Source organism: Alligator mississippiensis, chromosome 4, assembly GCF_030867095.1.
Source record: "Alligator mississippiensis isolate rAllMis1 chromosome 4, rAllMis1, whole genome shotgun sequence".
Taxonomy (NCBI): Eukaryota; Metazoa; Chordata; order Crocodylia; family Alligatoridae; genus Alligator; species Alligator mississippiensis.
Genome location: NC_081827.1, coordinates 135,735,458 through 135,807,546, shown reverse-complemented (window position 1 = coordinate 135,807,546; position 72,089 = coordinate 135,735,458). Strand labels below are relative to the sequence as shown.

Genomic DNA, 72,089 nt, shown 5'->3' with positions numbered 1-72,089 from the left:
GAGAAGACATCAAGTTAACCCTAATTATTTCTTGTTTAACTTGCACCACTTAAATGAGTAATTCTTTTCTCATGTGGCTGTTTTTATAGATATAACATCTTTACATGCTTGGACTGCTTTTTTAAATTTAGTGCAACTGGTGTTTGTCTCTTAATTTGGCTTTTTATGCATGAGAAATGTTTTTGATCAGCTAGAATGTAGTCAACGTGTATGCAATTAAATAACTATATTGGGAGCTGCTGTTCTATTTTGAAACAGACATTTAAAAAAGATCCAGCGACTTGACATCTTTCTCAGCCAGGCTAGTAAAGCCACAGTTCGAGTATACTTTGTCCAGTTTAAGCAGGATGCAAATAAACTGGGGAACGTCCAGAGGTGAAGTGCCTCCCGGAATGTCTACAACTCCTATGAATCTTGTTTCCAAAAGTGAAAAATATAAATTGTCCCAAACATAGTTGCCCCTTAAGGTTAATTATTTCAGAGCAATGGTTCTTAACCTTTTATAGACTCAAGGCACCCCTCAATTGTCTCAGGGCACCCTTCCATACCTTTTGTGAATTGAGTAGCACACAATGTAAAAAAAATAACATATTACAGTACTTACATTACAGTGGTAAGCATGGGCAGGGTATTGTCCAGGCAGAGGCAAGCCTAAGCTTAGCTTATCTGCTTATCTCTTCACCCCTTGCAATACTCTTCAAAGGATCTGGTGGCACCCCAGGATATCCCAATACCTTGGTTGAGAATCACTGTTTTAGAAGTACCAGTTGTGGCTCTATAGAACTTTGTTTTGCTCTTAAGATAAGAATTTAGATGCTTTGTTATGTTGACAACACAATATGTCCTCAAAATTACGGCATTACCCCCCTAAAATATCTATTAATTAATCTATTTTCAAACTATAAATCCATTTTTACAAGATCAAACAAATTTAAAATATGGATTCCCTCCATCAGAATGATGCAAAATATTCATTATTTTAATAAAAGGCATCTTTCTAAGTGACTGCAGCATGTAGCCTCAGTGTAATTGAGGACAGTGGAAGATGGCAGACTTTTTGCAGGAAGGCAATTTCCTGCACCTATCTTTGCTAACAGGCTAACTTCCAGTTATGGAAAATAATGGCAAAAATTGTTATTGGACCTCAGACCTGAAAAAGAATGCTCTACATTCAGGAGGTTGTCTAAGTCTATCCCAATCATGCAGTTGGTCCAAAGAAGATATCCACCACAAAATCCTCGCCTCTCACATATTGAAACTAAATTGTTTTTCTTCACTACCACTGAACTAGGATATACTCAGCAAAGAGGGGAAACTAGAAGCGTGCCCATACAGGGAAATGTTAGTTTCATAGTTTCATAGTTGGTAGGGTCAGAAGGGACCTGAGCAGATCATCAAGTCCGACCCCCTGCTGTGGCAGGAAAAAGTACTGGGGTCAAAACGACCCCAGCAAGGTGTTCATTTAACCTCCTCTTAAAGACACCCAGGGTAGGAGTCAGCACCACTTCGTTTGGAAGTTGGTTCCAGGTCCTAGATGCGCTGACAGTGAAGTAGCACCTCCTGATGTCTAGTCTGAATCTACACTCTGTCAGCTTGTGACCGTTATTTCTTGTCACTCCTGGTAGTGCTTGGGGGAACAGGGACTCCCCCAATGCCTGATGGTCCCTTCTGACTAGTTTGTAACAGGCCACTAGATCCCCCCTCAGCTCTTGTGGAGGCTGAACAGGTCCAGGTCCCTTAGCCTCTCCCCATAGGGCCTGTCTTGCTGCCCCCTGATCATGTGGGTGGCCCTCCTCTGGACCTTCTCAATGCTGTCCACATCCCTCCTGAAGTGCGGCGCCCAGAACTGGATGCAGTACTCCAACTGTGGCCAGACCAGTGTTGCGTATAAGGGGAGGATCACCTCCTTGGACCTGCTCATGATGCATCTGTGGATGCATGACAAGGTGTGGTTGGCCTTCCTGACCACATCCCCACACTGTCTGCCCATGTTCATTTTGGCATTAATAATGATTCCAAGATCCTTTTCTGTCTCTGCACTGAGTTGCAGAACAGATTCTGTCACTCATGCACACAGCAAGGCTGGGCGGAGGAGATGGGCATGAGTACAGGGCAATATACAATCTGAAAAAGGGAAGAACAGACCTGAGGCATGTGTGCATGTGAATATACTATACAGGGGAACACGAAGTTCAAAAGGATCACAGTTAGGTAACCTCCCTGAGCATTTTTGTATCTCTATGGCTAGGGACAGAAGTTACACATAAGCCAGTTTAAGTGATCAGAAACTGGTTTAAACCTGTAACGGACCAGAAGCTCATTGCATATAAACTGGTTTCAAAATGGCGTAAACTGGTGTCCGACTTTAATGATTTAGGTCAAACCAGTTTATGGAACTTCTGTCCCACACCCGTTCCTGGTTCAAGTTAAATCAGAGTCCCCCAGAATCCCAGCATGCTTTACAGCTCTGGGCTGGGCTGGGCTGGGCTGGGCTGTGCTGTCTGCTGGAGCAGAGCAGGGCTGGCTCTGCCCCTTTGCTACCTGGCTGGAGCTGTGAAGGCTGGCTGACAAGGGGGTGGGGTGGGAAACCTGGCTGGCACAGCCCAGTCTGCCTGGCAGGGTTGGAGCATCCCCTACCAGACTTTTCCATGCTGGAATGGAGAGGGGCAGGGGGAGTGGGCCAGCAGGCTCAGGGGGAGAGAGGGGGATTAAACCCCACTGCCTGCCCTCTCCCACTCACACAGGACCCCAGCCCAGGTCTGTCCAGCTTTCCCCCTTGGGCACTGCTTTAGTGGTGAGGGGTGTGGCCAAGGCAGCAGCTTCAGGTGAAGTTGGGGAGGGAAGGGGATTAAAACCCCCATCACCCTTCTCTCCTAGTGGCATTGAGACCCTAGCTGGGATCTACCTGGCTTTCTACTCTGCTGACCACTCACGTGGTAGGAGGCATGGCCAGAGTCAGCCTTGGCAGCAGGTGTTGCCTGGGTTGGCTGTGTTGGCAGGGGCTGCTCCACTCCTGCCAACAGGTATCCTGCCTGCCTTGTGGTTGCTGCCGAAGGGAAGGGAGGGCTTGCCCTAGCACACCCTGGCTTCTAGCCTGAGCCACTGCAGGCATGTGTCTGCATTTCTGGAATCAAAAGTGAATGTCTATTAATTTGCAAATCATTTTAATTTACACAGGTTAGACTAACCTGCAAAGCTTGAATCAATTCAAGCTCGGACTTTTTGAATGTTTGTGCTTAGCCTATGTATTTGGATTTCAATTTAGTTCAACTCTGAAGTTCAACTCTGAATTTCCTTCTAATAATTTTTGGGGGGAATACTTACAATATCCCCATAATATTTTACCCCCTAATATTATTGGTATGCTATAGACAGCCTTAACTCCATTTAAACATAGTTCTTTCAGATATATATTATGAGGTATTAAGCAAGTGTTAAATCACTTCAAGGAAAAAATTTTTTTTAAAACACAGTGTTTGGACTGGAGTAATTTAGGGGCATCATTGTTCTCATGACTGAAGAATACTTTAGGAAAAAGGCTTTGGAACAACTCTATACTTTCTTCTAGTGTACAGGAGGCTGCTGTTAATCAACTGCTCTTCTGCCTAGACAAGTCTTCTGCTAGGTAACACAGAATTCTAGTCTCTCACCCCCTTTCTGTTCAGTGTGAAAGTCATCTTGATACCATGGGCAAATACCAATCTGAATAATCTCCAGTTCAAGAGTCCATCTTGCAACTCTCAGTTTGGGCAGTTTTGCTATGTGACGTTTAACAGCTGCTGCACTCCACTTTAGACTGGCTTTATTTCAGTGGCTGGTGAAAAGAATAGTGTATTTTTAAGTACTGTATATACAGAAGATGTACTACATATATGAAAAATGTATGTATGTACTACAAGATGTATGAAAAGAGCTTAAAGTTGTTTTTAAGTGCTTTGGGATCTTTCTGAGTGAAAGGCATTGTAAAAGTAATTATCTGCATCACACGCCCAACATCTTTAAATAAGTAACTCCTTGCTTTTTCAACAATTATGACATAAGAATAGAAATAAGTGCAAAGTCATATTACAGCCAGATACATATTCTTGAAAAAGGCAGAAAAAACATTCCTGAAATCCTACATTACGCTATCAGAATCTCAGAGCGAGCAATAGTTCATAACTTACCTAAATTGTCACTAAATTTAAAGACACAAGTCATGTGACACTTTCTCTTTGGGACATTCTATTCTTGTCCAACTTTGTTCTGCAAAGTTATAAAAAAACCTGTAAGAAAAGGCTGATTGCTTCCTGTCTCATAACTCTGCACAAGTAAGCATTTATGGTAAATATACTGCAAAACTTTTGGAGACGTGAAAACTTTCCCAAAGCAAAAACTGCACTGAAGACTTTGAGACCTAAAGCTCTTGAATTATATATCCTGCAATTTCTGTGGTTGCAGTAGACCAGTGGTGCTCAACCTCTGGCCTTCAGGCTGAATCTGGCCTGAGGGACCATGTCACCCAGCCCACAGGGCTCCCTACAAAACTGGAAATTTGGCAATGGGGGTGCAATGACAGTGTTAATTGTTACCATTTCCAGAGCCACAGCTGACAGCCAATGCAGCTACCATTCTAAATCACAAGTTTGTCATGCTGGTTATGCCAGATGGGCTATGATAAATTCTCTACCTCCCGTTATGACATTCTATTTTGTTTATGCCATGTAGTAGAGCTGTGCGAAACAGCACCATTTCGATTTGACTTCTGTTTCACCATTTCAATGGGACAATGTTTCATTGTGTTGTTTCATTTCATTTCAAAACACTGTTCCATTTTGTTTTGTCGGAACCGTTTCGCTGTTTCAACGCGTTTTGACATCTTGCCCATAGGCTATAATGGGGAATCATGAAAATGCCTATCGCTTTGTCATTTTTTGCCTGATTCAGATGAAAACTGCAGGGATGGTAGCCCCTTCTGAGGGCATGATGCCTGTCATGTTTCAAGGAGATAGGTGCAGAGGTTTCTGGGAAACTGCACCTCAAATTGTTCAGAGCAAAACTCACATCACTTGCCAGCAGCGGCAGCATGCTGTCATCCTGAACGCTGATCCGGGGGCCCGCATGCCCCAGGAAGAGACTGGCACAGCCCTGCAGCCCTCCTGGGGGGTGCAGGCCCCCAGATCTGTGCATGGGATGACAGCAGGCTGTCACTGCTGGCTGGGGCCAGTGGCAGCACCAGTCTTCCCAGCACTCGGTATGGGCTGTGTCCAGCACCAGTCCCAGTCAGCAGCAGCAGCCTGCTGTCATCCCGCGTGCACATCCAGAGGCCCGTACCCCCTGGGAGGAGTCTGGCACAGCCCCACAGCCCCGGCGGGGGTCACGGGCCCCCAGATCAGAGCACGGCGTGACAGCATGCTGCTGCTGCCAGCTGGGGACAGTGGTAGCACCAGTTCCTGGCGCTTGGCACAGGCTGCACCCAGCACTAGTCCCAGCCAGCAGCAGCAGCCTGCTGTGGCCATGCCATGCTGCCATGGCCACATGCCATGCTGCTATGTGGCCATGCTGCCACTGCAGTTTCAGTGGCAGCCTGTTGAAAACTGGCATGCTGATTGGGGGTCCATACCCACCAGGAAGAGCTGGAGAAATTATCAGAGAGCTGGGGAATTGAACAGGGAGCTAGATGTCAATATCAGAGCAGTCCTTCCTACCTCTTCCCCCTCCCTCTCTTTAGTAAATGTTTAGCTGCAGCAAGCCTCAAAATGTTTTGAAATGTTTTGAGTGCGCTCATTTTGTTTTGAAGCCTTTTGTTTTGTTTTGATTTTGTTGTTTTGACTTCAAAATGCATTGAAACAGCTTCAAAACAAAACACCTGTTGAAATTTTGCACAGCCCTACTATGTAGGTCAGAGGAAGAGTTCAATAGGTGCACTTTGAAATTGTTTTTATGTGCATTCACAAACAAAGCAATATTTTGTTGCTAGTCCAAGTTGTTGCAACCCTATCTCTGCTGTTTTTTCCCCATGAACTGGAGATAATGGTTACATTTGCCTTGCTAGCTGACAGGCATTTATATTATTTTATTTATTTATATATTTATTAGATTTATAAGATACGCTTCCCAACAAAGTCTTAGGGAGGGCAGCTTACTGAAAGAGAACAAAATAACGTATAAAGCAAGAGAATGCACAAGAGAACAAAACAAGAAAACAAACCAATTTATAAAGGCAAGTAGCTAACTAAAATAGAAAACAACCCAGCCCAGAATAATATCCTAGTCTAGCCTTGCTTCCTAAATGCCTGCCCAACTTAGAAGGTCTTACAGTGTTTCTTGAAGATGTCTGGGTTTGGGCTCTAGCAGGAGAGAGTTCCAGAGCTGAGGTGTGACTACCAAGGGTGACCTCTGAAGTGTTTTTACCAAGTAAACTTGGCGTAGTGATGGTATTTGCAGGAGATTGCTCTCATCTGACCTTTGAGATCATAATGGGACATAAGGGAGAAGGTGGTCGCTTAAGTAAAAAGGGCTCAGATCCATAGAGCTTTATAGGTCAAAGCCAGCACCTTGCATTGCACCTTGAAATCGATTGGAAGTCAGTGTAGACTTGGGAGCACTGGAGTTATGTGCTTTTGCTCAATGCCCAGAAGGTGTGCTTCTATGTTCTGCACCAGCTGCTTCTACAAAACTTGAATGACAAAAGGAAGCTGAACCACATCAATTATAAGTATCCCAATCTCCCTTCTCCTTCCCACTCTGTGAAAAAGAAACATACACATGTATGTCCTATATTTTATTCAATCAGCCCATTTAAATTTTAATAGATATCTTGAGCCATTTGACAGGGTGAAGGGTAAAAGTTGACGTTTATACTGTTCTACAGAAGTGTACCAAAGCAGGCGGGCATTCAGGCAGCAGGATGCATGGGAGCAGCAGTGATTTTCAACTGCTGCTGTGCCACAGGCATGATTGTGTGGCATTAGTGGCAGCTGTTATTTTTCTGCCCCTCCACAAGCTGGTACCCCACCTTAGTTATACAACTAGGGGTTCTTCTCTTTAAGAGAAATTACTCCCATTAGTACTCTGAATGACTGGCTTTTACATGGTAATTATGAAAGTTCAAAGAGAAAGTCAATCCTTTGTAGCAATGGGAGGCATACATTACAAATTTATGCAGCTTGTTGCTATTGCTAGTAAAATAAATTGACATTTGTGGTAATGTTTTCACCCAGTCTCCTTGTACACAATGAACTGGAGGCTGTGACCATTTCATATGATCTTTTGATACTTTCTCCTCACCAGATCCAATGTATAGTGCAGTTATTACCTACATTCCATTATTTTCCAACACTGCATTGCTTCAGTCTCCCATGTTTGCACCACCAGACTGAAATGCTGATGCAAGGCCCTGAGCATGCATACAGCCAATGTACTATTGATATTTGATTATCTTCTTCCCTTTCTTCAGTGTTATGTTTTCAGGGTATAGCCCTAACCATGTACCTGCTTAATAATTTAAAAGCATTTTTGAGTCAGTGGGTCTGCAGCTCCAAGAAAGGAATCCAGCTCTTTGAAAGCAAGACTACTCTTGCTGAGTTTGTATTGACAAACAACTTTCAAGTGTTGACTAAAGGCTCTTAGGACTCTCTTTATTGTAAACGGATTGTGAGGTGAACATACATACAAGTCAGTTCAGCAATAGCAAAGGATGTAATTTATTAAAAATTGCACATGCATACCTACACATACATTCTATGCACAAAAATTTCATCCCTCTATAACATCTTTCATGCCATGGGGCTCTGCAAAGTCACTTAATAGGGTTGGTTACTCTGTTTGATTGTCAACACTTTTTCCCAGCAAATGTGCAGCTATGATTAGCTGTTCTTCCTTGGTTCAATGCCTGAGTTGACAATTGTCCTAATATTATTTTTCATTTGGTGCCACACTAGCTTGATGCAGTTCATAGCAGGCTGTCTGAAAAAAACAATTATAATTTAGTTTTAATAAGCAGCAGAGCACTGGCCCAGGTATGTTCTACAGTAGGAAGGAAGTGAAGCAGAGCATCATCTGACAGAAAATACAGTACTCACTCTAGCAAAGTCCAAAACCAGCTTGTTACCAGAGCCTGTATAGACATAACAGTTACAGATGTGCATTTCAGGTCATCATCTGAGTAGGGGATAAAAAATGATAACGTGACTAGTGACCCCCAACATACTCTTGATATTAGTTAGCTGCATTACAATAAAAGCAATATTCTACCTTGAAGTGATATATGAGATCAAACACCCTGAGGCAGGGCAGCAATTCATTCTTGGTGATTGCTGTTCAAAGAATTTTCAATCCATTATCCCTGTAAAAACAGTACAGTGTAATATCCTACATTATGACTCTTACATGGGCTTTTATTTACACACACACGACGCTAGTGAACTATTACAAAAACTACCTTCAAATAGGATAATAGGACGAGGTAAACTCTAAATGTTTTGACATAATACACGAAAGCATACACAGAGCTACTGAGCAAAGTCAATACTGGCTTGTTTGCCAGAACTTAAGCCATTGTTAGATAATAGGTTTGCCATCCATGAACTTTGCAGTCATAAAGTGAGGCACTGACAACAGAGCTATAGTTCAAGAAGCCAAAATCATGAAAGCCAATAACATCCAGAGAGATTAGATGTCTCAGGAAACAGAATCATGATCTCCAGAAAGCAAACGGAAACACAGAGCCTATATACATGTAAGCATCACAGATTACAGAAGTGTAATGAGCAGGTCCCTTGATGAAATGCAGACCACATTGCAAAAGTTTTCCGCAGGGGTATGCCAGCATAGCTGTAGCTGTGGTAGTGAAGTGTATTTCGTATTAACATTAATGCTATGAAAATCAAAGGGTGGAATTAGATTGCACTCTACCAGTAATTTAATTACATCATTGAGGACACTGAAGGATGAGGACATGATGTACATTATTAAAACTGGTTTAGCCCTTCTTTGGAGACTTCAAGTGTGAATGAGATCATTGATTACACCTATACTAGAGCCACTGAGGCAGAAGAAAACTTTAGCAGATTGGAAAGATCTGGGCAGCACACTTCTGTGACTGAAACAGAGGTACTGTCACTCTGTATGGACCTGTTATGTGATGAGGTAAATGAGGCCCTCCTTCAAGTTGAATAAACATTTGTGTAGGAATGTGAAGCTTTATAGGGACAGTTCCTGTTCTTTGTTTTTTTTCTGCACTAAATTATCACATGTGCAAAGGCTAATATTTAGATAATAGCTAGCTCTTATGTAGCCCCTCTCATCCATACATTTCCAATTGTCTGCGCAGTAAGTGCCGGTACTGAGGAGTCCTGGTGCTGCATGGGTTGCTTCTGACCCTACTGCAGAAGCTTGTTGCTATTGTGCAGTATTGGTGGCGTCATGGTTCATGCCCAATGATGCTATGTTGCTGTAGCAACGGACCATGTTGCCATAGCTCATCACTACAGCAATGGAGTATCTCATGTAGATGCACCCAGAGAGAGATTAAGTGATGTGACTTGCCCATGGTGACTCAGCAGGCCAGAGGCCACACCAGGTTCCTATCCAGTGCTAGCCAAAGCTGCCTAAGGGTTTTGAATAATACAGAAATAAAAAGTTTATTTCCTAAATAAACTTCCAAAAATGAAGTGGGAACTTTTTACCATCTTGTACTATATACTTTTCCCAGAGCCTAACGAAGGGACTTTGATCCCAAAAGCTTGCAGAAAAGGACATTTTTCTTGTGATTTCCCAGTTGGTCTAATAAAAGGTATCATTTTGGAACCAAGAGTTCTAGATTTTTGTATGACAGAAGTAAAAAGACGCTCCCCTAGAACCTCATCATCATAACAACAACAGCAAATAGGAAAATGTTTACAAGCTTCGAAGAGCAGCACAAACTTTTTAGCCCTAACATAAATTATTTTCTGTGTGTATCACTCAGAGCGTTGACTGAGCATGTATGCGTATGTATGCTTATGAAAAACAAATTATTTTGTGCATGTATCATGTTTGTCTCATTCCATACCATTTTCTGCAGTGTTGTTTTCTTTGTTGTGAAGGGGAGGGGTGACACTTTTATGTTCTTGTTCTATAAAGGGAACTACAGAAGAAAGCCTCTGCTATCACAGGGGCTGGTCAATGCAGCCAGGACTAGCCCTTAGATTGATGCATAACAGAAAAATGCTATTTACAAATTAAATCAGGGATTCTCAATCAAGATGCTACAGCGCCTTGGGGAGCCTTGAGATTGTTTCAAGGGTGCTGCGAGGTGCCATGAAATGTTATGGGTGCAAACATAATTCGCAAGATAAAACCAGGAATTTTGAATAGGAGTCAACCATGTTAAAAACATTCTGCTCTATTGTGATTTTTGAATCCTTTGCAACAGAAAAATTGCTCTTTTATTTTTTTTAAATGAAACAATGAGTGAAAACCAAGGGCTGGTATTTTCTGAGGGGTACCTTGAGCCTAACAAGATTAAAAACCACTGAATCCTAGATGTTCTTCATGGATCCATCTTGTGGTCCATCTTATTTACATTTTCATTAGCAAACTGAGTACAGGAACTAGATGTATGCTTATGACATTTCCAGACAATGCTAAGCTGGGAGGTATTACTAACACATTGAGGGGAGGGGCGGGGGGGGGGGGAACAGGGACGCGGAACGACCATCTTTTCACAGAGGAAGAAAGAGATAACTGGTTAAAGGGAAATGTAATAGTACAAAGGGCAACATCATTAACTTAGGGACTGTTACCAAGACCTTTAGATCTATGGTTGGACATCATGTGCTGGAGGTGATAGAGGAAGAAAGGGTTCTGGTTAATTGGCTGATCATATAAGCTAGGGACAGAAATTACACATAAACCAATATAAGTGATCAGAAACAAGTAAAACAAGTAAAATCTGTAACAGAATACAAGTTCAGTACACATAAACCAGTTTCAAAATGGCTTTAACTGGTTTAAGATAAAGACTTAACTGATATGGGTCAAACTGGTTTATGAAACTTCTGCCCCAGACCCCTTCCTCGTTCAAGTTAAATCACAGTTCCCAGCATCCCAGAATGCTTTCTGGCCCTGAACTGGGCTGTGCCATCTGCTCCAGAGAGCAGGGCTGGCCTTGCTCCTTCACTCCCTAGCTGGAGCAGTGAGGGTTAGCTGACAAGAGGGTTGTGTGGCAAACTGAGTTGGGAATGCATCCCAGTCTGGGGTGGGGGCACAGGGGGGAGAATGGGACTGCCCCACTCTCAGGCAAACCCCAGCTGGTCTGGGGTCTGGGGCCAGGGAGCGGGGGTTAAACACTCCTTCCCCCGCTCAAACTTACTGCTGGCTATGACTGTGCACTACAAATCCCAAAGGCATCTGGAAGCAGGAAGAGGAAGTGATGGGCAAATCTGCAGAGTCCTACTACTGTAATTCTGGACTTTAAATCCCAGAGATCTCGAGAGTAGCAGGAAGAGGAAGTGAACACACAGCCAGAGAACCATGCTCTAGCACCCCCTGGCTTCCAGCCTGAGCCACTGCAGGCATGTGGCTGCATTTCCTGAATCAAAGGTGAGTGTCTGTTCACTTCTGTTTCAATTTAATCTGTGCATTTTAGACTAACCTGCAAAGACTGAATTAATTCAGCCTCGGACTTTTTGACTGTCTGTACCTAGCCATAATGACCCTCAGATTCCAGTGTTATGTGGCTATGAAAATGCAAATCTAGGTTGAATTAGATTGGGGTATTTTACAGGGGAAACTGTACAAAGGATTAGTGTGCCCTCTTTTAGAATGCTATTTACAGTTCTGAGCACCTATGTTTAAAAATATATATGTAAAAGGCCTGTAAGATGATTAGGTAAATGGATCGTTTATCTTATGAGAAATCAAAATAGTTATCTGGTTTAGATTAGCTAAACAAAAGTTAACAGGGAATATGACTACTTTTTGTAAACATTTTGGGGTGAGGGGGAATATCAGAGGAGGAAACGAGGCTTTTAAGCTAAAAGAAAATATTGGTACAAGATCAAATGGGTAAACATGGGTCATGAATAAATTTAGACTAGAACACAGAAAAAGATTTCTAACCGTTAGTGGAGGGAGGTTGGGAAGTTCTGGATAAGTCTTCCAAACAGTATAGTAGGGACAAAGAATATGAACTGTATCACAACAGAGCTTCATAAGCTTACAGAAAGGATAGTATGATAGGATTCTAGTATTTTTGGAGCAGTTATCTGAACATTTGATATAAAGTTGTCAGTGTTTGGTAATACTTGAGTGGACTGAAAGGAAACCTAATTACCATTTTTGGTTGTTTGTATATGGGGAAAGGGTCTGGTAAACCTATGCTTGAGGGCTTCAGCTGGTTGCCTGCAGGGGCCAGAAAAAATTATCCTCACCTTGAATGCATTATTTGGCTTCTGGGCATTCCCTGCTCACATCTTTCACTGAACACTGGACATGAGCTGGACTCTGGGTGGGAGCTTGGCTCAAGCATCATGGTCCTTTTAAGGATAGTTAACACCAGATGCCTGGTTGTTGCTTTGGTCTAGATCATGTGTTCAAAATTAAGCTAATTGTCAGATTAGGGTTGTGATCTGTCTGTGCAGTTGCTTGGGGAATCAGAATCATTAAATGTGACAATGTAGTCAAGTAAAAATCGCAGGGAGGAGGTGTTAGAAACCTGAGAGGAGATGGATTTTCCCACCACCTTCTAGCTCAGCAGCTGAGTGGTTAGGACCTTGCCTAGGGGGAATATACCAATGTTCTAGGTCTCCCCTCACCCAGAAGCAGTTCATACTAGGGCTGTGCAAAATTTCACTGATTGTTTCATTTCAATGCTGTTTTGACTAATTTTGAGCTCGAAACAGCAACATCAAAATGAAACAGAGGGCTTTGAATCAGCCTCAAAATGAAATGAGGGTAGTCAAAACGTTTCATAAGTTTTGAAACATTTTGAGTTTTGAAGCTGAAGCTGGGTTTACCTGCAGGGAAATGGAAAGTAAGGAGAGGGAGGGGAAAGAGACGGGAAGGACTGCTCTCATGTTGACTGTGTAGCTGGCCAGTGACTGTAATCCTTCCCTGAGGTCCCTTCCAATCCCAGTACTCTGGGGGAGGGATGAAAAAACAGTATAAAAGGCAGCACTGTTTGAACTGCCCTGCCTTCTGCCTCAGTGTCACTTGCTGAGCTGTATGTTCCAGCAGCTCAGCGTCAGACAACTATGGCTAGTAATGATCTTCTTCTAAAGGATTCCCTACTTGCTAGGCTAGGCTAGTCTAGCAAGAGGGATTTCAGAATATGTTTTTCTTCTAGACCCTTTTACTTTGTTATTATATTCATTGATTTGTTTTTTTGAATTTTATAATTATATTGGATAGGATTACTATAGAATGTAATTTATATAGGAAGGCAAATACATTCTTATTTTATTTCTAGGGGTTTAGGTTGTGGCCGTGTTGGTCTAAGGATATAGGCAGACAAGGTTCCTTGGGTGAATTTGATATCTTTTATTAGACCAACCCAAATGGTTGGAGAATAGTTATTAAGCAAGCTTTCGGGTTCAAAAACCCTTGTTGTCAAGGATGCCTTGGAGGGGGACAGGGCTGCCAGTGATGGCGCCAGCTCCACCAGCAAGCTCATTTCCAAATGCAGGAAGGTGACAGGCTACTTTCACTGGAGCATCAAGGTGGGCAAGATGCTGTGGGACAAACAAACAGAGCTGAACATCCCGCAGCACAAAATCATGCAGGATGTGGAGATTCGGTGGAACTCCACATACCTGAAGCTCAAGAGACTGGTGGAGCAACAGAATGGGTGGCCTTGCTCGGGGAAATTGGGATCAGCCGCCCCCTTAACAAAGCTGAGTGGGATACCATCTCCCAGATCTTGGTGGTCCTCACGCTCTTCCTTGAGGCCACCAAGACCCTCAGTGCTGCAAATGCCCTCCTTAGTGAGGTGATCCCCATAGTGAGCCAAATGGAGAACTTCCAGGGGATCAATGTTTTTGGCTGGAAGAAGCTGCTGTCACTAGACGTGCAGGCATTGGTGAGGTGGCTGAAGGAGGGCATCAGGAAATGGCTTGATCTCTTGCGGTCCAGTACGGTCCATGTGCTGGCCACCATGTGTGACCTTGAGGGTGAAGAGCAGCGTATGCAGCAGTCAAACCTTGAATCAGTGGATGGAGGTGCAGGTGAAGAGAGTCAGGGAAGTAGAACAGCGGAGACAGGGAGACATGGAAGAGGGGGTCCACTGTCCCATGCTAGCACACCATCCACCAGCTAGTCTCCTCCTCCACCACAGGCGCTGCCTATGTGGGCCAAGGGCATAGCTTCTATGGTGAAAATGGAAATGGAGGCGTCAGGGGGTAAGGGACAGGCGGAATGTAGCAGCACAGGTAAAAGTGCAGAGGTACTTGGGAAGTCAGATGTCCGGCAAGTTGCAGTGTGTCAGAATTCCACTGTCTATATTGAATCCATGAGTTTCTTTACCTAGGAGGCTGACGAAATGAAGTTCATAGGCCGGCTGTGAAAAGTGGTTTGTAAATTCAAACAAGCACCTAACCTCATCTACTATCAGTCTGTTGAAAGAATAGGGGAGAGTAGATGGAAGAAGTCAAAAGTGGCTTCAGAGAACGTTGCTGAAGCAGCTGAGCATTCCAGAATGGAAGTGGGAAGAGAAAAGAAGTAATTAACATTCTCAAGACGAAGGAGAAGTTTGAGTGAAGACAGACAGTGCTTTACCACATGTAGCAATAAAGAGACAGAAAGCCAGGCAGCCAGGCAAGTTGTCTCCGAATATCAGAGGCAGGTCTTGGGTTGTTCCTGAGAAGAACTGGGGTTAGAGGTATACTAATCAAGAGGATCTGAACAATGTTAAGCAGTAAACATGTCCTTTGTAATATGACTTTGTAATATTATTGATACCTAGTTAAAATTGGCAACCATGATAGAACCTGAAAGTCAGACTGTGTTACATTATAACATCAATCTCTTCATTCACCATGCACCAAAGAGCAGAAAGAGAAAAAGAGGGGAAAAGCAGGAGCAACACAAAACAATATACAAAATAATACTGGGTGCCCCACACCCTGTGTGCCCCCCACATGCAGTTGTTAATGCACTGTCATTTAGTACTTGCTTTAGGAAGTACTAAATGATGGCGCATCGTTATTTTTAGCAGCTATGTCGCTATAGTGAGGTAGCTTGTCACTATGACAATGTAGCATCAGCATCATGGTTTGTGCCCACCGTCGCTACATCGGTGTAGTGACAAGCTATGTCTCCATAGCGTGTAGCTACAGCAATGCAGTGTCATGTGCAGACATGCCCACTGAGAAATGAAAATACTCAGGACCCTTGGACTTGTCAATGGAGGTGCGCATATTCAGCTCAATGGCAGTAGTGCTGCCACCTGGAAAAGAATGCCAGTGGAAGGCAGGTCATTGACAACCATAAGCATTTATGCCACTCATTGTGCAAGGACTGTCTCATGGAGCTAATAGCAGAATAGAAACACAAAGATACAAACAACTTAAAAGGGGGCTCTTTATATTTTAGAAATGTTTGTAAAAAAAAATAATTAACTGGGCTTACATTTGGGTGACATTCAGTAAGGCCAGGTACCTTATTTAATATAGGCCAAATTCTCTGCTGGCATAACCGCAAATAATTTGCCAATGAGTTAGTTTAGGCATGACTTAGAGGGAAACAAAAATTAAAATTAATAAATGTAAAACACTTCCAGAAGAACTATGAAAAAGTCACAAATTAAAAATGTAATATCTTGGGACTCCACTGGACTAGAAGCTAGCAGCAAATCCCAGCAGGATTTAGGAAGCTTCTTATCCCAGTAGTACAACTTGATATCATTTGTGGTGTTGCTTGATCCCCCATTTCTAGTAACTTATCAGACTTTACAGTGTGGAAATAAAGAGACATTGAAAATGATCAGTGGTCTATCACATCAAGAAAACGTGAGATTTGGATTTAGGAAGAAGTGTTTTGGTAAGGGTTGTTTTTGTTTTTAATGGCACATATTTAAAAGTCCTCAAGTTGAGCATTGCAATAAATTTTAAGATGGATGAATAGGGGATGGATAATATACTGTAGCTCTGGCCACACTGTCTATAAGACGTAATATATATACATGTATGTATGTGCAGGGAGGCACACGTATGGCGTTTCAATGCAGTTAGCCAGCTTTATGTACATGGAAAATTCACTCTATGAACAATTGAGTTCCATGACTACAGTAAAATTAGACTGCTGCAAATGGATCCACACAGATATGGACTACCAGCATAGATTTAGCTGTGGTATCCAAAATTTGGACAGATTTTCTTTTAAAGATGATGTTCTTTTCTTTGTTCCCAAATTCATTTCTTTGCAGCATACATGGACACTCTTGTTCCTGAAAAATGGAACATAACAGTTTTCCTCTCTTGCCTGTTAGTAGTTCTCTTTACCCCCTGTGCCACTAAATGTACTATGCTATAGTGGAAGGCTAAATTAATTGATATTATAAGATATTTAAAGAATAACATTTGTATTTTTTTACTTCTACAGATGCCTAAATACTTGGGAAATGAAAACTGAAAGGCTTTTTAAGAGTCTTATTTGCAAGCCATTTCTTTGAGTCCTATATTATTGAAAAATGTCCTCAGAAGTATTGTTTGCTTAAATAACTTCAGAAAGATTGCTTGTTGAAACTCGGATCTTTAATGCATGTTTAGAAGGTTTTTTAAAGTGTAATAATTAAAAAAGCCATAGGAAACAAGTAAAACTTTTTTCTAGTCTTACTAACATTAATTAAAATTAAATTTTAGACTATTTGCGAGAGAAGGAGACTACTGTCAATACTCAGTAAGAGTATGAAACACGTGACAATTAGATTAAAAACTTCATAAGATTTATGCTTTCAGCAAACAGCAAAAACTGGTGAAAAATGTTGAAAGTTCCCATTTTCTAAATTTTATTAAAAGTTATGAAAGACCGTTACATTAAGAAGCCACAATTTAAAATGTTATTTTACTCAAAAATGTTATATGGCACAATCAAAATTATACCATATGAATTAAGTGAAAATAGCAATAGATTCATGAAGCCTTTCATTTCTGAATTTTGCAAAATGCCTATTGTCTTCTGACGTTGTAAATACTTTTTTGTGGGCTAGGTTCCACTAACTAGACTCATGCTGAATAGTGTATTATTCTCATTAAAAAAATCCCTCTAAAGTTAATGCAACTTCTTCTCTGGAAGTGAGGTGCTATGCAAACTGATCAAGTGTGAAACAGTTTGGTCCTTTACTTAATTTGAAAATTTGATTGGGATTAACAATGTATAGGACACTTCTTATTTCAATCTAATACCTGGCTCAATTTTTGCGCGACTGCTTTATGGCCAATTAATTAAGAAACTTTTTTTAAAGATGGCAATTCATCTTACCATAGGTAAAGAAATAATTGTGCAAAAGCAGTTCAAATCACGTACTAAGCCAGCTGTTGTGGATCAATAAAATATCTATGCTGTTGTTGCATCTTTTGAAAGATTAATTTACATACACAAAGTATACAGTACAATTTAATTTCAGAACACTCCTAGATGATATTAAAAATACTGTAAATATTACTTCTTGCAACAATGTTAATGGTAGCAGATTTTAATTAAAAATCTAGATGATTCAGGAAAAAAGAATCCGAGTCATAAGATTCAATTTTGTTTAATTTCTTAATGAATGCCTTTAATTACATATTTTGTATATCAAATGATTTGTTACCACCTGTTGCATATAGTTTAAATCTTTGTTGGTAAATTCATCTGCATGTGTGCACAAAGCATAGTATTTCACTTTTGCTGCATTATATAAACAAATTTAATTTATTTAACTTTTATTTAATTTTTTTTCCAAGCCTGTTTTTGGCTTATCTTATTTTGGCAACAGATAAGCATTAAAAATATGAAATATCAAAGGCAAACTGCTATTTCAACTCAAACCTTAGTGTAAACAAAGGAAAAATATTTTAAAATCCAAAATTGTTACAAACTAGCAATTTCAAAAGACATGATTCATTTTCCTACCTGCTTTTTACCTGAAATGGTTTTAAACTGCAGAAATAAACACAGTCTAAACCTGCTGCTTGCAATATAAAAGCTGATTACTGGTGAAGATCTCAAAGAAAAAGAATTCATTCAGGCTGAGAGCCCTAAGAGCAATTCAAACTTTCTGGATTACATCACTGGAAGCAGTATGTAATTTGTTCCAATTGATGTCATTTGGTTACATAAAGCCATTATTTTACAAAGCACCTTAGCATATTTGCACTTTCCCTTTACCTCAACTCCCAGGACAGAGTTACTTGAACTTGACATATATCAAATGCATACAGATAAACAACCACCAAAAATTAATTAAACCTGACTTATTTGCAAATCAAATCAATTAATATGAGAAATTAAGAGCTAAAATGTTGCATCACATGAAAAAGGCATCTTTTTTTATCACTGAAAATCTAAAAAGCACTTGTTCATGTCCTGTTCATGCAATGACCCTGGATAACTGAGATTTGTTCTTGTGGGATTTGCAACTCTTTTCCTGAATGGATTCAAGATGAGGTAATGCCATTCAAAAGAGGCTGAGCAGTGAAACATTACATGTAGAACTCAAATATCCTGGCCCCAATTCTAACCTCTATAATTATATTCAACTGGGTCAATGGAATTTCTTAACTTCCGCTACATACTCCTCTATTTCTAGATTTAAAAAGTGCCAGGTTCACATGGATAACATATTAATAGGCAGTGTTGCAAATTGACACTATAGAAACACTCAACAAAAAGATATCTGAGTATGTGCAAATGCCACATGGTTAATGGTAAGTATATGTTCGCAGCTCATCTACAGCATGGCAAGTAAACTGCAGCATGATATCTGCTTTGCACTGCACACTGTACTACTGGCACAGTGGGCCTTCATTGTTTCCCTAAATGTGTCTGTAAGACAGCCGTCCAATTGCAAATTCTGTTTTTGATTACCAAGCAATGTTCCTTCTTTCAAGTATTTTAAACAACAGAATCTGTATGAAGCAATGTAGGACAATAACTTGTTTGAATTGACCTTTGAGTCAATTAAAATAAAACAACTCTAGAGAATGCCTTTAGTATTGAATGAAGCTAGGAAAACCAAGTTCTGTATCACTAAAACTGTCAAAATGAATTTACTTAGCACTTGAAAAATCCTTTTAAAAAGACAGCTTATAGAAAGGGCTATAAAAGCTGTGCTGTTACAATCATAACTGTCACAATCAGTCTGAGAAGAGGGATGTGCATTCATTTTTTGCATATACCTAGTATAACATCATCAGTTTCAAGCCCCCGTCCCTCCCTCCTCTTCCAAAATGCAATTTGCTAAGTTTCTAAAATCTCAATTACAATGAACTTTCAGAAAGGATAGTTTAAAAGGACTGGATGCTGAACCACACTGGGGAAGATGTCCATACTTAACCAACATTTAATCTGCCTATTCTTGCATTTTTTTTTAATACAAGCCACCAGAGAAAATCACTACCTAAGTAGCAGGGAGCTTGTGCAATGCAGACTTTGCAGATTAAAAAACAATTCCAAATCTGTTTAACTTAGACACAGAGCTCCTTTAATTTTAGTAGTGTATCCCTTGCTCCTGGGGGCAAGAGGGGGGTAGGGAGAGGGGGCAAAACAAAATAAAATAAAACAAAAAAAATGCTTACACAGATCAATTAGGAATAATAAAACATCTTCCTTACCTTTCATTTTTATTGGGTGTAAGGGTATGGAGGGACATGTAGAAATTTTCTTCTGTGCCTCAATCCTGTTTAAGTTTTTTTGCAGAACTTTAGCTTGGAAAGGCATGAAAGGATGACTCAGACAATACATAAATCACAAATGAAGCAACAATAATTGTAGTTGTACGCACACATACATATGATAAAAAAAGGAAATATTGTTTATGGTAATTCTATATCTTCTTTAATAATAAAAAATATACTTAGCACAGTTTGACAAAAATGAATAGTGAAATGTACTGTACACTGTCCCAAAAATTGCACGTTACTCAAGTAAATTTTATGATTAAAAGTGAAAGTAAATCTAGGCAGTCTCTGTAATCCCTGTTTCAGATTCTAAAAGAAACACATTCAGAGCATATACATTTGTTACAAAAGTGGAAGATCAATTGCCATTCTGCTCATAATATGTGCAAAGAAGGAGCCTAAAGAAATTAAAATATTTTTTTCAAGCTATGGTTAAGTACATATCCTAATTAAAAATAATGATTTAGATAGTATCCATTGGCATAATTACTTTTGAGCAGGATATCAGAATTAATACTTTTGCTCATTATACAATCAGTGAAATATGAGAAGTTTTATAGCAAACAGCACTGCAAACATATTAAAAAATTACCTTTTGTTAAAACTTCCTCAGACATTTTATATACTCACAGAGGCACAGTTCTTTGTAGTTTAAGGATATATTGTTGTACACCAGATATAAAAAGTTAACAGGTCCAAAACATTTCCTCTTTTCAATTAAGCCCTAACTTACCTTGCATAGTCAATAACAGCTAGTGAAACTAGGCTGTTAGAAATCTGAGTTCTTTTGTCCACTATGTCTTATATTACGTGCTAATTTTCCTTTCTGCTGCCATCTGCTGGCAGCTGTTCTTCCCTATAAAACATTAGACAGCCTTAGATAGTCTCTTATTGCTCAACTACTGTACAGTATGAACCTTATTTTCCATGCTCCATGGCCAGCCAATCACGTACTGTTACACTTCCAGGTCAAATCTTTTGAACATCGGCCGATTCTATCCAGAGGTCAACATGACTTTTCTTGGCTCCGAAAAAGCATGCCTTTAAAAATACTTCATGCAAAAATACAGTATTTAACATTTAAAATTCTAAGTTTATTAACATGCATTGCCTTTTTCAGACCATTTAAATCTTTGCAATCTCTAATTTAGGAATAGTATTTCTATTTTTTTAAAAAGAACACAGCCATTCTAATACCAAAAGGATATCTGCACTAAAAAGAGCATTACTTTATTTGAAGCAAGTCTCTTAATTTTTCAACATAGCCCTTTAACAATAGGAAATGCTGCTTCTGGTATCAAAAAAATTACAAGGGTGGCAAAAAGATGGCAAAAAAATGTCCACCAAAAAAACATATATTCCATATGGATTTCTTTTTTATTTCAAACTCAGAATTTTTTTTTTTTTATATTATCAGCTATGCTGTGCTAGAGGAGATATACTACAGCAGCTATGCGAGAGAGAGTAGATTCAAACAGAGGATATTTTCAAACCAGGCAGTTTTGAGTGATGGGTGGTGGTGGCAGCACATGAGGCAGCAGCTGCAGGTTGGCTGCCAGAAGCAGCGGTGACCAGGCAAGGACTAAGGTTGCTGCACACTCTCCCTCACGGAAGACACTCAAGTCTGGTGCCCTGGCCACCCCCTTTTAGTGTAAGGTTTGAGGCCAAACCTTAAACATGGCAGCAATACTGTGAAGTAGCTGTGCAAGGTGTGTTTTTTCATTGCTCAAGTCTTAGAGTGAAAACAACCCCCGAAGTTATACTAGCTATAAAATAAATTCCTTTTCCTAGTTGCACGTTCTCAGTAGTGACTGCAGGATGTTGTTGCTGTGAAAGTCATCTCCCACTTTACACAAAAAAGCAAGTAATTAAAAATACTTGGGACTGGCCCATTCTCTTAGCCACATTAATTTGGCTAGGCATTGGGAAACTCTACCAGAAAGAATGGAATCCCTTCAGAACCACTTCTCCAGCCTAACAACCGCAAGAGCCTCTGTTACACAAGTGCCCTACTGCCTGGAATAAAACCCAAAAAGGATCCATAAATTGCCAGGTTATCTAGTTCTGAAAATTCTGAAACACAAAAGGCAATACAGGAGACCCTTGCCATTTGTGGAGGATACATTCTCGTATCCCCCACAAATGGTGAAATCCGCTGTCTGTGTTCATGAACGTAGTGCTCCCAGCAGCCAGGGGCACGAGGGCTGGGGGGGACATCTGCATTGGCAGCTGCAGGAGCGCGGTGGGAGCAGCAAGAGTAGGGCAGCAGCAAGCGTGGAGCTCCCGAGGAGCTCCTTTAAGTGTATTTAAGATGCGGGTTCAGCATTCACGAATATTTGAAACCATGAATGCCAAACCCATGAATAGCGAGGGTTTCCTGTACTCTTAGGCCAGACAAGTGTGGACATGCAGTATGTAGTGCCACAGACCCATCTGTAGTGCCACATACCACACAGGCAGGCATGCCCCGCATTGCCATCTTGCAGCACAGGGGGGTTTTGTGAACCCAGAAGATCCCAGGGTCAAAAAAAACCCATGGCAAAAAATAGCTGGTGCACATGGCAGCAGCACATGCTACTCAAAACCAGAGCCTGGTCACCTGGAGCCACACTCCAGCTGGAGCCACACTCTGGCCAGGCTCTTTACTGCAGGAGCGCCACAGCTGCAGCCCCCTGAGGGCCCCAGGGCTCCAGGTAAGGCTTCTGGGGCCAGCACAATTGCTGGCCCTAGCCTCCCCTATACCACGCAGGGTAACCTGTTGCATGCCAGTGCACATGTGATCCCCAGGGAAAAGTCGCAGTGGCACAAGGTGTGCTGCTGCTACTTGTTCCTGGGGAAACAAATGGCTGCAATCATCTGGGTTTGGCCTTGAAGGTTTAATTCCAAACTAAATACTGTTTCAGCATTATTTTCTTACATTCCCCCATTCCTTCAGATCTTCCCATTCAGAAATGCCCTCAGAACCAGACCGGTTTTACTGCAAGAAAGCATTTTTGCATCCATAGTGTAGGGAGAAGAATTTTCCCCTGAGAACTTATCTGGGGCTTAGGTAAGGCCTGTTGTCTTTCATGGACCATTTGCACTGTAGCAAACTTCACTATTATTGCCTACCTGTAGCTTTAGATCTTGAGTGTTTGACTAAACTTAGTGCTGCAAAAATAGAAATAAAAAGCTGCTGAAGGCTCCAATTTTAGTTTCTTTGTGAATGACATTAATGTATACTTGCACCCCACACAGCACTTGAGGGAAAATGTCAATATTGTTTATGCATACCTGAAATGTAGGACAGAGCACCACAGTCTGAGATGATCTAGGAACAAAGCATGGTTCAGTAGAGGAAGTGAAGGTAAGAGGTCACCAACAGGGACAAGAGACTAATAGTTGCTGCACATACAGACTTACAGACTATGGACAGTATAAGTGGTGTAAACCAGTATAAGTGACTGGAAACTGGTTCAAATCTGTAATACAACAGAAGTTCAATGCGCACAAACTGCTTTCAAAATGGCTGAAACCAGTTTAAGATAAACCTTGATGAATGTATTAGATTTTACTGATTTAGGTTAAATTGGTTTATTGAACTTCTATCCCAGATACCCTCCAGATTCAAGTTAATTCATAGTTCCATTGGTGACACATAGGGGTGCACATGCACCCCCTGAGTTTAGCGGTGCACCCCCTGCAAAAAGATGCTGCTGACACTGCCAGTGGTGCTTGTGTGCGGTGGCTGCTCGCCACTGCCTCCTTGCCGCCGTCATTGCCGGTAGCATCTGCGGGTGGTCCCCAATTGCCGCTGGCCACTGCTGCCACTGCTGGCAGCATCTGTGGGTGGTTGCCAACCACTGGTTGGCGCTCGCCATCCCCACTGAGGCCGACAGCACTGTGGCCACCTGCGGGAGCTCACCACTTGCCACCGCCACACTCCCACCACCAACACCGCTGCTGCTACCTGCGGGAGCTCGCCGTGCCCCCCCAGCCTCTGGAAGCACATGACCTTTATGCACAGTCCCCTGGCATCCCAAAATGCTTTGCACTTCTCCTGCAAAACCCCTCCCCATACAGGGTGGGTGGGCTAGCTTTGATTCAAGCTCTGTTCCATCTGAGCAGGGAGGTGTGCTCTTATACCCCCTGGCTTCTGGCCTGGATACCACTGCAGGCATATGGCTGCATTTTCAGAATCAAAAGTGAATGTCTGATCACCTGCTTATCAGTTCAATATATGCAGTTTAGATTAACCTGTGAAGACTGAATCGATTCAGCCTCAGTCTATTTGACAATCTATACTTAGCCACAATCTAAGCTACTAATACGAGAGAAATCAGCAAGGAGGTAACAATGAAGATGAGGAAAACAGGGGTATTATGGCCATTATTTTGCCCAAATTAACACATGTTCTTTAACAATATGCAATCTGCGGGATTACACAGGTGCTCCTAAGGGTTTTCAGGATTGGGGTCAATGTGAGCATGTTTTCATGAAGCCTAGTCATATACAAAACAAAGTTGTCCCCTGTCTGATCCTTATAAACTGGCAGTGTGTAGTAGGCCTGAAGGAGGAATTTGAGAGTGACTGTAGTTTTATTTAAGAAGTATGGGCTATATATAAAAAGTAAGATGTGAGAAAGCATGGAGATGCTTGTGGGAGAAGTTCACTACTGAGATGCACAGCAAAGGCTAAAAATGCTGGTGAAGCTAAGAGAAAGGATGCTGATATGATAAGCTAAAAGATCTGATAGGTTAGTGGCTAGGTTGTGAAGCATATTAAAAATAATGATTATTCTAGATAGTGTTTGCAGAGATATTCTGGGTGCCTTTAGACATGCAGGACACTTGCTCTGACATGCTGTAGTTACAGCCCATCAGAGCAAAATTGATAATTTGAGTCTGCTGCAGCTTGCTAATTAGAGTGCTCCAGCAGCCTCAACCTCTTGTGTATTCAGATTCCCCATGTTTCAAAATGGCAGCAGAGGTGCTTTAACTAAAGCTTATCAAATGAGCTTTAGTAAAAGCACCCCATCGCCATTTTGAAGTGCGGGACACTGAATACATGAGACACTGAGGGCACTTTAATTATAGCAGCTCCCAAGAGCCACTCAAATTAAAGTGCCCCCCACCCCTCCCATCATTGGAGCACGTGTAAAAATACTCTTTTAACATCAGTGGAATCTGGGCACCTAGGGCTAAATTCTGTTTCATCTTTACATGGCACTTGCAGTTAGTTTGTTTTAAACTTGCATTTGTATAGCTATGATTCCATTTTTCTGTACTGAGCATGCTCTGACCTCTTAGGCTCCAGAGCAGAAAAGAATTGTATAGTTAAGTGCATAACACTGAGTTTCAAAACTTTAGTCACAGAAAAGCCAAGTGTTTGATATCAGAGGAGTTCAGGGGACAAGAGGAGAAGGGGTTCTCTCACTGTGCAGTCCAAGAGCTCAGTGGTTAGGACACTGGCTCAGGGATCAGGAAACCAAGGCTAGGTAAAGACATTTAAAAAGCCTGAGGCAGAATTGGTTACACAGTTTTCTGTAAACAGTGTAGTTTAGATCAGTAGCAAACAAAACACACATTCACCCTTTATTGGGAGGGCAAACCTTAGATCCGGTTCTTTCATTTTTAAAACAGTCTACATGTGCCAAACTTCTGTTCTATTATGGGTATAGACCAGTTTCCTATCACTTTTTTACTGGTACAAGTGTAATGTCTGTACCTGGCCCAAACTTATAGGCACAGAGGAGTTTACACCTATATCTTCTGCTTCCCAGCAGAGTATTCTAACCACCAGACCACTTACTAGTTAATACCCAAACCCCTTTTTCAGCTTGCTTCTTGAAGCTGACTTACATAACAGTGGACATGTCTACATGTGCATTTACTGCACAGTAACTTATTGTGCAATGCTGTAGCCTGTAGGGTAAATAATACTCTGGGATGCATCCATCGATGCACCTCCAGCAAAACCAAGGAGGTGATTCTTCTGCTCTACTCAGCACTGATGAGACCACAGCTGGAGTACTGTGTCCAGTTCTGGGCACCACACTTTAACAAGGACATAGACAAGCTTGAGAGAGTCCTTAAAAGAATCACCCATTTGATCAGAGGCTTACATGGCAAGCCATATGAAGAAAGGCTGAGGGATCTGGGACTCTATCAGTGCGTATAAATGAAACGGGGGCCCTACATTGAAGCAGTGGGTTTTTAAAAACACCACTTCAACTTTGGGCCAATTAAATCCCTGTGTTATGCACACACACAAGTTTACCTGCTTCTCCGGCGGCGGGAAGGGGAGGGCAAGCTGCCAGCAGGTGGAGTGATCCCTGGGCTGCGGGGTGGGGGCTGGCACTTCCCTCTGTGGCAGTGGTGGCCCCCCTCCAGGCGGCACCTGCCTGAAGGCATCCAGTTCAGGTGGTCCCGGCGGAGAGGGGCACAGCTCAGGCAGGCTCCAGGTGGGGCGAAGAAAGAAGATCAGGCTCGCTGCTTTTTTTTTTTTTTCCTCCCTTGGGCAGAGCCTGCCTTCCCAAGTGACCTACAGAGCTTCCTGCAGAGCCCCTGAGCTGCATGGGAGCCTGGTGCTTCGTTTCACAGCTGGTAGGGCAGCAAACAAGGAGGAATCCTTGGAGTTTTAGTTTGCTGTGCCCAAAATTGTTTAAGGTGCATTATTCCACCAAATTTGCTACAGCAGCCGGAATTAATGTGCAATATACACCATTGAGGTGTGCAAACACTAACACCCTTAAAGCAGTACAAAAGCATTTAGCCCACTTTAAAATGTCACGCACACATGCCCCTTATTTTGTCTACACATGGCCTAAATCATGAAGAAAAGAAGGCTGAGAGGGCAGCTGGTAGCAGCTTACCACTACACTAGGGGAATACATCAAGGGCTCGGTGTTCATCAGGGCACCCAAGGAGAAAACCAGGAGTAATGGCCACAAACTCCTGGAAGACCAATTCAGGCTCAACATTAGGAAAAACTTCACAGTCATGGTGTCCAGACTGTGGAATAAGCTCCCTCCAGAGGTGGTGCAATCACCTACCCTGGAAATCCTCAAGAGGATGCAGTTCAATAGGATGCAGTTCAACAAGGAGAAATGCAAAGTGCTGCACCTAGGGAGGAAAAATGTCCAGCACACCTACTGCCTAGGGAATGACCTGCTGGGTGGCACAGAGGTGGAAAGGGATCTTGGAGTCCTAGTGGACTCCAAGATGAACATGAGCCGGCAGTGTGACAAAGCCATCAAAAAAGCCAATGGCACTTTATCGTGCATCAGCGGATGCATGACGAATAGGTCCAAGGAGGTGATACTTCCCCTCTATCGGGCGCTGGTCAGACCACAGTTGGAGTACTGCGTGCAATTCTGGGCGCCACACTTCAAGAAGGATGCGGATAACCTGGAGAGGGTCTAGAGAAGGGCAACTTGTATGGTCAAGGGCCTGCAGACCAAGCCCTACGAGGAGAGACTAGAGAAACTGGACCTTTTCAGCCTCCACAAGAGAAGGTTGAGAGGCGACCTTGTGGCTGCCTTTAATTTCATCACGGGGGCACAGAAGGGAATTGGTGAGTATTTATTCACCAAGGCGCCCCTAGGGGTTACAAGAAACAATGGCCACAAGCTAGCAGAGAGCAGATTTAGATTGGACATTAGGAAGAACTTCTTCACAGTTCGAGTGGCCAAGGTCTGGAACGGGCTCCCAAGGGAGGTGGTGCTCTCCCCTACCCTGGGGGTCTTCAAGAGGAGGTTAGATGAGTATCTAGCTGGGGTCATCTAGACCCAGCACTCTTTCCTGCTTATGCAGGGGGTCGGACTCGATGATCTATTGAGGTCCCTTCCGACCCTAACATCTATGAATCTATGAAGAGGAGACTAGACAGTCACCTTGGTGGGGTCACCTGACCTCCAGTTACCTTTCCTGCTTGGTGCAGGGGGCTAGACCCGATGATCTTCTGAGGTCCCTTCTGGCTTTATAATCTATGAATCTATGTATACTTTTCCAAATGTGAGATGACAGGATTGTATCAGGCAGAGTGGATACCAGCATTTTGGGTACCTGTACAAATGACACATATGAAGTCTCACATTATACTTCGGAATTGTCTCATGACCAGTTCTGAGATATATAGCTGTTTAAACCAGAGTAGGGTTTATATAGACCAGATGCAACCATAAAAATACAAGCCACTTGGACCTTAATAAAATACTCTGTAATGAAAATATTGTAAAACAGATACTAAATATATAAAATCTTAATGAGCATAATCATAATGAAACAGGGTCAGAGCCACAGAGTCCAGCTATTGTTTCTAGAAAGCCAACAAACAACAGATGTATTTGCATTTTAGGTCCTGGGGATGGGGAACATAACTTTTTTGAGCATTATGATACAGTTACAATGGTTAAAAGGGCAAAGCCATAATTTTAATATTTCACAAACACATAAGCATCCAATTTTGCATTGAGACAAATTCATTTAGAAAGACAGCATCTCCTCATAATTTATACTATAACAGGGACATATGGCAAGTGATAACTTTGTGAAACTCACCCAGACAAGCACCTCTGGTTAAAGGTAGAGATAATATAAAGCTTCTCAGTCAGAGGCATCTTTTTTCTTGATATTCCCTTAGTCTACTTCACATAGAACAACATTTATAAGACAAATATCTCATATAGAGGAACATTTAAACAAGATTTAAATATATGAAATACGTGGAGCAAAGCCCACTAACTCTGAAGAATTATCTAGGAGCCAAATCACTATACCGGATTAACTGAATTGCTTAAAAAGGAGTATTTAAAAACTGTCACTATTTTGAATTGTCTAAAAATCAGAACCAATTTTATTCTGCAAAGCCAAATTCCCTAACACTCTTTAGGGTTAAGTTTTTATAAACAGAAAATAGAATATCAACCCTGCAAAGACTTGTCACTCAGCAGGCATCAACCTGTAAATCTGCCAAAACAATTTTGTTCTTCTCAGGTAACACTCTTTATAAGTGTCATTCTTTAATCCTAACTGTAACTGGTTACATATTGGATTGTAATTGTAGATTTATTCTGCCATTTCATATTTAGGATATCAATGTTGATTTCAGTGCATAAGGAATGGCTACTTTGGGTAGAAGGAAAAAACACATAGAATATAGAAACAATATACCAGCTTTAGAGCAAGTGATCACAAAGCCACTGAAGATACTGTTAAAGTTAAATCTAGCCTTAGGTTATATAACATAGTATCTAGAAATTTCCATGTTAATTCCCATTACCCTCTGTTTTGCAGGAGTGAACCCAAATAAAATGCAAATGAGCCAGTTTATGAACAGGTATATTAAAACTGTAGGGACAAGAGGACAAAAACTGGTCTGGATGAGTGTTTTTGCTTGGGCCATTGTTAGGCTCAAGTGATATTTGGAAGGACTGAAGTATCCAAAAATGAACTGACTATGAAGCATTGACGGCACGAGTAAATGGACTGCATGATTAGAAAAATGCACTTAAACATCTTAGCCCTGCCCTGTGGTAACTGGCATCCACCCATGCTACAGTTGCTATTCACAGATTCACTGATTCACATAGATTCACAGAAGTTTAGGGCTGGAAGGGACCTTGTGAGATCATTGAGTTCAGACCCCCACTCTGGGCAGAAAAGACTGCTGGGGTCAGATAACCCCAGCTAGGTGTGTGTGGCATGACACTCCAAGAAGAGTAGCAGAAAACTGCTCCTCCCTTTGTTTGCATATGGTATTTCAGGCTGGTGGATGCACATTATAACTGACTCTTTTTTGGCCTACCCCAAATTCCACTTTCCACAGTTCTAAACAGAGGACTACCATAAAATCTGGCTTGAAAAGGGGTTGCAAAAGGAATTGCCATACTGGATCAAATTAGTAGTCCATCCAGTATGGCATTATCTTCTCTCAAAAGGTATTCTCCAAAGGTCAAATTCTGTTCCATCTATCAGGCTCGTAAGTGGATTTAGGCTTAGGGTGAAGTAACACATTACACCTAGACCATACTAAATCTGTGTAATGTTCAGTAGTATTAAAGTTATAATGTGAGCCATCGTGTTAAGGGTTAACACAGCTCTGACATGCCACTAGAGGGCTGGTGAGCAGGGGTGACCACTCTATCCATGCTGTGGGTGGTAGGGTGGGGAAGGGAGAGGCTAGGAGTGGTGCATTCTGGGATACTGGATACGAGTAAATTGCTCATTTTATCTCCATGGAGCAGACTAAAGTTACCCTAACATGAATGAGATAGCACAGCCTAGAATTAACCCTCACCTAAAGTGACATAATTTTGAGGGCACTTAGCATGAATTAGTGAGCTTTAACATGTGGATGGTCACATTTTAAGTGGCTTTAATATGGTCTAAGTGTAACGTGTAACTTCATCCTTAGACATAAATGGACTGCTTAGTCTAAGTAGGACAGGGCACCCTACTTAGAACTTAGACTTTCATAGATTTCATAGACATTAGGGCTGGAAGGGACCTCGGAAGATCATTGAGTCCAGCCCCCTGCCCAAAGGGCAGGAAGTCAGCTGGGGTCATAGGATCCCAGCAAGATAAGCATCCAGTTTGCTCTTGAAGGTGTTCAATGTAGGCGCTTGAACCACCTCCGGTGGCAGGCTGTTCCAGACCTTGGGGGCTCGGACAGTAAAGAAATTCTTCCTTATGTCCAGCCTGAAATGGTCTTGTAGTAGTTTATGACCATTCGACCTAGTCATCATCCCTTGGGGCGCTCTTAAGTGGATGAAGAGTGATACTATTTCACTCTGTTTGACTCTGTGAAACTCAACTGATACACCTACTTTTGTAATGACTGTCATTTTACCCTTAAGATCAACTGACAAAAAAAGATCAGTCTAGGACCCATTTGGTGGTCAGCACATTTAAAAGCCTGACTACTTATTTTGATGGCCAAATATCAAATTTGGAGTCTAACTTTCCATTTGAAAAATCTTTAGCATAATTTCTAACGTACATTTAATAACCAAATTATGTGCCAAATGTAATATGAAAATAACAATGCAGATTTACTCTTCTAAGTGGAACACACACTTACTGTATTTTTATAATTCCTATTCTATTTGTTACTATTTTTTAAATAATTATTTTAGGAGGTCTTCTCAAAACATACACATTGATTCCTCCCTTTTACTAGACAAGAACAAGACTCTAGGTTAATGACAAACTTTCCCAACTTTTGGACTATTTTTAAAGTACTTCTCAGCAAACAGTACCATTGAAATAACTCGAATAAGGACTGCAGAGATCGGGTCCTACACTGCTGAATGTTGACATGTTTTACATTAAAAGTAACTGGTCAAATTCTGCTCTCAGACTTGATGCAAATGATAGGTAAATCAGTCAACTTCATCAGAGCCACTCTGTATTCATACCAGCATTACAGAGCAGAGTTATGCTAGTTTATTATCTAAATTAGCTATTGATCCTAGCCACTTATTTAAAAAGCCGTATATCAAAACCATGCATCTAAATTATGCTTATTTTCTCTGGGTTGGCTTTTCTCCTATGGTACAAGCAGGAAACCATATATAAATTTTCCTGGATATCAGTTAAAAGCACTGTTGTTTTCCTGCTTGTGGAAGACAAAACTGATTTTATATTTCATTATTCATTTCTTTTAGTCTTACCATATATTCCTCCCATCCCCCAACATGCATGTCCATGGAAAAGACCAGAGCTCATTTTGTAATGGAACTAGAACGTAAAGTAGACCAGATTATCCCTACAACTTCCCCATGAAAACAGCCCATTAAATTTGTGTCAGCTATAATTCTTGACAGTAAAAAAGCCATCTGACAGACAGGAAAAATGCAGTGTTGGTCATGGTTAGTATCAAGGGATTATTGAAAGCATGCTTTTAAAATTACATGAGACATTTCTATTAACTCAAACCAAAATCCTAACCAAAGAAAGGCCATATATTTCCTTATATAATTAGCTGAATCTTTCTCTCCACCTCAATTCACAATTCATGTTTTTAAAAAACTGTTCAGGCAGAGACACAGTTTCACAGGAGTGGACTGCCTGTCACAACAACCATTTTGTGAGAGGTCACAAAGTTCAAGTTCACAACTGTCTCAACTCCTGAACTCAAGAAACAAAATGGTGGCCAAGGTGTTGGCTACAAATGTCAAACTCAGGATCCTTAAAATTCTGGTTTATTAGGCGGATTAAAGCACTGTAATGAAGTTAAATCATAAACCTTGGGGCTGGTCCCCACACACACACACACACACATGCACACACACAGTAACAAGCTACAAGAGTCAGGTATACCTATCCCACAGGCACTGGAGTCTGCCGTTGAGGCTTCTTTCAGCATAGTGTTATCTTCCAGAAGGGGGTCGCCGGCTGGTCCTTCTGGCTGGACAGGTCGGGTGCTGGTCAAATTGGAGATCAAGAGGGAGCCGCTGAGGGTCACTTTTCACTGCTTTTTATCTGTCCTTGGCAGACTTTGGTGACTCCCCAGTTTTCAGGTTTGCCCAATCCAGGGGTCATTGACCCTTGTGGGACTTCCCCCTCAGTGGCTACTGGATGGCATCTGTCAGCCCCAGGGGTCATCCGCATGTACATGCAGGTTTGGGAGTCCATTGATGAATTTTGAATAGGGCTCTGGGAGTGGTTGATCTGGAGATATTCATCCCAAAAGTTGGTCCCTGGCGTTGATTAACTCAGACCAGGGCTTCTAGCCCTTGAACAGTGATGTTTAGAGGTTTCCCGGTTGTTACATTGTCTTCTATTGAGTTCTTCCGCTGGTTGATCTGCGATTTCCCTAGGTTTTAATTACTGTCTGCTACTGTGTTACGCATTCAATCACTGATTCACTCGCTCTTTCAGGGGCCCGCCTGATACAGGGAAGCGGCAGTTTGACTCCTGCCCTTGTTAACATTGTTACTAAACACATTTATAGTTGAAAGTTGAAAGGTGAGGAGTATAAAATATAAGCTACAAAAGTAATGCCATGGCACACAAATAGATAAATATACCAAAATACAAGGGGAGATACAAAATGCATACATACAAATTTTAAAACACAATTCCTTATCTTAAAGTGAAGAAAGAGGAAGGAAGAAAAGGTAGAAGAGGAAAAACATATTCAAAGAGGGGAGAGCAAGTGCAAACAAGAGGAAAAGGGGGCTTTCTGCTACAAAGGAAGTCAATCATATTGTCTCTTTTAGCTAAAGCATATGTGGGGGCAGGGGCTGAGCCCCACCTGACCCCTGCCTCTTCTTCCCGCAGGGCTGTTGTGGGGCTGGTGTGCACTGGTGTTTTACATTGGATCAGCTGCATGCCGAGTGGTGCCAGGTGCTTTGGGATGGTGGCGCCATGATGCTACTGCTGTTGCTGGCCGCCGTGAAGTTTTGCGAGGTCTAAGCTCCATTAGTCCCAGCCTTCTGTCGCCTATGCATACAGAAGTTCAAGTTCACAACTGGCTCAACTCCTGAACTCAAGAAACAAAATGGTGGCCAAGGAAGTTTGTCATACTGTCTCTTAGCTAAAGCAACTCAAATGACTGTGTTTTGAACAGCATCCACAAACACCTGACAGAATCTTGCTGTTCCTCTTTTCTTTCTCCTTTCTTCACCAGGCACATCTGACTATCTCAAACCCTCTGTTCTTGCTGGAGTTACCAATATGTAGTAATTCCTGGACCATCATGGCTAACACTACCATTGTAGCTAAGTCACATAGCTCTCACAAAGGGAAAATGCCCATTGCTGGTCAGCTTTATCACCTCAAATGGCTGTCAAGCTGCTACAAGGAAATACAAAAGTAGTGGGGCAAAATATTATTTGGGGGCAGGGGCAGGGGCTGAGCCCTGCCTGACCCCTCCCCCTCCCTCCCGCAGGGCTGTTGCAGGACTGGTGTGCGCTGGTGTTGTACGTGGGAGCAGCTACATGCTGACTGCTGCCAGGGGCTGCGGGATGGCGGCACCATTATGCTACTGCTGTTGCTTGCTGCCATGAAAAGTTTGGGGGGGGGGATAAGCCCCATTAGTCCCAGCCTTCTGTCACCTATGCATACAAAACTAGAAAGGCAACTGGCCCCATTGCCAGATCTGGAGCTTCAGCTCACATAGCACTGTCCAAAAAAGTAACAAGTACTGGGGAGACCAGAAATAGAAGGGACTGGAATCTAGGCAATGTCTTAGGGACAGAATCTGGTCTTTTCTGCTATTTATTTTAGACACTTCTCCCATTTTACTGTTTCTGGGTACATCTTTATCTTTACAATATCTCTGTGAAGTAAATAAGTAGCATCTCTATAACTTTGTAAATGAGGCAGAGATGATAAGGGCTATAGTTATAGGCATAATGGCGCCTAAAGATAGGGACCTACAAGCATTTTACTCCTTAAACTGACTAGCAGATTTACTTGCAAATCTTACACTTATGCATCAATGTTTGATGGCAGTGCTGTCTACTAAATCATGAATGTCATTATTACATTCTCTGAATTTCTGTTTAGTGATCATGTTTAACTTTTACTAATTAAAAAATTAGATAAAGAGATGCAAGGAAAAACCTTATTCAATGGAATACAATTTGTAGTTCCACATTAGTAATTTACAGTCAAATAAATCAGATATGTTGTAATTATCCCAGAACTAAGTGTGAAATATCATAACATATAATAATTGTATGTTTTCAGTGTGATTTCTTCGCTTACCATGTTCGGAATTCTCTTAAATTCTGAATTTCAAAAGTTTATAATGTTTCATTTTAAGATAAATTAACAAGGCATAGTCTGAGCCTTAACTCCATCATAACATAAAATTTAAAAATGAGTAACTCATCAGCAATCCCTCAATTCAAAGATGATCTCCACTACAGCTCATTGATGGGTCTCAAGGTGACTTAAGAGTCCAATCCTTGAGTCACAGATCCATCTGCAGGAGTTGCAGGTATTTCTTTAGTAGAGAGTAAGCTGCAGGCTGGGGTTCCTGTCCTTTTTTTTTCCTCTTCCATCTTTTTTGCTTCAAGAGCAAGATGCCTTACCTCAAAATGGGCTGTCACTTGGTTGAGGTTCCAGCACCATTTGAGTTATTTGGCAGCCAGATCCTCCCAACTCTTGATGTCAGCATCCATTTCTTGAGGTACACCTTCAGTGTGTCCTTATACAAAATGAGCAACTAACTCTGGGTACAAACTGTGCTTTTATAAGGATAAGAAATTCTCTATATGCAAGTCAGGTGCTAGCTGAGTTAAACTCTGTTAGAAACATCTTCAGTAAGCTCTACTGCTTGGAGTAAAAAATCAAAGGTCTATATATAGATACCTCACATGAACCTAGGAATATTAATATTGAAGTCATTATATAATAGTATGACATGAGAAAGGTGATATTTTAATCTTTCATTTCTTATAATGGATGTCACAGTTTAAATTTTTTGTAATCTTAAGAGTTGAAATGCCAAGAGAATGTTTTCAATTGCATTTATTTATTACCTTATATAATAATTTAAGTGTTCCATAGCTACTGGAGTCAGTGAATCCTGATCCCTATTATGTGACAGAGAAATTAACTTTTTATAATTCTGACTCATGTCAGGCGACAAGGGGACAAGGGAGAGGAACTAACATTGACACTCTTACCAGCAGTTCTTGGCGCTGTATCCTAATTAAAGTTGCCTCCTATTTTTTTATCCATAGTGTACCCTTAGAAAGGAAAGGCCTAATTTGAATAGAATGTCCAGCTCTGATATTTAAATGAAAGTAAATTTTGGAACCAATGTAGCTCTCCAGTTTTTCTTCAAAATGTTACAACTGTTGGTATATGCTGAGGAAGGAGGTGGTGTTAAAATACATCTTGAAGTAGATGGCTACTTCTGCTATAACACAAATAAAAAGTTGGAACCAGTAGCATAATTCAGGTGAGGAGCCCAGGGCAGCAGCCCTGGCTGCTGATGAGGGGTGCGTCAAAAAATAGCAGCCACTGCCACTGCACCTAGAAGCTGCTGCTGCTGCCCAGGGAACTGATCTGCCCCGTTATGCCACTGGTCAGAACTATATGATGTTTTACTATTGAGATATCTGTTACTCAAATCTTGTACAAAATTAGATACTGGTTTAAGCTTTTAATACTGAATATAAACTACACCATTTCAGACAATGTTGTCCATTGTCTTTGCTGTACAACCAGTAATAGGATCAACCTTTAAAAAGGTGGACATCCTATCTGCAAAACAAAATCAGGTATCTATTTCTACAGAAATACATGAAACTGACCTAATCCATTCCGAAATAATATCAGTAGGAATAAATGGCTTTTGCAGTCACTTAATGCTATAGCAATATAACTGGAAAAGTTGTAAGTGCCATAGGTGATGTGTAGAGAGTGTACAGGGGTGCACGCCTTGTGTTATCTTATTGCTGAAGCATATGCCAGTATACTGTCTTTTCAGAACTTTTCAGAAGGTACTAGAGGGAGGTTGCAAATAATTTACAGTGGTGCATACAATTTCCCCCCATGCTATGTGAAAGCTAAACCAGGCCAGGTTAAACTTCAATGGAAGGTTAAGAACATTTACATTCACACTTAACATGCAGAGATGGTGGGTGCATCTACATGTGTAATTAATGTTCCTGAATTTTACTTTCCAGTAAATTCAGGTGCATTACATTTGGGCCAGGAACACATCTACACATATGCCCTGTCAGGTGCAGATTTGAGCCCAATGGGAGCAAACAAGTCCAGGGTTGTCCTGCCCTGCTCTGCCCCCCTGCAGCAGCAAGGGGGAACTGCAAGCTCTGGCTTCAGCTGCTGGGGTGCTAGGAATGCTTTTTAAAAGGCTGCCTTGCACCTTGTTCCCTGGCCACAAGCTTCTCTGGCCTGGAGCAGTCTACAGCCTGGCAGTCTACAGGACACTGTCCCCAGAGTCTGTGCCCATCATGCCATGGCTGCTCCTTGCTCAGCGCCTGGCAGTGATGATTAGCTCTGTAGGCTTCTGCTTGCTGCCACACTAGCCACATGCTACATCAGCAATGACTGCTGCCTGGCCCAGGTGGGCCTCAGCTCCTTCTGGCCCACCCTGGCATGTGGCTGTGTAGGTGGGCGCATGGCCCAGTCCCTGCCCTGCTACCCCTGGGCCATCAGCTACCTGACCCTGGGTTGGCTTCTGGTCCCCAACAGGGACATGGACAATGCTCACATGGATGCTGCCGCAACTGTCATTCACAAGCTCCTGGGGCTGGAGCCCTGCGAGCCAGGACTGGTGGCAGTGCATTATCTTGAGCACCTGAAATGATAACCAATGGTTGGATTCATTCCAGATGACCTGGGCCACATTACAGGAGCTCATGCAGCAGCTCAGCCTGCATCAGGAGCTCAAGCCCACTGCCATGCACCCACCTCTCCCCACGGAGACCCATGTGACCATCACCCTTATGAAGCTTGCCATGCCTGCCACCCTGCAATACATCAGCCACCTGTTCAGGGTGGGCAAGGTGACCTCCATGGAGGCCATCCTTGAGACCTGCAACACCCTCTAGAATGTGCTGGCTAACACTGTGCTCTGGGTTGCTGATCCTCTAGAGGTGGTGGCGGGCTTTTGAGCCCTTGGCTTCCCACAATACATCAGGGTCCTGGACAGGACACACATGCAGGTCATCTTCCCACCCTGGGCAGACTGCCCCTTCTACAGCTGGTGGGGCTTCCACTCCATCATGCTGCAAGCCGTGGTGGACCACTGAGGTGCTTTCACAAACATCTGTGCCATCTGGGCTTGTAGTGCCCGTGATACCTGGATTTTCTGGAACTCTGTCCTACAAGCCTTGGTGGAGAGCAGCCACATTGCACCAGATATCCCACATCTGCATCTGTATGATGTGACCGTCCCACCCCTCCTCACTGGTGACCTCAATTACTTGCTGCTGCCATGGAGCATGCGTCCCTACACCAGCCAGCTTGACCCACGCCAGGCACTCTTCAGCAGGTGCCTGGGCTGAAGCCATGCACTGGTTGAGTGTGCCTTTGGATGCCTCAAGGGATGCTGGTGCACCATCACTGCCCACCTCGAGTTTACCAAAGCAAACATCCCCTGGGTCTTTGCTGCGGCCTGTATGCTGCACAACATCTGGAAGGACTTTGGGGAGCTATTCCATGAGGTCTAGATGGAGGAGGCATGGTGGTTGTAGGAAGCCTGGCACCAGGAATTCCAGCTATGGTAGCTGGGCCAATGACAGCCCCCCTCCCTGCCCCCCCCCAAAAAAGAAAAAAAAAGCCCCGGGCAAGCTGCCAGGGCACTGTATGCATGAGGTGATTGCAGATCACCTTCTTCTTCTCCTTGACCCACTACAGTAGGACATCTGGGTGGCTGCTCATAAACTCCAGGCCCACAGCATAACCCGAAGATCATGCATACTGCAGACAGTTTTCACCAAACTGTCTTTATTTCTGTGCGGGCTGGGCCCCGAGCCCGCCCTCGTCGCCATGCGCGGCGGTGATTCAGATCCCATTCTGGCCGCCATGGGCAAGCCGGGGGTGAACCGGGGTCGTACCGGACCTGTCTCCGGTGCACGCGGGCTGTGGCCGTCAGCCCGGACACGCGGGGTGGGAGAAACCGCGGGATGGTTTTGTACACGCGAGTTAGAATTAGTCACGGAGGCATAACGGTTGATTGAAAAGATTGTTTACTTACACCTAAAAATGGTATCGGTGTAGGCTGGATAAGTTTCCAGGCACAGCTCCTGCTTGAACCCTCGTTGGAGGACTCTGACAAAACGATTGCTCCCATGGAGTTTGCTAGGCTCCGCGGGTCCGGTCAAGTCGAATTCGAGAAGTTTCCCTGGAGCTATTCAGGCTCTGCGGGTCCGATAAGCTTTCCCCAGAGTTTGCTAGGCTCCACGGGGTCTGAAATTATAGGAAAGGGATACGTCTAGGATTGCGCTCGGCGACGGGGAGAGGCAAGAAGCGAAAGCTTCGTAGGCTCGGCTCTATTGCCTCTCTCTGCCTGCTTAGGGGAGGTGCGCCGGGTCCGCGAGGGTCCACAGCGCTTGGAGATCTTCACACAGAATATCTCTCTCTCCTCCCTCCTCCAATTGCTAGCTGCCACGTATGCCTAAATTAGAAGTCGGCCAATAACATGGCGTGGACTCTAATACAAAAGGCGGGAACTTCTTTGCGGCGAGCATCACTACGATGCAAAAGAGATGCACACTGCAAAGAAGCTACAATTTGGCGGGAAATCTCCCGTTGCACCAGAGCTCTCTCTAGCAGCAGAGAGCTCTACCATGCAAAGAAAGCGACAAAAATGGCGGGAAATAATTTAGCAGTGCCGAAGCGCACACACAAACAAAAAATCACAACTTTGGGTTGTGACAATTTCCCTCCACAACACAGCAACAGACCCGCCCTTCCTGCCCAACAAGACTCCCTCCCACCCTTCCTCCCCAACAACAGTCTCCACCCCTAACCCCAAAGCCCAACACAAATAAGGCACCCTCTTTCCTGTGAAACTATTTACACTGGTAGATTGAAAACTGCCAGTGTCAGGTCCAGGACCTGGTGGTCCTCATCAGTTGCCTCCGGCCCAGCCTACCACAGCGTTCTGCTGTTTCTGGGCCACTACCATCCCCTCCAGGAGGGCAAGGTGCCTCTCCTGGAGGGCAGTCCTCTCAGTCCCTCTCCCACTCCCTCTCAAGGTCCTGGTGGTACAAGGCCTGAGAGTCTGTGAGTTTATCCTCCATTACTGTGACAAGTTATTCCAGCAGTACAGAATAGTCCAGGATCCAGTGATTGCAGAGGTGGTACATACAGAGGGTGCTGGCTGATGGTGGCAGCATCCTTATAGCCACATTGCTGGTGCCTGGTGGTTCTCCCCCATGTGCAGCTGCTAGTTCTGCAGAGTAAGGACAGAGAGTCTTTTTGTAAGAGTTTGTAACATTTCAGAGATAACATGCACTGTACTGAGGGACTGTGCACCACCCATCCTCAATTTGGGGGATGTGCATGCACAGATGCCCGGGGACCATAGTAAGTTGGCTGGATGGGCCCTTCTACCAGTGGCTACCAGCTGAGCCATTCCTCCCAACTTCCACAGTGGGGGTAGATGGGCCGCTTGTCACTTGCTGCAGGCAGCCTGCCTTCCCTGTAGCCAACCTGGGCCAGACCAGGGCTGGCTCCTGGCGGCAGCTACTACGGTGGCTCCAGACCAACTCCCCTGCCTTTTCCTCTCTACAGGCCAGGCAGTTTGCTCCCATGCTGCCAGGCCTGTGGCACTTGGAGTCTGGGCATGAGGGGCTCCCACCAAGCCGGGACATGGAGCTGTTGAACATCCCCTTCCTTCCCCCCTGGTGACCTTCTCCAGAGATGCCCCTGCTGCATGGCCTGCACCCTAAGCATGCGCCTGGTCAGAGTCACCAGGGCATGCCATAATGAGCTGTTTGAGCACACTGAGTAGAGTCCCACCTATTATGCCCTGCTGATGATGATCACCATGGTGCCCTGGGCTCAGCTGAGAATGTGGCATGGGGCTCTGAGCTTTGGCAGTGCCCCAGGTAATCCTGTGATTCCTTGCAACATTCACCACTGTGTGGAGGGGTATTTCTGCCTATGCTATGAGTCCCTGACTCTCATGGCCAGGGTGGAGATTGCTGCTGTCATTAACGAGTTTCTTTGCATGTGCGCATGTGACAGGCTCCTGGTTGCCTAGGTGTAAGCCTGTGGGCTGCTCAATAAAGTTCTGAACTGCCTCCTGCCTCCTTGTATGTTGAGCGGGTAAAATCTGATGGGCGGGGGGGAGGAACTCAGCCAGTCATGATGGGGAGGGGAGGAGAGGGAAGGGCACCCCACCCTCTGTGCGGGGCCTTTGGCATGCAGGCCAGGGGAAGGCTGGCCTGGGTATGGGTGGCTGTGGCACCCCCTTCCCCTTTTCTGGCCCTCCTCCCTTTGCAGGGCTTACCAGACAGGTGTGGCAGGTGATCCAAGTGGTTGGACTCAGGCCCTGCCTGCGGTGTCCTAGGGCACGGAGGCACACCTCCTGGCTACCTGGGCACTGGTCCCCTTTGGGGAAGAGCTGGTGCTGCTTGTTGCTGGGGCCATCCCCAGCCTGTCCTCCTTGCTTAGGGTGTTCTGCCAGAGTTGGTGGGGCAGGTGCTGGCCTGGGCTGCTTGAGCTGCTAGGTGATGCTGAGGGTAGGGAGTGCACCGGGACCTGGTGATGGTACCCTGAAGGGCCCTCCCCTGTGTAGTCCTCCTCACTGTGGTGCAGGCTCCAGCAGCCTGCCTGTGCTTGAGACCAAGTGGCAAGCCTCACCAGGGTCCATCAGGCCAAGGATCTGGTCCAGCTGCAGCATGAAGGGTGTGGGCCTGGACTGAGAGTTGTGGTCCCAGATGTGGACCCACTGTACCCACAGGGCCTTGACACTTACGTAGCATTGCTGGTGAGAGCACTGGTGGGTGTGCTGCCACATGCTCTCTGCCATAATGCCTGCATTAGCAGGTGGCTAGGCTAAACTTCCACTGGACCTCTGCATTGCTCCAAATTACGGTAAAGTCTGTGGACTCATGCTCAGTCCAGCTTGGCCCCAGGGCTGCTGTCTCCGCCATCTAGGAGGCTGACATGGCAGCTGCTGCCAGGGGCCTCAGGGGGTTGGGCCAGGGCTCTGGGTGCTGGCAATGCCTGGCATGTGCCTGCTGGGGTGGGGCAGGGTGCAGAGGGCGTAGACTGTGCCTGTGTGGAGTCTTGGGGGCAGAGTCAGGGTCCACAGGGCTGCAGGGGCCAGCATGTGCCCATAGCAATGGGGCATGGAGCCAATGGGGCAGGCAGCTGCTGGCACAGGCCCTAGGGAGGAAGAGCCAGGGTCCATGGGGCTGTAGCATGCAGCATATGCCTGCACTGGTGGGGCCGGGTGCCCAGGGGGCAGACAGAAGCTGGCATTGGCCCCAGGGGTCAAGCCAGGGGTCCAGAGGCCAGCTTGAGACAGTCAATGTGCTGTCCCTGCCATGTGGCTGCAGAAACTGTCAGCCACATGGCTCTGCACCAAGCAGGAGGATGGCCCCCTGTTAGTGTGGCTGACTCAACATAGTTTGAGCCCAACACCAGCATCTACATGTGCACTACTGAGCATTAGTTACTGTGCCATTTTTTTAGTACTAGTAGGTAGTAGCATACTACTGCATAGTAATTGCCGTTCACGTGTAGACAGTGACGCTTTACTGTGCTTTAGATTAGTCTAATATGCAGTAAAGAGCCTTGTGTAGATGCACCCAGTAAGTCCCATCATTTTTTTCCCCATGGTAAGTTGTTTGTATATTCTATTCATACTCAGAGTTAAACCTGAAGGGCAATTGTATGTTAAACCCTAGTAAGTTGGTGCAGACAGAAGTAGGTAGTTAATGAGGCCTGAAAACAGGAAATTGATACAAGAGAGACAAACAATATGGCAGAACTGCTCAGCTCCAACTTGAATGTCCTTGGGGTATGTGACAGATTTGGAGCTGCTCTATTATTTTATGAATACTGTATTTTGGCCTGTTTATTAAGATGTTTTCTGTACAACTATAACTATATTCAGACTTAGCCATGGGGGATGGGGGGAGGGAAAAATACTACATGTAATTGTTCAGATGTTACCAGTTATTTCAGTAGGCATTGCTCATGTTAATAAGCACTCTATTCAATAATGTTTGTAGGAAAATGTCCTAAAATAGGGTGAAAACAAAAAACAGGACATGAGAACATAGTAAAGGGAAGTTCTAATATACTATCAAGGGTACACTGTGCCCTGAAACAGATGCTGTCAGCGCCCCTGAAAGACAAATCTAATACTAAAACAATTTACAATACAGTGTGACAAAAATATACAAAACTCTATATAGCTTAATCTTGAAGGGGAATAAATGGGAAGATATTTCCCTATAAAGATGGAGTTGTATCCCCCCACACTCACCCACCTACCCTGTATTGCTAACATATTCCAATAAAAGCTGACTTGTATTGATGGCCCAGTCGAACACTTCCGAGACTTGGCTTCTATATTTGGCACCTTTTTAAATACACCTTATTACACCAAAGGTAGGCATTTAAAAAAAATGAAAAAAATAATCAAGGAAAATATCTCCAAAGCTCCCTAAATGATTTTCCCTTTTTGACCAACTACTTAATATTTTCTTGCTTGCTATAAGGGTGTTGCCTCTGTTACTTTAGTCTGCCAGTGCCATACAGTAAATAAAATGATATTTTCATTTTCAGGATGCCCCACCTCTCATTTACCAGCTGGGTCATCAAAGCTACCAGCCTACCAATTTATAATCACATTTCATCAACAAGCAAAGAAATACCCCAAGAAATTCTTCCCTCTTAAATGATCTTTGTACTTGTTCCTGCAACTATTCTGGAAAGGCTGTTCTTACTAACTATAGCACCAGACAGCTAATATCTGTCTTACAGGGTAAATGATAAACCAAGAGAGCACAGATAATCTTTAATTTATCACCCTTAGGTGCCAATACCCTTATGCATTCACCAGATCAACAATTAGCCCTGCAGTCCATCAGCCACATCTACTAAAATTTGAAATGTAGGATTAACTGTATGTTGCTGTCACATTTTTATTCTAGTGACATGACCTAATCCAGTTTTTGTGCTCTACCTAGTTTGTTGGCCTCTGAACCCTTGTATATGTTGATTAGGTAATGTTAAACAAGTGAGTTCTTGACCTTTAAAGACATCACAGAGGGCTCCCATAACTCAAAAAAATCTGCTCTTTAGAATACTTTAGAAGCAGCTGACCTTAATTCAGATGACCACATGAACGCAAAAGAAAACTGTAAGAGCAGTCTAGCTGGAAATCTCAACAATTTTTAATTCCCTCTCAGTTCTTTATGTTACCTTAACTCTTCAGGAAATCCATTGTCAAAATTAGCTAACTGCAAACAGATGTATAGCATATTTTAAACCCTTGTTGATATTCCTTGTTATTAAGCTAGAATCCTATATATCACAAATAAGTAAAGTACATGGGTCACATATATAGCTGCTTTGATGCTACTTGGTTTTCTCAGGCTATGTAATAAGCACTGAATACTATAAAACACATTGACGGTAATGTCATCTTCTGTATCAAAATGACATACATCCTGGTTTTGGAATATATTGTTGCCTTGGAATACAACCTCACCATATTCTTGACAAGAGAATTGGCAAAATATTCATATAATTACTTTAAGAAACTCACCATACCTAACAACAACTGACCGTATAAATGTATCACCATAATACACCAAACTCCAGAGCCAGTTAAGGCAATAAACTTTGGATACAACTGGAAACTGTTGTGCTTCATGGCTAAATTCAGGTTAAGCTGAATATATAATCAACACAAATGACATCAGCAAGAAAACTACATGGTTCAAATTCATGCAGCATATCTACACCTTTATTTTATCTTCTAAGAACTGTTTCCACAGACATCAAATGCAAAATAGTAAATCTACATCTTCTACTGCTGTCACATTTTCAAATGGGGAAACTTCAAAGTTAATGTAGGCCCAGTACTTATAAAATAAATGGGAGGGGAGGATTCGCAAAGGGTGAAAACTGAATGAAGTGCTTTCTTGAAATTAATAGTAGAATAAAATATTATAGATACTCTCTTACAGCTTCATCCTGCATATGATTAGTAGCCGGAGTCAGGCTTACTACTAGCAGTTTTCCCCAACAAGGAGGTCCATAAAAATAGCTGTCTCAGACACAATTCAGCTAAGAACTGCATTCTGCTCTGATTAGGCTATACTTTAAGATTTGAAAACTAACTGTTCAAAGACAACTGACAATTCTTTTTGGAAGAGTGCCTACATTTCCTTATTATATAAGTTGATAGTTTTTGAATGGAGCTGTTACCTGCAGTATTATAGTAGTAGGAAAATCAATCATATTTTTAGTGACAGAAGAATACAAAAAACATCTCAAGAATTCCCTTCCCCCCCCCCCGGTCCAAGGATTAGCCAAAACAAGGGATTTCATATTTGGCAACTGAGTATTAAAACTATTGAATAACAAACTATGAGAGAGCTTGGAAAATTGCTTCCATACATATTCTAATCAGCACTGATTGGCTTGTTATTTAGATGCCCACAGACAGTTTGTAAAAAAGAATATTATTCGTGGAAAAATAAACAATGGCTGATGAACTTTCTTGCCCTGAATTTTAATTACGAATAAAAATATACCAGGAAAAAGAAATTCAGTTTGAAAAAAAAAAGGATGTGGGTCTATCTTCTTTATACAGTAAACTAACTGAACCACCACAAAGACAGAACTTTTATATTAAGTTGCATGAGAAATATATTTACAGAATGCCTCCCTTGTTCAACTTATAGGAAATCGCACTATCCATCACACTTTCTCACAGTCAGGGGAGTGGACACCATTGCAAAAATGCAAATCTCATCAAGCTCAGGTCACTAGTAGGGGAAGTGCTGCAGGACCAGGGACTGAAGGTGAAAGGAGTTCATGAAGAGTGGTCGTTCCTTAAGGACACAATCCTTTAAGCACAAAGGAAGTCCATTCCCATGTGGAGAAAAAGTAGCAGAAGGGCTGGGAAGCCCTCTTGGCTAATCAGGGAAATCACAGTCCTCTTAAGAAAGAAGGAAGAGGTATGCAAACAGTGGAAGTTTGGGACAAGCCTCAAGAACTATACAACAATGGCCCACACTTGTAGGGAACAGATTAGGAAGGGAAGGCAGTGACTGAACTTAAATTAGAAACAGGAATCAAGGACAACAAGAAGTCCTTCTTTAGGTATGTAGAGAACAGGGGGAAAACAAATGGCAGTGTGGGGCCATTGCTCAACAATTCAGGACAGCTGGCTATCAGCAGTTAGAAAGTTAAGAGTAAGTGGAAAAAAATTAAGCAAAAAATGTCCTACAAAAGTTATGAAACACTGGGCTCTATATGAGAGTATCCCTTCACCTAGTTTAAGCTGCAACTGCCTCGACAGGGGAAGTTTTACAAGGATGAACAAGAACTGCTTGTTCTGAAAGCAGTTTCTCTTGAGAGTTTAGCAGTTAGCATAAACAAACTTTTCCTCTGAAATCAAGCACATCTATCTGATTTTGCTTTCTTTCCTATTTCAGCAGTATTTTAGCGCAACCAAAGTTAAATCCTATTCTCTACTTGATAAGGACAGTGGATGTACCGGAATTCAAATAATACACTGACACAGCTAGAGGTTTCCTTCTCTCCGCCCCCTAACTGGAAAGAACCCAGTGCCAAAATTGAAAAATTGTATCCACTGGCTTTTTGAATTGCTAGCTATATATATGATGCTAATTATATTATTGCTAGTTATATTTTGTGTCGTATATATTGCACATATGTGTCATATATATTGCATATATATGTTATGTATATTGCTGGTTATACGTGTGTTTGAGAATAAAATAGATTTTCTTTATCCCATGGCGTGAGAAGATCCAAATATGTGCAGGGGCACCCCACAGTAGCAGCAGACAGATGCTGCTATTGCTTAAGGAAAGAAGAAAAGATATAGAAAGAAAAGGAAGACAACCTATCAACACAGAGGCACACCTGCCAACAAATACGTCTCCCACACTATGCTGTGAACCAACTTGTTCTTGTTATTTATCATCCAGTTTGTGGATAAGGATAGAAAGCCTGGAGTCCATTTCAAGACTTACCCACTTCAGCTGTAAAGCTTAAAGGAAAGAACTCTGTTGGCTATGTTTGAAATGTAGCCACAGGCAATATGCCAAACCCTATCCTGATCTTGGCATTGTATGTTGCTACATATTTCTGTATTTTTATTTGATCAACACTGTCTAGCCAATATATCCATCTGTCACGTAAATGAAAATAACCCCATGCAAACAACATGATAGAAAATGCATTTGCAAAGCTATAGTAAATTTGTTTTTCCATAACTTGTTTGAAGCTTCTGAATTTGTGAACACATAATAATAACCATAACAAATTTGTTATGCATTATCAATGGGTGATCAATGGACTATGGGCCATAAAAGATGCATCACTAAAGAAGACTGGTACAGTGAAATATATTAGATTTAACATATTTTTATATAAAGATATACTGGCAATAGTTATTTAAGAGGAACACAGCAGTATCCCTTTTCACTGAGCAGCATCCCTTTTCAGTGGAACAGAAAACTCAGAAAACTCAGAAATTGCTTTGATTGTACCATAGTTCAGTTTTGGTCGTGGATATCAGGTTGTGGATATCAACAGGCAGTTACCACAAGATTGATCCGTGTCAATAAAGCTTAAAAACTGTATCTTAAATCTTAAAAACTTAAAAAAGGAGAGTTGTTTTTATGCAACAAAATGGAACAAAAGATGGCTTCTAGAGAGTGGGCAGGCTGTTTGCAACACTGACAACAATTTCCTGGACGGGCTTGCTGCACTCCTCTGGTGCTGACAATATTGGCAACTGTTTATTTCTAGACTGAGCCTCATACTAATTACATCTGGAAGCTTCTGGCAATATACTACAAATATAGTAAAATTGAGTTAATTTGCCATTCCGTAGGGATTGGTAATGATGACTAGTTATCCGTGAGTGACTAAAAATCAGTAACCAGCCATGTTTGACATTTTGTAAGATGTGTTTGGCATGCTGATGAGCAGAACCAGGGTTTTGTAAAGGCGGGGTACAGAAGCAGTGACTGCTTCAAACTCCCCCCCCACCCAGCCCCTATCTTTTCACCCACAACAGCAGGGCGGGAGGGGTGGGGGGCAGACCATGCTGCAGGAGCAGCAGCTGGGGCTATTTTTAATCCACAAATCAGGTAAGAATCCCACCTTCCTCCCACTCACCAGCTCTTGGCACCCACCCCATTCCCCTCTATGCTCAGCAGCACATCCCCTTCCCTCCCATTCCCTGCTCTCCCCTACCACTGCCACTGTTCTTGTTGTCTCTGCTTGACCCAGAGGCTGGGAAAGCCACAGAGCCACTCCTGCCCCACTCCAGTCATGCTGAACAGGGAGCCAGGCTCAGCCAAGATAGTGGCATCAACAGGAGGGTTTCCTTTCCTCTTCCCCGACCCCACCTGAGGCTGGCGGAGAACATCTGTGAGGACCAGGCAAGGAGGAGAAATTTGTCTACTGCCACCACTGTTACTACTAGGGCTGTGTGGGTTGGCAGCGATCTGATCCAGCTTCAGATGGCTGTGATCTGATCTGGAGCTCCGGCCCGGGTTTCCACCTCAATCTGGCCAAGGCGGCTCCGAAGCTTCAGAGCCGCCTCAGAGATCCGGCCACAGGGTATAATGGAGAATCAATGGAAGATCTATAACTTTGTTGTTTTTTGTCTGATTTGGATTAAACTTGCCAGAGTGGTAGCCTATGCTAAGAGCATAAATTATGCTAAGTTTCAAGAAGATCAGTACAGGGGTTTGGGGGGAACTGTACCCCAAATTCTTGAAAGCCAAACTCATGTCACGGCTGTGTGTTACACCACAGGAAGCTGGAAACTGCAGGGCTGGTAGCTCTTACTGAGGCCACAAAGCGTGCCAAGTTTCAAGAAGATTGGTGCAGGGGTTTGGGGGAAACTGTACCCCAGGCTGCTGACAGGCAAAACTCACGACACAAATGACCCTGTGTGCGTTAAGGCGCAGCAGGATGAAAACTGCAGGGGTGGTAGCTCTTGCGAGGCCACAAAGCCTGCCAAATTTCAAGAAGATCGGTGCAGGGGTTGGGGGAGAATTGCACCTCAAATCCTTGAAAGCAAAGCTCCTGTCACGTCTATGTGTTACAACACGGCGGGGGAGGGGGGTCAAAACTGCAGAGTTGGTAGCTCTTACTGAGGCCACAAAGCTTGCCAGCTGTGAGTGTGTGTCCTAGAGCAGGCCGGAGTGAGTGCTGAGCCCTGCCAAATTGTGAAGCCTGCCAGCTGTGTGTATCTCGCTGGGGGGGGTCTGTTGTTTGGGGCCCTGCACCCCAAGCTGCTTACAGGCAAAACTCATGATGTGGGTGGGTGACACTGTGTGTGTGTTAAGGTGTACCCTTCCTGGCACTGGGGCCTCTGCACAACATGGCGGTGTGCCCCACTGAGGCTGCCTCCTCTCCTACAGCCTCACACCCGGTACTTCGCTTTACATGACAACAGGTACAATAACTTAGCTGGCTCAACACCAGTAGCATCAGAAGCAGCATCAACGGTACCCACACGGAACTGTCCCAGAGCCTATCATTTTATAAAGGAATTGACAGCAAGAAGTAACGATGTTGTGTTGTGTTGGACATATGATGTTATTCATGGTGTGTGATGGCTTAACTTGTGTTTTTCTGGCTATATGTGTATTATGAAAAAAAAAGGAGTACTTAAAAAAAATGTATCTTTGGAAGCTTTAGGGTTGAAAACCCCTTGGTCAGGCTGAGGAAGTACCTGCAGGTGGTCCTGGATGGAAGGAATAGTAAAGAAGCCAGAGGCTGGCCTGGCCTGCAATGCAGGCAAGAAAGCTAGTCGGTGAAAATGGAAATGGAGGCATCAGGGGGTGAGGGACAGGCTGGGGTAGGGGGTAGGAGGGAAAGGGGGATGTAGCAGTGCAGGTAAAAGTGCAGAGGTGCCTGGGGTATCAGATGTCCGGCTGGTTGCAGTGTGCCGGAACTCCACTGTGTATATTGAGTCCATGAGTTACTGTACTTACTACCTAGGAGGCTGATGAAGTACAGAAACTCATGGACTCAGTATAGACAGTGCAATTCTGGCACACTGTGACCTGCCAGACCTCTGACACCCCAGGCACTTCTGCACTTTCACCTGAGTTGCTACATCCCTTTTTCCCACCCTCTCGCTTGGAACACTGGTTGGTGGACAGAACAGGTGTTGCTGGGCAACTGTGGCCAGATCCTGCCACATCTGGCTGCGGCTTTCCCAGTAGGCCAAGGGGTCACGTTCCAGTGGCTCCACATCCTCAGTGAGATAGGTAGCCAGCAAAGCCTTGGTGCTACCTGCCCGAGGCTGGGGTCTGGTGCATTTGGACCCCAGCATTGAAGCCATGTCCATGGCCCACATTGGCAGTGGCTGGTGTGGAGCAGACTGACTGGTGTTGGTGCTGGGAGTGCTGACACGGGAAAGCGGATCCCCCTCTTCCACATCCCTCACCTCTGTACTTCGGCCTCCCTGACTTTGTTCGCCAGCACCTGCATCCAGTGATCAAGGGTTTGGGGGCTTCCAGTGCACATGCTCCCCTTCACCCTCAGGTTGCATATGCCTGCTATCATGTGGACCGTACTGGACTGCAAGGGATCCAGCCATCTCCTGATGCCCTCCTTCAGCCATCTCACCAGTGCCTGCCCCAGCCAAGAACATTGATCCCCTGGAAGGTCTCCTTTTGGTTTTCCAGTTCTCTCACTAGGGGGATCACCTGGCTGAGGAGGGCATCACCAGTGCTAAAGGTCTCGGTGGCCTCCAGGAAGGGCTTGAGGACCACCAACATCTGGCAGATGGTACCTCACTCAGCTCTGTTTAGTGGGGTGCTGATCCCTATCTCCCCAAGCAAGGCCATCTCATGGATGGCCTTTTGTTGCTCCACCAGCCTTTCAAGCATCAGCTATGTGGAGTTCCATTGAGTCTCCACATCCTATATGATTCTGTGCTGCAGGATGCTGAGCTCTGCCTGTTTCTCCCACAGCATCTTGCCCCGCTTGATGCTGCGGTGGAAGTAGCCCCCCACCTTCCTGCATTTTGAAATCAGCCGGCTTGTAGCAGTACTGGTGGGGCGCCATCATCGGCAGCCCTGTCCCCCTCCAAGGCATCCCTCACTATTAGGTGCAGCCTGTGTGCCACACAGCAGATGCCAACAAAGTTGACATCATGGACAGCCTTCACCATATTGTCCCCGTTGTTGATGACCATGAACCCTCAGGTGAGCTTGGCCTACCCAACAAGCCGCCTCTACACCATGCGGTTCATGGCCCCCATGATCTCCCTTGCCATGTGGGACTCATCCAGAACCTTGGCTTGCAGTAGAGCCCACTGATGGCCTGACTGATCGCACCAGAGCCCCGTGAGGGAGAGGTAGGTGTGATCACCACCCCAGTTGCTCCTGATGTCGGAGGTGAAGTGCAAGGCTACCTGCAGCCCTGCCTTGTGCAGCTCCTCCCTCAAGTACTCCCTGCATGCCTCATACAGGGAGGGCATCACTGCCCTGCTAAGTGTGGGCACTTCGTAAAATGGGGCCAGAAATGCTACGAACCACCTGAACCCTGGTCGCTCAACTAGGGAGAAGGGCTGGCTGTCCAGAGCAAGCATCTCCCCAGTGCTCTGGGTGATCTCGAGTGCCTTGGGAATGCAACCCCCCTTTCTGTCCACCTTTCCCCCACTGGTCCAGGGTAGCCTGCCTCTGCTTTGAGGGGAAGGGGGCTTTGGAGTGAGCAGGAGACTTCCTATTTGGCACACTCGCATTAGTGCCAGGCTGCGCAGCAGGAAGAAGGGCAAGGGGGTGGTGCCTCCTCAGATGCAGCAGCATGGCCGTGGTGGAGATGTGTCTCATGTCCTTGCTACAGCTCATGTGCCTTCGGCAGTGCTGGCAGATGGCAAACCTGGGATCATCTGCCACCTCAAAATGATCCCACACTACACTACTCCCCCACTTCTGGGTTGAGGGCGAGGATCCTGCCTTTTCCTCCTCCTCAGCAGGCTGAGGCTGAACATCAGGAGGAGCTGCCTCAGCTGAGTCACTTGCCTCCACAACCTCAGCCTCCTCCGAGGTGCTGCTTTCCAGAGGAGACCTGGGTCTAGGGGAAATGTGAGGGGTGTGGAGCACTAACTCTGATTCCCCCTCAGTCCCCAGAATTGCCTGAGCCAGTGCTCTCAGCATCCCTGTTTCCAGCTCCAGCTCCTTCTCTGGAAGTGGGAGGCTCATGCTGAGAGCTGAAATTGGGGTGGAAGAGGCAGTGATTCCACTGCTGGTGCCCACTTCTGGACTGAGCAGAGGTGGTGCAGGTGCAGGGATGTTAGGTGCAGACACTGCTCTCACCGCCTGGCTTCCACTGGCAGCACTGATATCATGGCTGCTCAGGAATAGAATGTGTCTGTGTTTAGGAGGGGGGAGGAGAGGAGCAGGCTTGCAGCTCTAGCTCTCTCCTTACCCCCTCTCCCTTACCTGCCAGAAGACCTGGCACCTGCCTTTCCAGCATACTTCATATTGATCTTTCCTGTGCTGCAAAAGGTCTGTGTGTGTGTGTGAATCCTTTTGTATATGTCTGTCTTGTTCTTCTGTGAATATCTCTGTCTGTCTTGTGCTGTGAATGAAATTATTTGTGTGTCTTCTTTCTGGGTCTCACTATATTGTCTCTGCTGTTCTGAATGAAATTGTGTCTTCTTTCTGGCTCTCATGATATTGTCTATCTTGTGGTGTGAATTAAATTATTTGCGTGTGCTCCTGTGTCTCAATATATTATCTGTGTCTTGCTCTTCTGTAAATATCTGTCTGTCTTCTTCCGCTGGGATTGTTTTTTATATTCTGGGTCTCTGTGTATGTGCATGCCTGTGTGCGTGCATGTGTGCGTGCGTGCAAGCAAGCAATCAGTGTCTCCCTGCACAGTGATAGATAACACTGGCTGGGAAAACACAACTGTCCTTTTGCAAAGTTTCCAAAAAAATAATTCAAAGAAATAAATTTAGTTGTAATACTACTAATAATTAAATTGAATAGCTAAGCTAAACTAAGCTAAATTAAGCTAAATCCTAACCACTCCTTTATAACACGAAAAAGCAGCGGGCAGGTCTCAGTTGCAGCGTCCTCTCTCACACAGCTGCTGACAGGGAATGATCTGCAAAAGGCACAGAAGAGCTGGAAACAGGGGCTTTTATACTTTTTTAGTCCCACCCCACAGACGCTGTCATTGGAGAGGTAGCCAGGGAGAAATCCTTCTCACTGGCTACCTACAGACATCAGTCTTCCCCACTCCTGCTCCCACTCTCTGTCACTCCCCCACTCCCCCTCCCTCTTCTAATTCCCTCAAAATGGCTGAAGCCAGTCCGAAGCGTCTGAAGCAGGTCTGAAGTGCTTCGGATGCCACTGACCTGCTCCGGACACCATTACTGGAATCCCGTTTTGACCTGGAAGTGCCGCTTCAGACGCCAAAGCATCCAAAGTGGGTCCGGATCCGAAATGGGATCCGAAGACTTGCACAGCCCTAGTTACTACCCTTGGCAGAGCTCAGCTCCCTTCAGAGTCCAGCTGGAGTAGGTCAAGGGCAGCTCTAGAGCTCCCCTCACCTCTAGGTCAGCCAGGGAGAGCAGGGGACATGCTACTGAGTACAGAGGGAAAAGGAAGTGGTCAATTTTTTACCTGCTTTGGGGACCTTAAAACATCCAGAGGTGCTGTTCACACACTGTGATCTGAAAGTAGGGTGTAGCCATGCCCCCTGCACAACCTCTGGATCCACCCCGTGCATGCCATGTCAAGATAAAGTAAAGAACCATGTGTGACATTTGTAATTAGAAAACAAATATTACAATAATTCTGAATGCAAACTATACATTCTAGCTAACTGTATGAAAACTGAGTGAAAGTATGGATAAATGCTTTAATGTGCAGCAGTTTCTTATTCCAAAAATTCAGAGCACTTATCATTTTAATATTACATGATTGTGATGGAATAAAACAAATCAAAAGTTTGTTGCATCTCACTTATATGCACTCATGCCAAAATTGAGGATAATTCTGCAAAATGGAAATTTCGATCTTCCATGCCTCATTAAGCCACGAAAAACTGAAGAGTATCTAATGCTTTAGGCATCAGTTGACTTGATAGGTGCTACAGAGGTCATAAATCTGTCCCTTTTAAGATGACTAACAATTGGGAGGAAATGCCATTATGATTTAGTAAATATATACATTTGAAAATAACAGTGCCTTAACATGTATCTAATTAGCCAGAGTGTTTTGTGTAGAAACCAGGTGGACTTGGGTAGGGGTTTAGTGCGCTAACCAATAAGACAATGCTGACAAGTTATCACAATGATTTATCCAGATGTCACTGTATTTAAAAATAATGAAAAGCAGTTTTCAGTTATACACAGAGCAAACATACATATAGGTCTGGGATCTTTATAATATACATACACACACACACACACACGTATATATTTGTGTGTGTATATATGTGTGTATGTGTGTGCATCTGTCTATATAGATAGATACACACATATACATATATATATACATATATACACGTATGTGTGTGTGTACACACACACACATATATATATACACATTAACATGCACACACATTCACATATATCCATGTGAAATATTTAAGCTAAGCTCCATATTTTAGATTGTGAACTTTGTGACATTGTGACAGAGTGAATGCATCTGAACTGAGGAAGTAGCTACTGAATTTTCTTATCGGTATGAAAAATACTTCCCAAACTCTGAAAACTGACAGTGATACACAGAAAGCATGAATTAAATCTTCAAAAGGAAGGATCTAAATTAAGGGGGATGCCCTTCAGTAATCAGAGCTTCTAAAAATACTAAATTAGTTGCGGTAGAGAGAATTCTTAAATTTTGTTACAAGTGAAAGAGGACCTCCCATCAGTTGGAGCTGCACAATGCCTACTGAATATATGCTGTTATATTTGGTAGAGCAATATATTTATAACAATTAAATTTCAAAATTCCATTTTTCAATATTGCTCTTCTATAATGAGGGTTTAACATTCTATACTAAAATGCTACAACATACTGAAATCCTGAGTAAGCATTTATACTGCTGTACATCATAAAAAATACATGCATTTTATTAACTTTGTACAAATTACTGAAATATTTAGAAGATACTGAAGATTACTTCTTTAGTATAAAATAGTGAAATGAAGAAGGCTTTACATGATCTTAATGCTATTGCATACAAAACAGCATGGAAATTTGGAATAATTTTTTTATTGTCCTAGAGATCTTCATGAATCTCCTGTTGTCAGCTGTGTTGTGTTTTTTCAGTGCAAAGTTAATTATGAAATGCTAATTTACTTTCCACTTTTATTTTTTAATTAAGAAAATAATGTTATTTTCTAGTCAGGCTGATGGACTACAAATTAAAAACTTGAACTGTTATATATTTCATCTCAACTGAAATTCCTTTACAAAATGCGATGAATTGAAATCTCTTTTAACTTCCTACTTCTTGACAAAGTAAATATTAACATACCATGGATGAGCCAGGGGGCTGACAAAGGAACGGAGGACCTTCCACATCCTGAAGCTGTAGGGTGAATCCAGATGGCTTGATAGCAGTGTGCACATCATACACAGTGTTGGCTCTTCAGGGTACTTTGTGAAGTGAGCTGGTAGTCTTGCTATATCAGATACCTGTCTAACACACAAACAATTACCACATCTAATATTTTGGTGAGCAGTCTCAACAGAGAGGCCTAAGACTAAATGGGTATGGGGACCAATTGCCACTCTTCTGGGCGTTCTGTTACATCTGGTCTGAGCATTAAAAGCTTATTTAAAATACTAGATATTCCAAACAGGCCAGGATCTTTATCATCATCAAAATGAGTGAATGATATAAGCTTAAACTTTCAAAGAAAAATGTTTAATCCCTCTTACCCATGGTTGCACTAAAATATCTTATGTTGTGCAGTGAAAATGTTGTTGAGAAAATCATACCAGGCGAGTGAAATTTAACCTTGTGCAGAGTTTAGACTGGGATTTTCAAAACAGGCCTAACTGAGAGCCAATGAGAAATGGTGCTTACATTTCTGAGATTCCTTTGAACACCTTAGGCTTAAGTGTTATTTATATGGACTTCAATTTCACTATCTGCACTTAGGTACAAATAGTGAACTCTTCTAAGAGAAAAATCATTACTGTCTTGAGTTGCTGCAATGGAGACTGCCTTATTGCTGTTCCCCTAATTGATGGAGATACTGGGCTCCTATAGATGTGCAGGGAGCCTGCTCCAATGCACTGGAAATCTAGTGTGTCAGAGCAGACTTGATGAATTGGAAATTGACACACTCTGGCAGTCTTTTGCATCACATGTATTAACATTCCTGCATTTAAAAAATGGTGGTGGGGCACTCTGGAATAAAACACATTTGATAAGCTTTAGTCCAAAGCACCCTGCCACCATTTTTTCAGCGCAGGGATGCATGGGGACACTGATACATGTAACACACTAGCGCTTTTAATTAGCATGGCTCACTTATTAAAGTGCCCAGTGCTGTGTCCCAAAGCACATGTAAAAATGCCCGCTATGATTACAGGAGACTTGGAGGAAGTAATTTTTTTTGTTTGCACCTATTCTAATCAATGCCTTCCCATCAGCATTCAAAACAAATAATTACTTCTCAAAGAATGTAGGTATACCTTCATACTGCATGTCACACTTTTCCATTATAAAATACATTTTTAATAAAACTGAACTGAATAAAATAAGTTACTGCAATTAAAAAACCTCACAGAAATGGGAAATAGAGAAACACTATTATTAAAAGCATGGCACTGAAAGATAATGGTTCAAATTTAAGAGAAGGCAATAAAAAGTCTGTTTGTTTATTGACTGGGTTGGAAGGTGATTAAGAAGTCCTTTTGAAGTGCTTCAAATCTCACTCTAATATGAAATGCTTCAAATGTTGATTGCTGCAGCATTGTACAGATGTACAGGTTTCTCCCAGCTAATGTGCTTCAAAATGGCTCTGACTCTATGCTGTGGTAACTAAGTGGGGCAGGAGAGAAGTGCAAACCTTTCAGGCCCTAGCCTCCAGAAATTCACAAGGAATGAAGAGGAGAGAGTCTATAGACTCTCTGGTGCACAATGACCGACCTTACCTTCAGCTTCTCCTGCGTGCTTGCTGTTACTGAGAGACTAGTTCATTTCACCCTGAGAAGGCTCATTAGTTACAAGAGCAGCACTGTCATCCCAAGGAGCTGGGAATGGATGTCTACTATCTCCACACCTGCAGTCTCTGGCAGAGTAGTACTGGGAAGTATTTTCCTTCCAGTCCTGGTCGAGGCATAGATGCATGGACTATGTGGGCATGTTTTGTATTCTCTTCCAGCCCATCTGCCAGCTGGTAGACAATGGCATGGTAGTGCAGGGCACCATCACTGAGGAACAGGAAAGATGCCTTAAGCTGCACTGCTTGCCCTGCACCATCAGTTCCAATGTGCCTAAGGATGATGCCATAGAAGGATGACCATGGATGAAGACCTTCTGCAGCACCACTAGCATACCGTCTATTGGAGGTAGGAGCATGTAGCCCTGGGGACCTGGGGCAACTAGTAGTGGCAGCAGAACTTTCAGATCAGCTGTGCCACCTTCATGGAGTTCTGTACCAAGCTGGCTTGTTCGATGGCCCAGCAAACCACTAGGAAGAGGGCACTCCTCACCAGGGAGAAGTGCATGGCCATTGCCACCTAGAAGCTGCCCACTGTTAGTAACCTCCAATCTGTTGCCAACCACTTTAGCATGAGCAAGTCCATGGTAGGGTTTGTTATGTGAGAGGTGCCATGCCATCCAGATGGTATCTTGGCTCCTATGGCTTGCCAGCCCAGAGGAGGTCACTGCTGGATGTGCCTGCATGGGCATTCCAAAGTACATCAGGGGTACCACATCACCATCCTGCACCTTACTCATTGCAGCTCTGAGTATACAAACTGCAAGGGCTACTTCTCCATTTTGCTATAGGGTGTCATGAATTACCAGAGTCATTAGAAACTACAGCCTGGTGCCCTGGACAATGTCAAGGGAGTTTGCCCATGGGGCTGCCAGCAATGAGGTGGATGGAGTGAGTATTTCCCTCAGCTACATACGGGCTTACTTCTTCTGTGGCTTAGGAAGCCTTACGCTGGGCATTTGTGGCATTTATACATGTGCTCAGTGGGGTGGGTGGGGTGGTGGTGGTGGTGGTGACTCTTTAATTAGAGTGGCTCTCAGAGCTGCTCTAATTAAAGCACTCAGAGCATCAGTGTAGTGTATCAGTGTCCCACACTGAAAAATGGCATCAGGAGTGCTTTAACTAAAGCTTGTTGAATGAACTTTAGTTAAAGCACCCCCACTACCATTTTTCAGCATGGGAACACTGATACACATGATGCTGGAATCTGATGGAGTGCAGTAATTACTACACTAATTACAGTGTGTTGGAACAGTCTTGATGCATGTGTATAGGTGACCTTGGATGCCAAGAAGAAATTGTTTAGCTACTGGACATGTGGCTGCTGCATGTCCTTCAAGTGCACATTCTGGCGTCTCAAAGTATGGTGGAGGAGACTGGTGTGCATCTTGGCACCACCAAACACTGTCTGCCCCACATAGTTACTTCAGGCTGCATTCATACAATATAAACATAAGTTAAACAAAAGTCCAAATGAGGAAGTGGCTGATTATTGGGATGAACTAGATAAGGTACAGACTTCCCACAAAAATTAAAGTGTTAAGTGTTAACATATAACAACTCAAAAGCTATCTACTTTCATTGCTATATAGTCTTATACTCCTGGTCATATAATATAGGAATTGCTTGTTAAACCCATCTAACACCAGGAAGCTTGCCAAGAAGCACCTGCCAATTAGCAGATGTTGCTGTTGTCCTAGAAGTACCTTTCTTATCTGTCAGGTACAAAAACCCTTTACTTACCTATACACACTGCCTTACCTACCTCTGGCACATTAAAAAACAGAGGAAAGCATGACATGTACACCAGAACACTAACTGAAGTAAATGCAATTTGTGTTACATTAGCATTAAAAAGAAGGGTCAAGAATCTAGTACCAAAGCAGGGGACTGTTGCTAGGAGAGCACAGAGCTCGCAGCAGCAAGCAACTTTCCTGTGCAACCCCGCTCTGCCCTGCATCGCCAGGTCACACTTGCTGGGCTGTGGAGACCTTGGAGGAGGGCAGCAGGGTGGGAGCCCGAGCCTGCAGTGGGCAACCCACCCTGCCCCCACCCTGCACACAAATCTGGGGGGCATGGGTCCCCCTCTCTCCCCCAGGAGTGCGCATAGCAGTGGGAAGCCACACCCCTCACCCCAAGCTCACAGCAGGCAGGCAGTGTGTGTGTTTGTGTGGAGCTGTGCTCTACTCCACTGCAGCGGCTGCCACCTCCTGCCAGGGCCAGGGGGCTGCAGAACCAGGTCCTTGGCCCCCATAGCCCTGGCAGCTGGGGGCTCCCTCCAGGAGTGCTGGGGGAGCAGAAGCTGTGAGTGGGGGCGAGGGGCACCAGCAGGGCTGTGGGGTGGGGAGTGAGGGGCACCAGCAGGGCTGGGGTGGGGGAAGAGTAAGAGGCACCAGCAGGGTCAGGGAGCTGGGTGGGGGGTGTAGTGAGGGGTACCAGGAGGACTGGAGGGCTGTGTGGGGCCTTTCATTTTAATCACAGATTTGGGGGCTTTTAGCAGAGAATTTGATTTTTTATCAGGGAAACCCAGGATCCCTGCTGATCACTGCTGAAAAGCCCACAGCATCCACCGCACTAGAAGAAGCAGGAACAGCAGTAGCGACCATGTGCCCTGCATTGTTTCCGACAGGCAGGAAGGAAATTCCCTTTTCAAAAGTGCCGCTCTGCTCTGCCAGGCTCCCAGACAATAACAGTGAGTCTTATGGTGAGCTGCTATGCATTGAAGGTAAAAGTCTTTTTCCTGGGCTTGTAAGCTATTGGCCGCCTTAAGCAGAAAGCCCTAGTGCTTAGTAGGGGAGGGGCTGTTTATTCCTCTGGGTGGGAAAATTGGTTGGGGGGGGGGTGTGGGCACTTGGGGGGCTGCCTTGGTAGACAGCCCTGGTGCTGGGTAGGAAAGGGGCTGTTTGTTTCTCTGGGCAGGAAAACCGGTACATGGGCTGGGGTTGGGGATGGCCTTGGCAGATGGCCTTGGCACTGGGGAGGGGAGGGGCTGTTTGCTCCTCTGCACATGTGTTCTCCCCCACTGCCTGCAATGCCCAGCACCCTAGTTTTCCTGCCCAGAGGAGCAAATAGTGCCTTCCTACCTATCCTAAAACTCTCTCCTCACTTTTTGCACCCCCTTTCCCTTTTGAGACCCCCTCCACTGGGCTGCTAGGCTTCTGCTGCTGGCTGGGGAATGCTTTCCCTAGCCTCTATCAACCATCTTCTTGCAATTAAATGCCATGATATGTCTGTTTGCTGGAGAACTCCCCAGAAAGCAGCCATATCATGGCAAATCACATTTTTTTGTGAAAATCACTTAATTTTGTGATTTTCATGAAAAATGCAAAATCACAATTTAAACCAGGCCCTATCTATAATGATCTGCTAAGTAAATAGAGAACATGAATGTTACTGCATGCGAGAGGGTGTGGTCCATTTTTTCCATAAGTCTTAAAATTCTACAAGAAAGATTATATATGAAATTATTCATTTAGGCTGCACGTGCATAGACTTGCGCACAGCTGAGAGTTTTCCCCAGTCTATTCCAGAGGCAGCACAACACATTTCAAAAGGGAGAACACTGAATCCACCTAATCAGAATAAGAACCACCTTCCATCATGTTTGCCATTTGAATAATCAAGAAATACAAGGTGAGCAGGGTTGGAGGGCAAAAGGAAATCATTACACTACTTTTACCTCCATTTACAATGTCTGGGTTTTGTGTGTATTGTGATGGGCTAGCTGGCATTGACCTAGCCCAGGGGTTTTGAAAGGGCAAAAGATGATTGGAGGACTTGGGATTCCCTTTCCTCACCAATCAGGCCCCAGAGACTCATCCCTCGTGTCCCCTGATTGGCCCCTTGGGTCACCTGGAGGGGGATAAAAGGGGCAGCATGGCTGACTCAGGGAAGAGACCAGCAAGGGACCACGAGGAAGGAGCTTCAAAGAGCTGAGCCAGCAGGGCAGAAGCAGTTGCCCCAGAAGAGCCTGAAGGAGTAGGACCTGCAGGCAGCAGTTGGACCCTCAGCAGCACGGCATGTGGCTGGCAGAAGAGGCTTCCCTGGTCCCGCAAGGATCTGAGCAGCAACCTGAGAGGTTCCCAGCTCGGCTTCCAGCTTCTCCAATCAGAGACCAGGCAGCTCAATGTGAGGCTGGGAAGGTTAAGACCCCTGGCAGCTTGGAGTAGTACCAGCACTGGTAGCTGTGTGGCAGCATTTTGCCTACCATGTGAGAGATCTGAGTTCAAGTCCTAGCTTTGGTGACTTGGGGTGAATGAGATAATGAGGAGAAATTCCTCTTGCAGTGGAAAGGGGCCATTGTGTTTTCTCCCCTTTCTCCCCTTCCAGGTACCTAGGCCCTATATTTCTTTGTCCTTTGACATTTTGTATTTTGTGCCTTTTTATATTTCCCCACCCAATATTGTTTGCTCTGCTGTTTGTATTTTGTATTTTGTTAAGCCTGTCTTTTGTCAATGATTGTAAGTGTCTAACCTTTGTTGAATTCTGCCCCCTTGGGGCACTGTAGTATCTACTATACCCCCTGATTATGCCTGTTACGTTCCCAGTATTGTTCCCTCATTAAAAGGTATATGGTTAAGTCCCCATTGGTGGTCTGGCTGTGCTCTATAGGGGGAGGAGAGTCCCTACACCTCCCACAGCACTTGTGCACCTGCTTTGATCCCTTCAGTTGGAGAGGGGGTACCTTTTGGAGTACCGCCTGGGTTACAGTATCATTGGTTAACTTTTGTTCTCATTTATTGAATTTAGCTACATCACCCACATGTTGACACTTCTATTAGTAAACTGCTATCAAAAGAAAGCATTTTATTTACCATGTGATGGGCTGCACTGGCCCCCAGTGGATTATAGTAACAAGGTTGCAGTGGGGAAAACTACCTGTAATGATGACAAATTGAACTGAAGTGAGAAGGAAAGAGAGAGTCTTCTCCTTTCAGCCTCTTTCAGAGCTATCTGCCCCCTTTTATCGCTGCCTTAAAAGAAGAGAGAGAGAGAGAGGGAAACTTTTGAGTGTTCAAAATCACCACACATGCCCCACAGTAACTTTAACCACAGCTCAGTGATGAGTCAGTAGAGGGTGGGAAGGGGGAGGAGGAAAGCAACTCAAACAAAGTAACAGAGCAATGAGCATGAACTATAAGTAATATGCCACGGCCTGCCCTATAGTTTCCTGGTTTCAGGTCGCTAGGAATTCTCTTCCTGTTGCCAGGCCAGCCATCTTCAAGAAGATGTCAATGAAGCAGGCATATAAAAAATGTATCTGCTAAGGATTAGATACAAGATTTGCCTACCTTTTTTTCTCATATGAATCAGTCCATGGTGGATCTGGTGAAAAGTCAATTTAGAGGTAGTCACTTGCCCAAGAGTTCACACCAAATCAGCATTAAAACCAGGAATTTTGAATTTAGTGCTATTACCTTGCTCTGAGTACCTCACAGATGCCCTATCTCAACAGTGAAATAATGTCCATATACTATATGCACTTAGACCACGTCAACCAAGCAAGCATAGACAGGTTTTAACTGTGAAATAGAAATATAAGCAGTTCTATCAGTGATGGAGAAGAGAAGAAAAACTGGACAGTTTATGCAGCAAAGTTTAATCTGAATGTATGAATTAGGGTATTGTTTTGTTTTAAATAAATCTTAAAATATTAGATATAATACTTAATAGAATAAAAGCAACCTCCACACACACACTGTGGTCAGTAGCTTTCCCAAGTACACTTCAGAAAATGTATTGAGAATTGTTAAGTTTAACAACCAGGCAATGATTATGCATGTTGCATTGGCAGTGGGTTTTGGGTGAACGCAGTTTTTACGGCTTGTGTGTTTTGAAACAGGAAGAAACAAAGTTTAACAAAATCTGGCATCCCAAACTGTGGTGGTTCATTTTATTGAAGACTTCTAATAATGAATGTTATTTTCTTGGAAGGGAAAAAAGTAGTCACATGTACTCTTGGACTGGACAAAAATCCAGTCAATATTAGTCTGGTTTCAAGGTTGATATAATATGTTACCTATCACCTTGATTATAAGGATTAATTAGTTCTCTATAAAAAATGAAAGATGGTGCCCCCTGAGGCAAATTCCTGCAGATATCACATAGACTGAATCAGTGACAACCTTTAGGATGAGGAGAAAGAAGGTGAAAGGAGATGGTCCTCCTGAAGACATTTCCATGATCTGTAACAATCTTTGTGGTTGTTCACCAAGTCAAGACTTGGTGCAACAGCCTAAATGCATTTATTTCTGATTACTTTTTACTTTGTGATTTGTTGTTTCTGTAACTTACCAATAAATTCAGTTTTATTTTTAAACACGTCTTCTTCAATGCGTCCTGTTAGAGAGGGATAATTGCTGTTTAGACAACTCAAATGGAAAGAGAACTCTGACATCAGGGAAGATAAAAAGAATGGAGAGCATCTTGGATACAAGATCCAAAGGGGGCTGCGATCCCCATCTAGTTAAAGTGAATGAGAGCAGGACAGTGTTGAAACAGGAGAAGATTATTGGGAATACCTGCAGCTTGGGACTGAAAGAGAACAACGAAGGGAAAATTATTGCACTGACTTGGTTCAGAAATGAAGATGCAGAGAAGAGTGACCAAGACATTAAGCAGCCTATTTAGTATAGAGAAGCTGCATGTGGAACAGAGAGAGCAAGAACTTGAGCAAGAGCAGCAGCTCTTAAGATACGTGAGGTCAAGAAATAGCTGAGTGAGCTGGGAGGTATATCAGGGAAGCTGTCTCTCTCTCTCATATATTTTGATTTATGAAGATATGGGACTCAATCCCATCCTACAGTAAACAGAAGTGCAAAATTTGGAACAGATTTTGTATACACACTGAGGTAACTATCTTCTCAGTTTCATCCTATTTTAGCATTAATTAAGAAGAGTATGTCAGCAACATTAATAATAAACTCCCTGCTTTTAATCAGGCCATATCATGCATTTCAGAAGAGGTGGCTTTTAGGCATCATGGAAGCAGCGTGTCAAAAGAGGAGGGACCATCATTTATATCCTTGTCATTTTAATGAGACAAAATGTGGGGGAAATAGTTTGGTCACAGATATAACAAAAAATGTTGCACTGGATTTCTGTTGTGATTATCTGCTTTCTTAGACAAAAGCAGCATGAAAACTTCAGTCTAACATATAAACACCAGGGAACAAAAGTGCATTGTCAAAACATTGCAGTCTGATCCAAAACCTGTGGAGCTGCAGAACATAACTCTGCCTTTAACTACAAAACAAATCAGATCACTGGTTTCATAAATTCATAATGAACCTGCATTTCAAAAACAATAGTACATGCTAGTTAGTTGTATGCATAATACTTTTATTAAACAAAAACTAATGTTAGGACTGACTTGAAGCTATAGTGCCTTTGCAACTACTAATGGTCAACATATGCATGCTAGCCAGACTTGCAAATTCCCTTTTCCCCTGCATTTTGGTTCAACAGATGACACTTGTTGCCTATGATTTTGGTATTATGCATAGGGCAGATTAAAGTATTTGGGAGACAATTAGTAAAGTCAAGCCCAGTAGTCAAGCCTAACTGGTTAGTTTCATGAATGGAAATTCATGTGTGCACTGGAGGAGAAAGAACTTCAGGCATTCTTTCACCATCCTGCTGCAGAAGAAGTGGCATCCAACTGGGATCCATACAGAGTTGTCCACAATTTTTTTGCAAGTGTCCAAATAAATTAGAAATCTGGGGGCAGCTGGAATTGTGCACTGAACATGATAGATTTCAATTTTCTTACAGTAGTCTACAAACGTAAATTGATCTCTGTGCATTTATTTTCATAGATCCCAATGATTAAGTGTAAAAAAGAAGCTTCATTAACCCCATTTAATTGATGGAGAAACTAAGGCAGATGGATTGTGATGAGCAAGACAATGTTACTTTATGGTTGCAAGGAAAACTTGAAAATGTCAACTGTGATGCAGCACTGTGTGCCTAAATTAACTTGTAATAATACTTCTGATAGGTGTCATTTTCTCTACTCCTTTCAGGAGTTAAAATTAAAAACAAAAAACATAAAAGAGAATTCAAACATCCACGTACACAACGTGGGATGGAATTTACTAATTTACTTATTTAATTGAATTGAATTTTGAAATAAAAGCAGCTGCTAAAGAATACTTAGCTGAAGAATCCTTTAGTAACTTTGCTGAAAAAAAATTAGGGTTCAGGATACACAAAGCCTTTATCTTAACCACACTCTACACTTCCTTAAAAATACAAACATTTTTATTTGGTTTTTATAAATTATATTGTATAGGGGTCTTTTTAGACTCATTTGAATGATGCCTGTTAGCATTGTTTTAGAATACCTTTATAGAAGCGAAATGGAAAAATGGTAAATATTTTTCTAGATATTGAAATCTGACTGGGAAGGATCCATTTGCGATGTGTACATGGAGTCAGAGGTAACTTATGCTGCATTATTCCATTATCTTGCTCACTAGTGTTAGATTAGATGCTAGAACAGTAGCAGAAAGGCCCACATTTAATGCATACTATTTAAAACATGGCCCACAGTGAACTTAGTGGAGAGAAGGATACTGACATACTCAAAGGACATGTTCACCATATCAGCCAGCAGGGATCCAAGATGGCCAAAGCTCTCTTTTTCTATTCAAGAAAGGCATCACTTGGAGCTACTATCCTTGACTATTTTTCTGCAGCACTTCTAGAACTTTCCACTGTGACAATGGGATTGGTGCACTGGGCAACAGTATTGCATTTGGGCTGCTCAATTGCTTCTGAGTGTCCTGAGAATCTATAATGGCTGGTGTTTTCCTCTAAGAAATTCAGTAATTTGAGTTTTTTGCTGTGGAAACAGAGTGGCAGTAACTTGGATTCAGAATGTGTTATATGACCCAGGAGAGTATGCTTTAGTGAAAGCTGTGGTGACAGGGAGGGTACTGACAGATGTGATGGCCTGTTGCATGATTGGCCACTGTAAGTGCTCTACAACCAGGCACTGATAGAAGGGCACAGTTGCAGAAGTCTAAAAATGCCCAGGCACACAACAATCTGAACTCTCATTGCGTGAGGGCTCAGATGAAGTTGCTCCAAAGCCAAGCGCCTTCATTAACATCTGTCAGCATGGTTGGGCTCTGCTCTGCGCGCTGTCTTCAGGACTGGAGGTGGAGAAGGGTGGGGAATGAGTTCAGTCTGTGGGCTCCCCAGCCAGTGCTGGAGGGTAGGGTGGGTGGATTGGAGCCTCCCATCTCAGAGTGACATACTTTCCAAAACTGACGTACTTCCCAAAGACATCATCGAATATTTCACTGGAGATCTTAAACTGTAATACTCAGACTGTAGCTATTAAAAAAAACTCACGTGCCACAGTATACCTCTTATTGTTTCAATATAAATGTTTTAATATTAAAGCCTGGGATCTCTCAAGCAATTAGCAGTTAGGAAGCATACTCCATGTCTACCTTTGTTAAAGTGCATGTACATAAGGAGGGCTGAGCTCACAATTATGCTTCTATAGTGTTATGAAAATCTATAGACTTGGCCACAGATGAGTTGAACTGATTCCTGTCTTTGTATCCATAGCAAGAGGGAAGGGAAAAGGAAACCAATATGTCAGAAATAAGTGGGTTTACCCTGCTCTATTTAGTTTGATCATTCTGCCCCTCCCCCCCCGCCTTCTGCCTGCCACCCCTTACCTGATTCAGGTAAATTCACTTCCAGAAATATAGCTTTTTTCCCTTGAATGTTTTGGATGATCTCTAGTGAATTTGTATTCCTATATTTTATTGTACTCCATTGACATACTAAAAAATTACCACAAAAATAACTCAACACTCACTGCAGTGCAAATACACTCTTTAGCTGATGTAGGAAGGTCTGTAATTCTCAAACCTCAAGCCTTTTTTGTTAATATGTATCATATTATTTTATTATTTGTAACTACACAAATATACATTGTGGTGGTGGTGGTGTTTTATAAAGGTTTGGGGTCTGAGAGTTCCTAGTCTCCCCAGACAAGTTAAGGAGTGTATTTGCATTTTTGGTATAAATAATGCAAATGTGTGTATAATATACACATTTTGGCAACTTTGTCCAGACCTCTGCATAAACAGTTTGGCTTTTTTCTTGCAGCATCAGAAGTTGCTAGTGCCAGCCCAAACATATTTTCCCTCCTTTCTCCACTGCAAACATTCTCTCATCTCTTTTCTGTTCAAAATAAAACAATTAAAATACTGAGGAACAGGATGCAAGGAACAATTTCTCTGCTCTTTGAAGTCCTGAAGTGAGCTCTGCACAAAATGGTATAAAATAGTAGCTAGAGAAGTGGACAGTAGCATAAAAAAGAGGAACAGACAGTGGGGAGCCAGTCCTGGGCACTGAATTAGGGGTTGCAAAAATAGCATCTGGTGCTGGTGATAACCCAGTGCCACTGCTGGCAGCCTGGCTACTTCTGTTACTCCATGCACCACTGCTGCCCAGGATGCAGAATTGCCCATGTACACCTCTGAAGTTTGAGGACCCTCTGAAATGTTTTCTTCGTAATAAATCTAAAAAAATATATGATGTCAGCAGTAAAGTGTCATGGGGAATCTTAAAATAAATACTAGATGAATGCAGAAAGTGAATGTTCAACTCTTGATAAGAAAACAGATTTCAATTTCAACCTTGAAATAAGTTCAGCAGAGCAGAATTGATCCTCAAGAGGAGACCTTAACTCAGGTAGCCAAAGGATCAAGTCTGTTCCTTTAAACAAATCTTACAGAAGAATGCAGCCTCTAAATTGGTCTCTCAAGACACAAAGTTCTGCAACTTTTCCTCTCATCCCTAAAAAGTGATGAATTCTTAACTATGATGTTCATACTGTGATGCTTCAGAATCCTATTTGAGCAATGCCACTGCAATTATATGTATATAAAACAATGAAATCCTATGAAACAAAGTATACAGAACACACTAAGAAATTAAATCAATTTAAACGTATTGTGAAGGATGTCAAAAGAATTATAAGTAGTCATACAGAAAAAAGGACTAACAAATATAAAGAGACTGTATAAGAAGATTTTTTTGTAGAGGCTGGCATGAGTCAATATTAGTAAAAATTAGTAACTATCATGCTTACTACAGTAGTGTCTTAAGGTGTACTTCAGAATGTGAACATTTTATGCCAGGTAGTATAAAAACACAGAGCAGTAGATGGTTCAAGGCTCAAAGAACTCACTCTCAGAACCAGTAGGGCTTATCTAACAACAAAGCATGGACCTCACCTGCACAAACTGGCTCCATTCTCCAGTTGTTACTAGTATCTCCTAAACTCCAGGTGCAGGGGTGTGACAAACTGAGTTAACAGCTGCGTTATTTTGATAACTGTTGTGTATATGTGGTCGTGTCTACACAAGTTGTTTACTATGCAGTTGACTAATAAGTGCACAGTAAACATCCCAGTGTCTACAAGTGTCTACCTTATAGGGGTGCACAGAATTAATAAACTCTGCAGCAGGGTAGTACATGTAAATGCACCCAGTATTACAAGTACTACCCTGTTGCAGAGTCTTTTTGCACAGCAACGGCATGTGTTGCTGGCTGACCTGGCTGGCTGGGGGATGAGGGTGCTGGCTAGCCCTGCATTGAAGCACCCCTTGTGCCCCCGCCAGCCTCTCAACAGCACGCTGAGCCTGATTGGAGCAGCCCTGGGCTGCTAGGCTGACCCCTGGTGCCCCCTGCCAGCCAGGAGTGCTGTGACTTGGCTCAATGTGCTACAGTTTGGGTGCAATGTGTAAATGGCATTCCTGGGAGCAATAAATGGCGGAGCAATAAGCTCTGCAGTTTATTGCTGTGTACTAATAGCATGTGTAGACATGCCCTCTATGGCTGTGTCCAGACTAGCACAGATGTGCAGTATGTGGTGCCACAGACTTATCTGCAGCGCTACACACCACACATACAGGCATTCCTTGACCTGCTACCCTGCAGCACAGGGGGTTCTTCTGACTCCAGGAGATCCCAGGGTCAAAAAAACCCACGCCAAAAAAAAAGCAGGGCAGCGTACATGGTGGCAGGCTCTCAGCGGCAGAATCACCATGGGTGCCATTCTTCAAGGCTCCCAGGACCTCAGGTAAGGCTGCTGGGGCCAGCACATTTGCTGGCCCCAGCCTCCCCTACCCTACCTGGTGTAACCTGCCATGTACCAGAGCATGTGTGGTAAGGACATTCCCAGGGGACAAGTGGCAGAGGCACACAGTACTACTTGTCCCCAGGGAAACAAATGTCTGTGCTCATCTGGATGCAGCCTATGTGCTTGCTTCTGAGGGATTATTTACTAGAGGATAAGATCAAAAGGGTTTATTAGAAAAATGAAAGATGAATGGCAGAACAACAAGGAGTATCTGATCACACACTCAACCATAATAAACAGATTATTTGTTGTAAAGTAACTACCTGCTTTGTGCCAATCTAAGCAACACAGCTGTTTTGCCAAAGTTAAGAGGGAAAAGATCACAGAACAGTGGCTAGGTAAAGGACTGGCCCTGCAAAACTGGAGGAAAAGAAAGGGATGTCAGATGAGTGAGGCTAATATCCACCGTGAGCAGAATCCTATTACCCAGGCTGGCCACCAAAGAGTGGATTTTGTGCAAGTCCTAGGCAGATGGGCGTGTTGTAGGCACAAGTTGTAGGCATGTAGGCATTGGGTCATGTGGGCACATAACTAGAGGGAGACATGCAGACATCTCTGGAGAGTGATTATTTCACATTCTGCTCACCCATAGAGGCAGCTTGGACACCTCTGGATATGCTCATCACCTGCTGCCTGGCATTTGGGCAAGCTGTGCACAACCCAGAGATGCTTTCAGCAACAGCGAAGGAGATGCTCCCAGGACACCCACATACAATGCTGCACTTCCAGAATGAAGGGTCTTTACTCCTAATAATCAGCATGCTGGAAACTTCATTTGGAAGCTGCACCTGGAAACAAGTACTTGTTCATGGGATGCCACGCAAGGACCCCCACTGCTTTGACCATGGCACAGCACCAAGCAGGTCATCTGCCCTGTTTGTAGGACCTAACACCTAGTTGCTGCATCTATTGGATAGCAAGAAGATGCCAGGACGTCGGCACACCTGAACTGTCCCAAGCCTCTTCTGTCTTGCGCCTTGGGCAGAGTGTTGCATGGGCAGCAGGCCATGAAGGAAGAGATTGAGTACCTTGCTGCCCAGATCATGGAGACCATGCAGGAGATGGCAGCCCTGCAATGAATGGTTGTAGACATAGGCAGTATATTCTTGGAGATGGTTTAATTCATGCTGAACAGACTGACCTGGTCATTAGGGGTGTGCGAAACGGGCCGCATTCAATTCAGATTCAGCCCGAATCAGGGATAGTGATTTGATTTGTTGATTTGGATCACTGTCCTGATTTGATTTGGCTGAATCCAAATCTGAAGATTTGATGCTGATTTGAAGAATCAGCAATTGGGGCATAGACACAGCTTTAAATGTTTTTTCTACATACCTCGAGGTACCAGGCATGGTTTGTGAATGCTGTGATGCTGGGGCAGATGGAGCATCCCACAGGAGTGTGGCGGGGGCGGGGGTGGGGGCTGCATACTTGGCGGCAAACCCGGAAGTGGACCAAAAGTATTTCTGGTCTGACCATGGCACAGCAGTACGTCTGGTCCACTTATGGGTCTGCTGCCGAGCATATGGGAGACCCCCAGCTATGTCCCCCTGGATCAGTGATTGGCTGTGGGGGAACCCTGGGTGCTCCCCCAGACTCAGGAGGCACCAGTCGCCGACCTGGGGGGGCCCCGCATGCTCCCTGGTGGACCCAGAAGTTGACCCAGGATCTCAGCATTCACAAGCCACCAGTACCTTGAGGTATGTAGAAAAAACATTTAAAGCTGTGTCTATGTCCATATCATTGAATCTTTTTTAATATCTCTGAATCAATCTGGAGGGTTCCAATTTGATTTGGAGAGATTAAAAGGTCTCCTGATTCGATTTGGATTTGGAGATATGGCTGCCAAATTGGGCCAAATCTCTGCCAAATCAAATTAGCGACCAAAGCTTTGCACAGCCCTACTGGCCATGGACAGTAGTACAGGCCACCACTGAGATGTTATTCTTGCTCCATGGCACAGCAAGGTTGCTGTCAGTAGTGGCTACAGCCCACCTGCTCACAGCAAAGGGAATTCCTGTAGACTCCACCATGGGGTTGCCTGTGGCCAGCGTTTACTCTCTACTACAGTCAGCTCCACTTGCTGCCAGCAAGAGTGGGTGTCTGGCATCTGCTGTCTCTGATATACTCCTGCAGCTGGTGTCACTAAATGCAGAGGTCTTACCCAGACTCTACTGTGCAGCTATAAGGAGATATTAGACAGTGAAGGCCTATCTCTAGTGTTAAGCAGGAGGGCACGGCAGATTTAAGGATCACTATGGAACTCCTGGGTGAGACAACAGACCCAGAAGGTCCCCAGCTCACAGAGGTGGTATAATCAAACCACCATAGCCTAGAGGAAGGATTCTCAGGGAGACATGTTGCCTGGACCACAAGCCAGGCAACCCACCTACCCCTCCAGGAAATAATCCCCTCTTCAATGGACAGTCCTGTCTGATAACAGTGTGATCCACAATGGATCTGGTAGGATTTTGCATCTGGTTATAATGCCTCTCTGCATCCCCTTCAGAATATACCATGGGGCTGAGGATTCATGGCTACAGGGGATAGCCACACTTACCAAACGGGACAGCTGAACCAAACGGGACAGCAGATAACCGACACCCAGGAAAAGGTCCTATGAAGACAGGCTGAGAGCCATGGGACTCTTTGGCCTGGAAAAGTGCAGGTTCAGGGGGGACCTGGTGGCTGCCTATAAGTACACAAGGGGTGTTCATCAGGATTTGGGAGACTGTCTGTTCACCAGAGTGCCCCAAGCAAAAAGAAGGACCAATGGTCATAAACGTGTACAAGACCATTTTAGGCTGGACCTAAGAAAAAATTTCTTCAGTGTCTGAGCCCCCAGGACCTGGAATAGACTCCCTCCAGGTGTGGTACAGGCACCTACTCTGGACTCTTTCAAGAAACGCTTGGATGCTTATCTTGCTGGGGTCCTTTGACCCTAGCTGACTTCCTGCCCCTGGGGCAGGGGGCTGGACTCGATGATCTTCGAGGTCCCTTCCAGCCCTAACATCTATGAAATCTATGAACCTGCAGAAAGACAGAAGAGGCCATTGTGAGAGTGGTCCCAGCCCATCTGGTTGTGTCCCCACTCCACCTCCCTGTGCCTATGGTAGACCAGTCTAACCAATACTCAAACACATGAAGCTGTCTGTCACATGGTAGGGGACTAGGAAAGGGAGACCCTTACATAGAAGCCAGCTGGTTATGAG

At 43.7% G+C, this 72,089-nt stretch overlaps 1 long non-coding RNA gene across 1 annotated transcript; it reads right to left on the bottom strand.

Moving 5' to 3' along the window:
- Positions 1 to 32,006: 32,006 nt before the first annotated feature.
- LOC132250218 (uncharacterized) lies at positions 32,007 to 55,543 on the bottom strand. The gene is made up of 5 exons (XR_009461865.1): positions 55,414 to 55,543; positions 55,007 to 55,167; positions 39,621 to 39,704; positions 38,505 to 38,716; positions 32,007 to 33,265 (listed from the first exon to the last, which is right to left on the bottom strand). It is a non-coding gene; the product is annotated as an uncharacterized LOC132250218 (long non-coding RNA).
- Positions 55,544 to 72,089: the final 16,546 nt, after the last annotated feature.